This window comes from Helicoverpa zea, chromosome 19, assembly GCF_022581195.2.
Source record: "Helicoverpa zea isolate HzStark_Cry1AcR chromosome 19, ilHelZeax1.1, whole genome shotgun sequence".
NCBI classification, from domain to species: Eukaryota; Metazoa; Arthropoda; class Insecta; order Lepidoptera; family Noctuidae; genus Helicoverpa; species Helicoverpa zea.
Genome location: NC_061470.1, coordinates 8640723 through 8712399, shown reverse-complemented (window position 1 = coordinate 8712399; position 71677 = coordinate 8640723). Strand labels below are relative to the sequence as shown.

At 39.8% G+C, this 71677-nt stretch overlaps 3 protein-coding genes across 3 annotated transcripts in view; 2 read left to right on the top strand and 1 right to left on the bottom strand.

Moving 5' to 3' along the window:
• The window catches only part of LOC124639722 (fatty acid synthase-like), a 19454-nt gene extending 2829 nt beyond the window's left edge, over positions 1-16625 (bottom strand). The window contains exons 1-32 of the mRNA XM_047177181.1: positions 16605-16625; positions 15904-16089; positions 15128-15320; positions 14778-14898; positions 14412-14615; positions 13799-13918; positions 13540-13724; positions 13178-13320; positions 12864-13067; positions 12593-12779; positions 12340-12502; positions 12064-12233; positions 11646-11797; positions 11375-11558; positions 11144-11292; positions 10780-10964; positions 10423-10542; positions 10232-10341; positions 9897-10087; positions 9626-9774; positions 9139-9393; positions 8960-9056; positions 8746-8880; positions 8543-8643; positions 8179-8329; positions 7835-8012; positions 7645-7757; positions 7281-7448; positions 7007-7179; positions 6746-6895; positions 6447-6650; positions 6260-6368 (exon numbers count right to left, since the gene is read on the bottom strand). Of these exons, the coding sequence (XP_047033137.1) occupies positions 6260-6368; positions 6447-6650; positions 6746-6895; positions 7007-7179; positions 7281-7448; positions 7645-7757; positions 7835-8012; positions 8179-8329; positions 8543-8643; positions 8746-8880; positions 8960-9056; positions 9139-9393; positions 9626-9774; positions 9897-10087; positions 10232-10341; positions 10423-10542; positions 10780-10964; positions 11144-11292; positions 11375-11558; positions 11646-11797; positions 12064-12233; positions 12340-12502; positions 12593-12779; positions 12864-13067; positions 13178-13320; positions 13540-13724; positions 13799-13918; positions 14412-14615; positions 14778-14898; positions 15128-15320; positions 15904-16068 (4929 nt within the window). The 5' untranslated portion in view covers positions 16069-16089; positions 16605-16625. The remainder of the gene's footprint in view (positions 1-6259; positions 6369-6446; positions 6651-6745; positions 6896-7006; positions 7180-7280; positions 7449-7644; positions 7758-7834; positions 8013-8178; positions 8330-8542; positions 8644-8745; positions 8881-8959; positions 9057-9138; positions 9394-9625; positions 9775-9896; positions 10088-10231; positions 10342-10422; positions 10543-10779; positions 10965-11143; positions 11293-11374; positions 11559-11645; positions 11798-12063; positions 12234-12339; positions 12503-12592; positions 12780-12863; positions 13068-13177; positions 13321-13539; positions 13725-13798; positions 13919-14411; positions 14616-14777; positions 14899-15127; positions 15321-15903; positions 16090-16604) is intronic.
• Positions 16626-27291: 10666 nt separating this feature from the next.
• On the top strand, positions 27292-49580 carry LOC124639713 (fatty acid synthase-like). Its single transcript, XM_047177174.1, has 39 exons — positions 27292-27433; positions 28114-28306; positions 29675-29795; positions 30062-30265; positions 30482-30598; positions 30738-30916; positions 31143-31285; positions 31423-31626; positions 31702-31888; positions 32073-32235; positions 32316-32485; positions 32563-32714; positions 32852-33035; positions 33141-33289; positions 33461-33642; positions 34367-34486; positions 34675-34784; positions 35798-35988; positions 36075-36229; positions 36340-36603; positions 36676-36787; positions 36871-37128; positions 37305-37751; positions 38020-38166; positions 38261-38373; positions 38673-38823; positions 39317-39494; positions 39845-39957; positions 40033-40200; positions 40279-40451; positions 40563-40715; positions 40812-41018; positions 41260-41371; positions 41708-41849; positions 46803-46953; positions 47145-47292; positions 47433-47609; positions 47691-47793; positions 48813-49580. Exons 1-39 carry the CDS (start codon positions 27371-27373, stop codon positions 49400-49402), a joined length of 6894 nt encoding a protein of 2297 aa, XP_047033130.1. The 5' UTR covers positions 27292-27370; the 3' UTR covers positions 49403-49580.
• A 4089-nt stretch (positions 49581-53669) lies between these two features.
• On the top strand, positions 53670-68826 carry LOC124639769 (fatty acid synthase-like). Its single transcript, XM_047177235.1, has 37 exons — positions 53670-54785; positions 55042-55234; positions 56260-56380; positions 56465-56668; positions 56746-56862; positions 56953-57131; positions 57649-57791; positions 57993-58196; positions 58317-58503; positions 58652-58814; positions 58894-59063; positions 59392-59543; positions 59910-60093; positions 60184-60332; positions 60447-60628; positions 60810-60929; positions 61012-61121; positions 61287-61477; positions 61558-61712; positions 61811-62074; positions 62149-62245; positions 62780-62923; positions 63025-63137; positions 63532-63682; positions 63989-64166; positions 64514-64626; positions 64712-64879; positions 64960-65132; positions 65617-65769; positions 66201-66407; positions 66551-66662; positions 66827-66968; positions 67061-67211; positions 67300-67450; positions 67584-67760; positions 67842-67944; positions 68019-68826. The coding sequence occupies exons 1-37, from the start codon at positions 54600-54602 to the stop codon at positions 68609-68611; spliced, it is 6300 nt and encodes a 2099-aa protein (XP_047033191.1). The 5' UTR covers positions 53670-54599; the 3' UTR covers positions 68612-68826.
• The last annotated feature ends 2851 nt before the right edge of the window (positions 68827-71677 follow it).

Genomic DNA, 71677 nt, shown 5'->3' with positions numbered 1-71677 from the left:
TCGAATACCAATTTTATATATACCTATTTTTTAATAGCAACTTATTTCAATTTTATTTATTAATTTTAAATTATACGTTCAATTTGTTTTTGTGGTTAAGAAAAAAGATATTTAAGTTTTTAGCATTAAATTTTTATATGTATTATTTATTTTGGTGTTGCGTCATTCGTAATAATTTTTAACTTTAATTGAATTTTTATTACCTATTACGGAATTTTAATTTATTCTTATATTATTTCTCAACAATTCTAACATTTTTGTTTCGGCGGAGGGTATGCGGGTGTTCTGAAATATAATGCAATTTGTAACTACCAAAGGTATGTACTTATTTGATGATGAGAAACAATAATAATAATTGATTGATTTGCCCCGCAGGGCATCTGAGGCGGATGACGGGGAGTAGCGACCCCGCGGGGCTATATATCCGAGTGCTCCAGGGAGAGTATACTGTCCCCCATCTCCGGCTTGCCGGAGTGAAGCATGACGGGGGAGAGGTCTCCCGCCTCTTGGCTTGCCTTCACCGGCCGGTCAGAGTGGAGTCGCTAGAGTAGGGTTAGCAGCCCGCTCGGAGGGTAGGTGCCTCGTGGTAAGTGGCGAGTGGGCCGGTGATGCTGGACCCACAGGGAGCGCGTGATCTGCGTTTAAAGTCCGCCGAGGTATCCTCACCCTTCAGCCGCTCATGTACCTGTTGCCCTCTTGTTGCGATTTAGCGACTGATTCCCGGGGACCCAGTAAGTGAGTTGGCGAGTCTCCACCTGCCATTTTTACGTGTATTTATTACATTGTTATCGGCAGGTGCCATAGTTCCCGTAGTTTCCCCATTCCTAGTCCACTAGCATCCCATCACAATAGCCCAAGTAGTTTTCATCCATAGTTAGCAATAGTTTAGCACAGAACCGGGCATTGTCCTTGGGTACATTTCTATAGTGTATACAGGGATAATCGTCGGTTTTGTGTCACCATTTCATTAAAGTTGTCTCAAAAGGGCTTCAGCGTGTTGGCTTCGGCCCCACGTTCGCCTTCCAAAAATCCGGGACTCTGTAGTCCCGTGGTCGGTTAGAGACATAATAATTGATTGATTTTAAAGTCACCAAATATTTTTAACCGAATCCCAAAAAGGAGGTGGTTCTCAATTTGGATGTTTGTTTTTGGTCGAAAGGGTATATTCCCCATATTTGTTATTAGGTCCAGGATCTGATGACGGAAACCTTGAGAAATCGAGGGCAGCTCTCGAAAATTGTAAGCATAGATAAGGTTATAACTTGACACTTAGATGTATATCTGATAACACTATGAGACAGTAAAGGTTTGGAGCTGACCTGATGATGGAGACCAGAGAAGGTCGAGGGAACTCGACAACCGTACTTCTCTCGTCTCCATCTCCTTCACTGTTGCAGAGGCCTCGTAAATACGAATAATATAAGCACTAACACGAGAAAGTTTAAATATTCAGTTGTCGAGTTCCCTCGACCTTCACTGGTCTCCATCATCAGGTCAGCTCAAAGCCTTCACTGTTGAATAGTGCTACCAGGCAAACACCTGAGTGATAAGATTTCAACCTATGTATTTCTGCAACTTTCGAAAGTCGCCCTCGATTTCTCAAGGTTCCATCATCAGATCCTGACCTAATGATAATGGGACCACCTCGGAAGTACACGCTATCAAACAAAAAAAGAATCATCAAAATCGATAAATAAATGGCTGAGTAATCGCGTAACAAACATACAAAAAAAAACGGTCGAATTGAGAACCTCCGCTTTTTGGGAAGTCGGTTAAAAATAAGTCGGCGGCGGCCATCTTTCCATCTTGGACCAGCTTTCGATGAACAGCGAACTATTTGCCCCTTCAAACAATAAAATCGTCATAAAATTTTGCGATAACTACACCTAACTACGGCTCTCGTCAAATAGCTTTGCCGCTCAGTTAAAAAGTTGGAAGTAACGAATCGCCATTAAGTTTGGCAGATCTACAGGAATCCTGCACATAAAACACCCGAAGAATAAGTCTTCATTTGCCGTCTTCAGAAACCCTAAAAACCGAAGATTTTTTTTATTCCGGCTACAACGTATTTTCTACCACTGATTTTCTAGCATTTTTTTCAAAATAAATTAAGTCATTTTACTTTTCCTAATTTATTTTCAGATTATGGTAAGTATACAAAAGTGCAATTTAGTAATATTATAATATCAAATAATATAAAATTATCAAATCGATTCTTTATTTTAACGAATCGGATCATTCGATGCAAAACTTCTATCACCGTCGCCATCTTGTCTATGCGTCTTCAAATTTAAAAAAACAACTATATAATGTAAACAAACATGGCGAGTTCGATCAGAATTCCCGGTAATTACGATTGGATTTTAAAAAGGTATATTTCTAACGGGATGCTAAATATGAAAGGTTTGAATGCGTAATAATAATTTAAATTTATTTAGTTATTTTATTTAGTACTCACAAATGTGGTTTGATTGGAAAGAAAATAAATATGAGCGTAAATAATTAGGAAAGTGTATGACTGATTCGCAGACCCCAATTGGGGTCTAAACCGAGCTTACGGTGACATTGATGTTCAGACCCCGATTGGGGTCCGCTACGGATTTGACGGTTAAATACCTAAACTGACTAGCTAGAAAAAAGCTAGTATTCTGTATAATGTTTTAAGATGGTTTTGAGCGAATCGCGAATTTCTAGCTTGGCATTCGAGTAGGATTATAGTTTTCGTAATTGGCAACACTGGTGTACTTCAGTCAGTTTGCTAGAAGTCAGTTTGATTGGTTTGATTGTGTAGCGACATGAAACGCATACAACCTTTTCGACTGGCAACCTTCAATAGTCATGAAGAAAAATACAATACGTTCAAATGTCAAATTCAAAATTTTAAATTTTCAAAAGCTGATTTTCGTTGTCGCAGGCGTACACATATAAATAGGGCGCCGCCCGTTTAAATAAATAAGTCGACACAAAATCTTCGTGTGAAATTCATCTCCTTAATTGGTGACCCCTTTGCGACTATCGTTTCTTTTGTGATTTTCTATGCGTTTCATGGTTTTATTCTAACAACTTTGGCTTGATTACGGACTCCGATTAGATTGCGTACTTGGTAGACTCGGCTTTGTGTAAAGAACTGGATTTTACTAGCATTTTCGGATATTGCTCTGTCTGTGATCGAATTTAGTTATATTATAATTACAACAATGGATGCAGAATATAGTATATTGTATAAATTGTGGATCTGCTGGAGGTTCTTTGGTATTAGAAAACGAAGATATACTTCGTTGCATACAACAATGGACTGTTCCCCGTATGGTAAGTGGTCTACGAAAGTGTTTTTCTAATTTTGATAAGAATGTTACTACCTACTTATGTTTTCATAAGCACACAATTTCTCGGTTTTCAAATCAATTGCCACAATTGCAAGTTACTTGATATTTACTAATGATTTTTTGTATTTATTATTACAGGTTGAAGCTCATGACCTTATATGTACGACGTGTTGGTCTGAAGCAGTCGAGCATAATAAGATGCAATGCACTGTTGGACGCAATTGTGTACTTTGTAAGAAGCTCCTACCATCAGGCATACTGTTGCAATTGTATCGTTGGGCGTAGAACAGTGGGCTGTTGTGCCCACATAATGACTATTATCTGGTATTTAAGCTGGGCGAGATACCAAAGCTCAGTTCTTAGATATATTATTGAGAAATATTGATGATTAAAAACCTTTAATTGAATATAAATATTGTTTTTATTGCACATCCTCGAAAACCTCTTTCATTGTTATTGGTAAACCTTACTTTAACTGTTAAATTATTTTGTGTGGTAATGACATTTTTAGTATGGTCTGTGCCTTCTTGGTAATAGACCGCGGGTTCGATTCCCGCCTTATGGCATGTAGATAGCTAGGTAACTGTCTCGTTTGTTGCCCGTGGTACTACCAATAGTACTACCAGTAGTACCACGGGCAAATTTTTCTTCCCGTAGTACTACCAAACGGTCTGGTAGTACCACGGGCAAGAAAAAACTACCCGTGGTACTACTGTCAATATTTTAGGTTTTTTTCAACCCTTTTGTTGTCACAGTTGATATTGACATCCTAGAAAGAGAATTGAAATATATATTTTTTTAATGTGGATATATTTTGGTACTATTTCGTAAATAGATCTGGTAGTTGTGAAATTTTTCATTGCTCAAAATCGACAAGAGTCAAAAACACTTAGTTTTTTTTTCACAAATTAGAATTGAATACCTTGATCTCGTGGGATTTACTTGATGTATTTTATGCTATCCTGGTACTTGGTCAGCATTTCCGTCTGGACATTGGAATACTCAGGTAAGTTATGCTGTCTTGGTACACGGGGAGAGCAGTTGCATCGAAATTCCGAGATTGGTAGGTTAACTCCGGTGATTGATAAAAAGTTACGTGTTGCACTCGAGTGCAAAGATTTTTCACCTTGTGCTCTTTTGATTCTTTCGCTATCGCTCAGGATTCTAAGTTTTGAAACACTCGCTACGCTGCTGTAGCGAGTAGGCAAACAGTCAAAGTCCGAACTTATTTCAAATATTTTTATATACATCATCATCCTCCTGCCCTTATCCCATACAAATATTTATTTTAGGCTCATGATTTTTAAAAATTAAAAAATCGAAAAAATTTAAAAGTAATATAAAAAGTCATACAAAAATAACAAAAAAAAGATATGTAAGAAAGAGTCACCTACTCCAAAATAAATTATAACAAAGAAATTTATTTGAGAAGAGCACCAGTTGCGAAGTGCACCATTTGAGCATGATGTATAATTTGAGAAGTGCACCTAATGCGTCAAACCCTATGATTCTTTCACTGTTAGGAAGCTACACTATCTGCGCTGAACGTACAAAGTACGTTTTAAATCTAATTTACAGAAGACGGCCGAACCAAAAAAAAGTACTAGGACAGCATAACTTACATGTTCATATCAATACCTACTCAATGCGGTCGATAATTTTAATGAATAACACTACCTACTTAATATAATACTTATCTATTTAATATAAATAAAACGAAAAACGTAAGTAGATAATTAATTCTGATTTGAGAAAAAAAAAAACTAAGTGTTTTTGACTCTTGTCGATTTTGAGCAATGAAAAATTTCACAACTAACAGACCTATTTACGAAACAGTACCAAAAATATCAACATTAAAAAATATATATTTCAATTCTCTTTCTAGGATGTCAATATCAACTGTGACAACAAAAGGGTTGAAAAAAAACTAAAATATTGACAGTAGTACCACGGGTAGTTTTTTCTTGCCCGTGGTACTACCAGACCGCTTGGTAGTACTACGGGAAGAAAAATTTGCCCGTGGTACTACTGGTAGTACTATTGGTAGTACCACGGGCAACAAACGAACTGTCTAATATAAAAGTAGTAACAATCATTTAAATAAATAATTCTCCATCGTAATAATATCGATATTTTATGAATTGTGGTGAATGGAACTCTTCCATTTTGGAAACTTATGCGTTTTATCACAAATCCAAAGTGGATTCACTATATATTAAGAAACGTAACGTTGAAAGCAAAAGCGTTAAGGTAGTTGTTTTTCATAAAAATTCTAAGCATTTATGAAAACTAGTCACACGCCCCGTCTTCGCACGGTGGCAATGTAAAACCTTGGTGTAAACCTTCCTCTTGACCTACTCTATCTATTAAAAAAAATCGCACCCAAATCCATTGCGTAGTTTTAAAGATCTAAAGCATTCAAAGGGACAGACAGAAAATGCAACTTTATAAAATGATCATTGTCAAAGAATTATCTTAAACTTGACTATTTACTATCTCTTTTCCTAGTATCTAGTAGAGTAGTCTTTTCCTAGATCTAGAAGAGAACATATAGAGCTGTACATAGTATTGTTGATTTTTTGTATAGTGTAGTTTGATAATACTACTCTGATATTTCACGCAAGCTTGGTTATTTTTTATTTATAACCTCAAAATATTAACTTTTTTCGTAATTATTTTAGTTTCCTGAAGTGTCCGTTCGTGAAAACTTATTTCATAGGATTCCATATAATTTTAAGAGTTTATAGAAGTCACTTTCCATTCGAACGGTTCTTAGGCAGAACATGTATGGAGCCGGAACAATGTCCTTTCTAAACGAAAACCATATTCAATCAGACAAGAGCTGTGCAGAATATCCGTACAAAAAAAACCAAGAGAAGTCTCGGTCCATGACATCAAAATAGGATTTTTTACGAATATGTAAATTAACTTACTTGGTATAATTCCGAAAGGTCTAAATGTGTCGCTGCAAATCCACATTTTGCTCTGTCAACACAAATATCTTGTCCCAGCGATTTAATAGCTGATAATATTGCGAAGTACCTGCAAAACAAATTTCAGTTTGTTATCATAAGGCAAACTCGCCGAAATATGGATTATAATCGTGATAAGGTTACTTACTGCAGGTGAGGACATATGGATCTTGCAGATGAATCTATTGATTTTATAAGCTGTCCCAGTTCTGCAACTTTATCATTAGATACGTTTGTGATTGCCACGTAAATTCCTCCAAGAGTTCCAATACTGGAAGCATCCTTTACAAGCGTATTTCCATTTATATTATTTTCCGATACCATAACATCGGCGCCAAGTTTTTTCCAGGTTCTGCAAAAATAAAGCCATGAGGGTATATTTAGGCACCTTAGCTAATTTAGTGCGAGTTTCTTGACTTAAGGAAAAATTTAAAATTGTAATTTTACCCAATTTTGTATTGTTCGTATTGAGTCAAGTTTTTAGATTGAATGTACAGTTTCCTTGCACCACGTTCGATGAGCCTTTCGGCCAGTTGCACTCCGAGAGCACCTTCGTCCCAGAACATGGCCTGGCACTCGTTAGGGTTGCATATTATTCTGAAACAAAATTAAGTCGTTCACTACAAAACCATTTTTTTTTTTTTTTAGTAGAGCACCTATTTCGACTTATTATTCCTGGTATTCCACGAATGTATCGTAGCATAATACCTGGGGTACACAGAGTTAACAGAGCCTTGTATCCTGAGCAGCACCCTGCCGCGGTGTCGGCTGGCGGCCAGCAGGCGGAACGCGCGCGCGGCCTCGTGCGGCGCGTACGTCACGCGCGACAGCGGACGCACGTAGCCCAAGCGGATACCCTCACTTAACATTTTCTGTAATTTCTGAAACGTTCAAAATAAACAAAATATTGTCAGTAAGATTCACAGTACATTCAGATATCGTATACATACATAGCAAAGAGTGCTGTTGTTAGTAAACTTACTTTGACTTCTTCAATTTTTTCAGGGAGGAAGATTGAAGAGAAATCGACAACAGCGTATCCCCTTTCTTTAGTGAGGTTGTACATCCCAAAATCGTAATCTTCATCTTGATTGTGAAGTTGAGAAATATCTAAAAAGATGCATTCGTTTCCTCCACAGTTAAGTGTAGTCTGAAATGTAAAATTGGAACGTTCTTAAGTTTCTTCCTTGCTACCTTACAAGAAGGTACCGTGCAGTGCCAACCTATGTATTTAGTTCATATCAATCTATTAGCTATTGTTCTTAATAAAATAATATCAAAAATGAATCAAGTCATAATTATATACCTAGCATTATACATATAAATGATAAAAGAAAAATACGTACAGTTTTCAAATCTCCCTTAGCTGAACTAATGACAATGTCACAACCCCTGCCCTTTGTTGCCTGTAGAACCATATCTCCGAAACTATGGTCCCGAGAGTTGCCAATATTTTCAGCTGGAAAAATAAAATAAAATTAGAATTTGTAGGCAATTTTCTTGAACATATCAAAGTATTTTTAATAGTATGTATACCTTTTAATTCTGGGAATAGGTTCAGTAAAAATCGTTTCTTCTTAATATCACTAACGGTAGTGAAAACTTGGCAGCCGTAAGCCAATGCTATTGATATGATAGCTTGTCCAAAACTTCCAGCACCTCCATGTACAAACAAATTCGTCTCTGGTGTCAGTTGCTTATAAAGTTTAATTCCCTGAAACATTAGTATTGTTACGTTAATAACTTCCCTGTTCCATGAGTCGTAGGTATGTGATACAAAACGATTGTTTAACTATTAGGTGAACATCGTGGACAGTGAAGTGGTCTATAATAGTATTAGTTTAACCACCATGTATGTATGTTGGTAGGGTGGTACTCACGAGACAGTAGAAGGCGTGCGCGTAGGCGAGCGGCACGGTGGCGGCGTCCTCGAGGCTCCAGTGTACCGGCACGGGCCACAGCAGCTGCGACTGCGCGCGCACCACGCTGCTGGCTGCTCCACCTCGCACCAAGCCCATCACGCGAACACCACTGTGGCAATAAAGTATTCATGAGCGTCATTGAGGCATATGGATCCATCAAGGACCATAATATTTTTAATAAAGGGCAGCACTGATGGCCTTCTACATTCTGTCAATCACAAAATACACAACGGAAAACTAATGATTTTAAAAAAATTCTCCTTTGTTTCCTTCTGGTTCCTCAGAATAAATAAAATGTGAACTAATATTAGGTAATACGTACTCTTGAGTGACTCCACTGTAATCCATGCCGTAGCCATCAGTGTTGCAGGACATCTTTCCGACAGCTCTTACATCGGAGGTGGAGAGTCCAGCGTAATGAACCTGAAAATATTTGACATATCAATAGTAGGTAATGTAAGATCTAGAGAAGATAATAAGTCGAAGCTTGGGCCAAGCCTGACCTGGCCTGATTATATAACTGACCTTGACTACGACACCAAAGTCGTCTAAAGGAGCTGCTGTCTCTACCCACTGCAGTGAATCCAGATTGCCGATTTGAGCACATTGCAAAGTTACTTCGTTCTTCACTCCTCCGTTTTGCGAACCGCATAACTTTTGCTGTAATACGAAATTTTAATGTAATAACTCTCCCAACCTGGACAAATTAATAGTGAAGATTAACTTTAACTTAGTTTACCTTTGCAGATGGTACCACCAAATCAACCCTTCTTATATCTTGACTGACAGAAGGTAGATCACGGTACTGAATGTTTTGTAGTTCAACACCGCCACACCTGAAATATGAGTGGCGTTAAGTATATGATAGGATAAAGAAAAATTACTAATTTTCCTTTTTCAATGTTAGTTATTAAGTACCTTGTAAGATGGAAGACATCAGACACATTGGCATTCACAACAGTTTTTCCATTCAGGGTGTAAGAATATTCGTTATGTTTTGTAGTGTCGATGTCCAGTCTCCTGATGTGCGTGGGCAGCGTGACGGCGCGGTGCGGCTGGCGCAGCATGTTGAGCTGCAGCAAGCCGTCGAGGAACGTCACCCAGTTGTCACGCCACACTAGAGCCGCTGAGCTCAGTGTAGTGTCGCAGGCCTCGATACTACAGAACTCGCCACTGCAAGATACTCAGTCATCAATTTTAGAAGTCAAATGAAGTTTTTTAGCCTACAGGTTCGAAAACCCCATGAGTCTAAGATTGTATACCTATCTTTTGCCATGTAGTTAGATATTAGTTAGAGTATAATAATCTATTCAAACATATTATGTCCTAACCAAGAAGACATTTGCATCAACAGCCTTTATGTAAGTTGCTGTGCCGATTAAATCTCAAAAGTGCTTATAATTACCTGTAATTGTAATCTCTCTCTTTCAGTAATTGATATACATTCTTTGAGCTGAGCACCAGGTCACCTGACTCAACGTCTTGTTTTGCTTCGTCTTCAGCGGGGTTGCTGAAGATGTACCCAGAGGCTACCCTGAAGCTTTCGTTCATGACCTGGGGACGAATAGGAATATAGGATATAGAAGTTACAACAAAAAAAGATGATGGATTGATCGCTACACATCTTTTTTCCATTACTGCGTGAGTAGAGACTTAGTAAATGTTGAAATAAGTACCTCAAACCGTCCGTCGCCTCTATGCAACGCGACGCTGAGGCGGAGCGGTCGCTGGTCGTGAAGCGTGGGCTGCGCGTACAGGTGAACATCACGGAATTGCACCGTGCCGTTGCGCTTGCCCACGTCCAAATGCATCGCAAGAGTGTCCCACGCGTCAACCAGTGCCGCCGCGAAGGGATAGCACCGCTTTTCTAAAAAATAAAATGTTTCAAATAAAATTACATATTTTTAGGTAAGGTTTTTTTGCACCAATTTTGAAATATGAAATAGATGTTTATATGACTGAAAAATGTAGATATATGTTTTGGGTAATAATATGATATAGTAGACCGTACCTCTTACGACGTGTCCTTGCAGGTAGGTGTATTCATCGTCGTGGATGGACTTCACGAACTGGCACGCCGCTGCCGCCCTCTTTTCTCCACCAACGAAAGATGTAACTCTCCTTAAGGTAAAACAAAGTTTAAGATTCTTAGGTTACGGCAATTCTAGTTTAGTACAAAATTTTATGACATGTCCTACTTACCATTTTTCACTGTGATTCCACTGCACTAAATGGGACAGCATTGGCGTTTCAGTAGAAACGGGGAACTCCACTTTCGGGTACAAAGCTTGAACTTCTGGGGTGTAGCCGTGCATGTACAAACTGTTTAGGAAAAGTAAAATCACATAAAGCTGTTTAAATCAAATCAAATAATTTATGGTTTCGCAAAAAACTAGCACGACAATATTTCTACAACTAGATCGGGTCTATATCTGAAAAGAAAGTTCAAAAAGACTCGAAGCACAGATTACTATAATAGTTATGCTCGAGGGTCAAAAAATAGTGAATAGATTTATGAATGAACAGTATAAGTACGTATAAATTAAAAAAGGTACTCACTCGCCAACAGCCTGAAGCAGGAACAATGCATTGTCGGCGTGTCCGCGGCGCGTGAGCGGCACGTGACGGGCCTCGGCCGGCATGGCGCGCTTGAGGATGGCCTGCAGCAGCCCGTGCGGCGCCACCTCCACCAGCACCGCGTTGCCAGGTAATAGACGTATCGTCTCGTCGAACAACACCGGGCTCTGATAAACGAAACATACACTTATACTAACAGGTCATATTATGACGGAAGAATGTCCCATAACTAGGTACATACAAAATACGTTATTCAGACAGCCACAAACACGATTTCAAACCCCCAACTTATATAATTCGGAATGCTTCAAAATGTTTACTGTAAGAGGATATAGTATCTACTTACTAGCAGATTGTTAGTGTGGTATTCCGCCGAACAATAAGTGGCCAGTTCTTCATTCCATTTCTCCTGAGGAATGGAGGTTGATAACCAACGCTCGCTACGGGCTTTAGGGTTCTTAATTGTTCCCTTCAGGAACTTAAGAAGAGCAGGTGCTACAAAAAGTAATGAAGTCAGTATTGTTTACAGACTTTACAAATTCCCTTCTTATTGCTTTAAAATGTAGTTTGACGATACCTGCTTTTGCGATGTACCGCGAGTGGTATGGCTTGTTAGAGCACGGCACCTCTTTTGCGAATACGCCTTTAGCTGTGAGTTGGGCAACGAACTCTTTCATGACGTCAGCAGGTCCTGAGATAGTACTGGAGTCAGGTCCGTTATGACAGGCTACGTCAATCTCAGGTGGACAAATCTTGGATACCTATTTTTAAGAAGACATACCAAATATTACTGCAACGGTTTACATTTTAAAGTAAATTTTTATGTGCATTCAAATTTTCGGACTTACTTGTTCGTATCCAAGGCCGACAGCGGCCATAGAACCGAGGATAAAATCAGTGTTTAATGATACAAGCCCACGGCCGTACGCGCACAGTATCATTTCTTCAGCTGTTAAACATCCATCAGCGTAAGCGCATCCCAATTCACCTACGCTGTGACCTAATTAATGCAATTTAAACAAACGTTAAAAACTGTTAAAAAAATCTTAAGATCGAAATATATATATTAGATATCATTAAAATCGTACTATCATAATTATTTCAAAACTGCCCGCACCGGGATAAAATATAGCTTATGTTACTCGCAGATAATATACCTTTCTAATGGTGAAAGAATATTTAAAATCGGTCCAGTAGTTTTTGAGTTTATCCATTACAGCCAAACAAACAAAGTTTTCCTCTTTATAATATAAGTATAGATATTACCTATGATACCATCGGGCTTCAGGCCTAATGCACGAAGGACATCTGTAAGACCGATTTGTATGGCAGCGATTCCCACAAAGGAGTGGAGAATATTGTCAAATGTTTTCGGGTCCGTAGATGTTATAATGCTCACAATATCTATTCCCTCCGGATGCAATACTTTGTGACACCTGCAGTAAAATATTTAGGAGTTACAAGTTGATTTTTGAATATATTTAATAGTTGTCTGGGACCAGTCCCAAAAATCAGCATTTCAATACGTAATTAAGTATTTACCGTTCTATAGCAGCAGCGAAGATAGGTATGCGCATGAGTTGTGTTCCCATACCGACCCACTGCGAACCCATACCGCTGTACACAAACCATAATGGCCTGCGAGCATCGTCGAAGTACTCCGATTTCTGGGCCAGACTCACAGTTTCATTCCCCTCGTTAGTGCCTGAAAAAAAAAGTATGGTAGATTAGATATGACCCTTTTGAACTAATTCATCTTGTTTATGGATCCGGGATCACAATGTATTTTACGTACCCAAAATAACGTATCCTCTGCCCAAATGCCCTGAGATGTTGTTTGCATGGATATTGTGCAACAGCGCTAATTCCTCAGCGTCAATGGGTCGAGAAGTGAGATTTTCAAATATGTTTCTGATAGCTGACTCCTGTCTTCCAGAAATTGTGACCAAGTGTGGAATTGAGCTCTTGTAGAGCGATAAGTCCTGGAATATTCAATATTATGAAATTTCTGCAAACTCTTCAAGATCTTAATATGTATGTATTCGTACATTTGAATCTGAAATTACCTTAGGTTTGTATTTTCCCTTCAGCAACACATGTGAGTTGACGCCAGCGGCAGACATTCCGTTGAGGGCAACGTAGTTGCGCTGGAATTTCTTGTTGTCGGTGACCACTTGCATGCGCCCATCGCGCAGTGCAGCCACATCCTGACGCGGGCTATCACAATGCAAGTTGGCGGCAATCGCTCCGTGATGATAACCCAGCAACACCTTTATGGTAAGTAAATCAATAGCTATACATATATTTACAGAACGGTAGTTTAATGGCACCATTTAAAAATATGACCACCATTTAGAAAATATGTTATAAGCATACATACCTTAGTAAGTGCAGTCATACCAGCTGCTGCTTCGGTCAAGCCAATGTTTGAAGTTACGCTACCGACAAGTAAGGGATCTTCCCTATCTTTGCAGTAGACTTCTTCAATAGCTTCTAACTCGGCTTTATCACCCTCCGGTACACCTGCCAAACAATAAAATCTTTACTGCATCGGTCCTTATATGGTAAATTAAAGAACTGTTAATTGAGATGTAGCTACAAGATTATTTCGCAAGTGTCGCATAAAATAGTCTTAGCTTCCATGAAGGGTATTTCGATTATTTTGGAGGTTTATTTTATGATATCACATTAAGGTCGTAAGAACTTTACGTGACCTTTATGTTTTGTTGTGATTTGACTAACCTGTTCCATATCCTTCCACATATTCGACTGCCTGCGGTGGCACTTGCGCTTCCTTGTAGAACTCTTTAATGAATCCAGCCACAGTAAGAGGATTACGGCAGTAGCCGAATCTTGGTCCAGTTCCCGTTGCATCCTTCATGATAGAAAGGAATTCGTTTTTGACATGTACTAATTCGGCGTACACTCTGAAATTTTACTTAGAGTTAGTCGTAAAATCAAAAATGAATCTTTTTTTTTTCTTACTGCAGCAGGAGCATACCTTTTGGCATCCTTTGATTTTTGCAGTAGTATAACGCTAATTGCGTCGGAAAGAACATAGCCATCAGCATTCTGTGCGAATGACTTGGTGGTACCATCTTTTGAAACTGTTGCAGAAAGTCTGAAATAAAATGTAATATTGATTACAAACTGATTGGTAGCAAAACTCATAAGTTAGTTAACAGATATTTGCCAAGTCCTCAATATTTTAAGACTATTTTCCCACTTGAATAATTTAAATGGTATCAAAAACAATAATTGACAGTCATTATTTTCTTTATTCTTGTTGAATTAATCAAAGTTAAAAACATATTATGTATTTAGGTATAAAAACATACCAATGGTCAGCATAATTATGCACATGTCTGATAACACGTGTCAAATCAACCATACATTACATACTTTTAACATTTGAATTCTTCTGTCGTTATACTTTATAATGACTTTGTTCTAAACGTTTACCATACATAAGGCACACAAAATATCATAACAAGGGTCGCGAGTAGGCACTGCGTGTAGGCCGCTTTCAATCAGTTTTTTTTTTTAAATCAGATGAGGCGTACGTTCAGCAGTGGCTGAAATGATGATGTCCATCATCTAAAGCAAAAGATTACCTTGCATGGTGGACAGATGCCTGTGGCTGTAGAGATAGGTATGCACCACCGACAATGGCTGCCTCACAAGCACCACGTTTCAATGCCAAATATGCTTCCTCGAGGGCAGTGGTGGCACTGCAGTCCGCTTCGTCTATGGCTAGGGATGGACCTTTCGTGTTCAACCAGTAGGAGATACGATTGGCGAACATGGTTTTACTCGATCTGAAAATAGAAACTACAATTAGAAACTTCATCAAATCAATTAACAAAGATTTGTATATAAATAAATAAAATCCGGGCTCCTAGTATATATTATACATATACTAGAACATACACGCATATGAATACGACAAATAATATTTTAAGTCTATGTTCGACACTTACCCTAAAATACCTAAACCAGATTTAGAAACAATGTCAGTGGATCCAGATTTTTCCGTGTCTGAAAAAGATGAACCCACAAAGACTGCCACCTTCTTGCCATTGAGATGTGCCGGACTCAAGCCTGGAACACAATAAAAACAATTGGTATATGAATGCTACCCGGTACCTCGCCGTGAAAGGATAGCTTCATAAAAATATCTCTTATTTTAAAACGTATGAAAAAGTTAAAGTTTTATATCAAATCAAATCAAAAAAGATATAAATTTAAAAAGTCCGCTTTGATGCCACAAGTCTCAGAACACTTGCTGTCATTGCAATTGCAGAATTGGCTGGTAATTATTTATGTTTACCTGCATCATAAATAGCTTGGTAAGCTTGTTCAAGTATTTTGCGAGACATAGGGTCCATGTAGTTGCCGAGACGGAAGTGTACGGAGAAGAACTGGGCATCGAACCGATCGAGATCTGGAGCCATTCCGGTGTACTGTGCCAGGTCCGGATGTTTGTAGTTCCATCTCAGGCCCTCCGATGTTATTGGATTCTCCTGTTACAAAGAAAAGTGATTTTCTGTGTTGTTGTGTTTTATGTTTCTTGATATATGATGAGCTTCAGAAAATTTTGTTAGTAATTTTATGACCAGATGGCATAGCAGGTACTATTAGTGAATCTGCCTGCCACACCGGAGATCATGGGTTAGATTTCCGCATAAGCCAAATATTTTTAAAGCACGAACGTTTGATTTAGTTGAAGTATTGCTGTGTATTGTATGTCTATATATTTAACTGTACAAGCTCTGCTTAGGACGGGGCTAGATGACGTTATTATAATAACGTGGAAAATAAGTATCCAAACTAAATGTGTCAAAATTAAAATATAACAACATGAGAAAAATATTTATTAAATCAGACTGATACTGAAAGATAGTAGGCTAATTGGCCTTTTCCGGCTACTAAGATCACGTGACGTTGCTAAAAATCCCTTTGAAATTTCACCTATTATCAAGGTGAAAGTTCAATGTCAATGGAGTGAGGCTAGAAAGCAATTATTCTTTTGTAAGTAAATAAGGTGGAAGTTTTTGCCACAAATTTTGTGACGTAATTAAAGATTTAAATTGCGTAGTAACTTACCTTACTATACAGTATTTTGGAGAACTCCTGAACATTGTGAGACTTTGGGTAAAGGCCCGACATGCCAGTGATGACGATCCTCTCGCCATCAAGGTCGCCCAATGATGCATCAGGTGCCAACATCCCCTCATGGGTAGACACATGTTCCTGAGGTGTAGGCGCCATGTTGGAACTACTGATGATTATCTAAAAACAAGTCATGAAATGTCAATTTTTCATATACATTTCTTTTTTAAAGACTTAGAAAATTATAGTAACCCTAGTCCACTTGAAGTACACAGACGTAGTATCTGGAGATGTTCCACTCCAAATCTCAAAAATATCTCAATCTCAAAACACTCACTGTTGAAGAGCCAAATGAAAGAAATAAAAATCTAACTTCCACCTACAATATCGTTCACGTGTCTACAAGCAGCCAATCATGCAGACAGAAAAACAAACAGATTTATTTTTAAATATTTGTTGCACTTCACAATGTCCTGTCAACACACCACACTTATGTTCTTATGAAAAGAAAAAATAGTTCAACTAAGAGTCTTGAATAACTAATTGACTGATAATGATGAAGACTTTGTTGCAAATATACCGTCGACGTCATTCACATATAGGTACGTACTAAATAGGCAATATTACAAATTATGTATTAAGGTCAAATCCCATCAAATGAATTTTTGCCAAAATATGAAAAAGAAATGACTTACATTGCGAAGTGCCACCAGCGTTTCACTTCTGGTACACGCAATAACTGACACAGTTGTTTTATCAACTCTGATTTCGACATGATTTAAATAATTTACATAATTTGAATAGCTTTGTTATTTAAATATCCATTTTTTGCATATGTATGCAAAACCAAAAGTATCCAAGACTTCATAAAAAGACCGTACAAAATCGAATCTATCTAGATACAAGCGAAATACCACTCACCGATTAATCTCGAAATCTCAGAAGCTAAAACACCAACAAACTTGAAAAATTACAGGTTAGCAGGTTCCTTATAGCAAGCAAAGGAATGCGAGTGAAACCATGTCGGAAGCTACTATTTTGACATTTATTTAGTTGATGGGACAAGAAAAAGTAGAACAATGAAGTGAAAAGGCACTATTTTTTTCTTAAGATGTCTCTTCCAACAGGCCCGCTACGTGAGAGTTTATATCATGTGTTTTCTTTTTACAGGGAAATCTGATGAGTCTGAAAGTAGCAGCGGTTACAAAAAGAAGAGAGGCAATTGCTTGAGGAGAGATGAAACAGAAGCCACTAAGTGTGAGTTTAGTATGAATGTGGATGGATATAGAGTCAGAGCGAGACCGAAGAAAAGATGGATGGTTTTCCTAAGAGATGACATGAATAAGGTACGTCGTACTTTTAATCGGAGTGCGCGAAAAAATTCCCCTAGGACGCAAGCGAAACCGCGGGAAACATTTGTTAAATCTGTATTGTTGCGATACAGAAGAATCCTTAATGCTAACCGACGTCAACTATTCTCTAAAGACGATGATCAAACTAAACGCATCTATATGCAGAAAAAAACATCATTTTTTATGTTTTATGGTAGAATAATTAATAATTAAGTCCGCTTGCATTTTGAAGTTGAACCAAGATTGACAGCATAACCTTTCGTCTTAACTTATATATTGAGTTATAATAATTATACGTGTTACAAACAGACATACAAGTCGTGTCACATAAATGGTATTTACTTTCCTGAATAGAATTTAGCATGTTAAATGACGAAAATACTTTGTTATAAGTATGTTTATTGATTCAATTTAGTAGTTCAAAAGAACATTGTAAAGTAAATATTGACATTCGCGCTTCAATTTTCACTCTCTCTGGGATGATATTCGCTTGATGGCATATCGGATGATCAAATAAATCGATGTTATGATGAATTTAACGAAAAAACAATGGTTTCAGTGACAAAAATAAGCACGGTATTTTTAGATACAATGGAAAAAACAATACCACGTTGCCCACGCGTGTCAATTAACAATTTACGTACAATAACATTTTTGACTGTAATTTATTCAATGTGCTAAAAATTCTAATTAATGTTCTTTACGTAGATATTATTACGTAGGTAAAATTTCGCACTAATAAATTAAAAAGCCCATTTTAAACAGAAATTAACAGTCGTGTCCCGGGCATGGAGCATGAAATGGTAAGATTTTGCAAATTGTTTTTAATCGCCATCCCGTATTAATTAATTGTTTAGTTAGAGGAGTGGCATTTCTGACTGTCGCCTCCACCATTTGCACCATCTTAATACAAATTATTTTTATGTCGATACGACCCATGTTTGTGTTGTGGCATCCCCTTTAAAACTCAAACTTATACTGAAACTTTTGTTTACCTTTGTCAGAGTGTATGAATGAAAGCCAACAGACTGCATTCCATTGTTAAGTAGATATTGGCAGTAACAGAAACTGTACAAACATACTAATAACATTGAGCAGCTAGCACGACAATTACGCATAAATGCGCCTAAATGTAAATATTTTGCTATTTGAGTAATGGAAATATTTCAAAATATGTTTTAATTGTTGTTTAACCCCTATCATGAGTTCCACAGCAAAGACGGGAGGACGCGGAGCTTAGCGGCGTTGGCGTGTCCCGACAACTAGGTTCCTCGATTTGCACTTCAATGTGCTGAACCAGCCGTGCTCTGGAATTCCTTCAATAAAATCAGGTTCGTAAGCAGTTCGTAAGTAGCTGGATCCTGGAAAGGACTAAGGACACTTTTTTCTACATTGTTGGAGGAAGTTGTGGTTCTCGTTGGTAAAACCGCGAGGAACAGCAAGTAGGCTACATTTTTCCCGGTTGCGGGAAATAGTCAACGCAACCGCGGAGAACGCGTTATTCATCAATAATTGATACAAATTGTACATAAGTAGATAGATAATATTTCATTTAATAAAAGCTAGAGTCTAGACTGCCTGTTGCAAAGTAGCTTGCGCTGCAAAACTTTTAGTCGGTCGGTAGTTTGTTCAGGGTCATAAATCTGAATCATTACAACGTTCAGGTATATAGCCAGCACGAACCTGACTGAAAATTTTGTGTGGATTCAAGATTTTCTTTAAAAATAGTGATCAACTGTCGGCCGACTGCCTGCAGTGTGCCGGTACTCTTACTCGTGAGAGTGATAATGTGAGTGAGAATCACAACTTTCAAGATATATTGTAACAAATATTCTAAATTATGTTTCCGGGAATACACAAACATTGCCAATAGATGGCAGCATAGGTTAGATTAGATCGTTAAATACTTCACCGAGAAAACTGACGTGATTAAGTATACCTAAAACCAGATTGTTTCGACTGTTTGAACTTGTTTCTGTGGTTATCTTTTTTGGACCCCCTATTGTTTTGTGGTTTTGTATGGGCTCCCTTTACATTTAACTATACCAAAACCACTACAGGTATTCGGGACCCATAATTGGACAGATTTTAGTCAGTTAGAAAGTGGTTTAATTGATTCTGTGGCTGCTTGTAAGAATACGAAATGCTAAAAGAATGAATAAAATTTTACTATTATTTGTGTCTAATAAATAACTGTGTGTATCATTGTATAGTTACGAACAGCCAGTTAATTCAGGAGCCACGATATTGACCTATGTATTGTTGAATTGGTAATTCTTAAAACAATGAATAATTCACGTTGCTACTAGTTAATTTAATTACAGAAAACAGTTCGCAAAAGTACGTCACAATGCGTGACGGTGATCAATAAGGTACCTACTTTGAAGAAAATATTTAACATGCTGTAACTGTATTTTATATGGATGATGCTTTCGAGCAATCTTGACACCTCAGAAAGAATAAGAAATTTTATTTCCAAAATACATGTTATATTATCATTAGCCCCACTATGTCCCAACTATGTTGGTATCGGCATCCAGTCTATCATGTATATGCAGCTGAGTACCAGTGTTTTACTAGGAGTGACTGCCTATCTAACCCCCTGAACACAGTTACCCGGGCTACCCCTAGGAAAGACTATAGTAATAGCAAAGGCTTTATGACTCCTAGGTTACCCTTTCCAATCCATCACTCTTAATTTAATTTTGTTCTACAATTGACCTTTTAACAATTTATTTAGACTGTTTAATTAGTGCTGAAAGACACACTTACACGCACAAAGGACAAGGTCGTGTCCACTGGCCTGATGACGCAAGTGAAATACTATATAATCACATTACTGACATAATACTTACATATTCAGCCATTGGTATTGTATGTATACCTGAAGGCAATTTATGTTAATCTAATTAATTATAGGTAATTGTTTTATTAATTCCTAAAGAAAAACTAGCTGTCTTAGGTAAGACAGTATTTGTTTTGTTCTAAAATCGATTTGCTTAAACATACGTATTTTTTTTAAATAAATACTTAGGTATCTAGTTCGTTTCATTTCTTCCTGTGACCACTGAACAATTATGTCCTGTTTAACTATTTACTTAATAATGACTTGATATTCTTTGACAAGATTAGATGCACAATTAAATAGTATTAGTAGTAATTACAAGTAGTACCTACTTAATAAATAGTTACATCGGAGTCCAAAGACGCTGCAATGACAAGATATCAACAAATCATCAAAATAATAAAATTAATCAGAACTGAGCGTGGATGGTTTTATTGGATTGTCGATTTTCTAAAAATAAACAATCCATCCGGCCAACAATCAGCCGACTGTTTAGTCTGCAGTATGCGGGTAGGCTTTCTTTATTAAAGGCCATTCCTAGATTTTGATGCAGGTTTCTCCATGTAAGTACGATCGCTCGGATATTATAAGGTAAGGTTTTAACAAAATATACTCTGAACCATGGCCGCGAACCGAGCTGAACCCTATGGTGAATGCTTGTGTGACTCAGGTTGGCTGGACAAATCTTGGTCAACTGGTAGCGGGAAATTCGAGTACAAAATGGTTTCTCTGTTTTACTAAAATTTATATTGGCTAAGGAGCGAACCTTCTCAATCGTGGTATATGTATACCACAAAGTAATTTTGATGTCTTCGTTGCTCTCCGAAAGTCTTTAGGTAGGTACTATTGTAACCTGAAAATGCAAAATATAACAACATTTCGAATTTTACTTACGGAGTTAAACACGGTATAATTATTACTACCGCGAAGATAAAAAAAATCACACCTGGAGCCCGATTCTGCTATGTTAATAATGTCAAAATTGAATAGAAATTGTATCGCAATAGCCGTTTTAACCATATCTGGCAATTTGCTATTAATATGTATTCCAACGACATTCGATTGGTTTGCGATTGTTCTGCCATTTTGGGGGTCATTCGTCATCTCGACACACTTAACTCACCACGAATTGGTCCACTTGGTGAAACTCAAAATTTTAACATTCATCATGTCGTCAACTCGACACGTTAAGATTTTGATGCGTGTCCAGTTAGTGAAACTTAAATTTTAAACTTTTATTTTTCACCAACTCGATACGTTTTAGAATTTAACCCGATTTCAAGCAAAAAGTACAGTCAACTACATTTATTTTCTGTATCACAAATATATGTAATTGACTGCATCGGCCACTGAACGTCCGCTTAAGCTAAGCGTCCACTAGTCGGTATCGTACGCAACGGACGTATCGGACGCAACGGATCGTAGTATTATTTATATAGAAACTCATATAAATGCGTCCACCTGTCCGCATCGTACGCATCGCACATCGACAATGCCGACACCTATGCTCCGAGAGGCAACTTTTGCGATGCCTGCCGATGACGTCATACGTAATGCCGATCAGTGGACGCAGTCCGCGCGCTAGCTCTGCATCTCGACCATTTGCATCAAAGAGTAAAGTAATATATAGGGAAAAGAGAGCCCTCTTACGTGATAATCTTGCAACCCAATTTGACAATGCGCCATCTTTCTCTAAATTGGCCCCGAACTACCTACATAGCTATAGCTATAAAAATATATATGCATCATATTCATAACATTTTCTATTAGGGTAAGTAGCACCATATAACTATAACATTGGTTATCGTTATAGTTACATGGTGCCACTTACCCTAATAGAAAATGTCATCGTTAATATAGTAAAAGGTCGAAGGAAAACAAATAATTACTATATATTACTTTTTATTTACGCGTGTACGCGGAATGCAAAAAACCGCCATATTGATATTTATTATGATCGGTTTTGTTAAGTTACTTGGAATACTGACACCAGGTCTTTTTAGATTAAATTTGATATTTGTGCTTTTTCAAACCGTATTTAATTTATTCGCCTATTTTATCTTTTTTTAAAGTGTCTAATATTTTCCTCATATTTTCTCTAATTAATATTGCATAAATAATTTTATATTATAGTTCGGCCATTCAGAGAATGCGTTCCTGACACGTCGCGATTGAACTGACGACGTAACTACATTCATTGATTATTGATATAATAATGTTGTTTTAATGCTCCTCAATTGTTAAAACGGTAAACAACCAGCAAAAATATTTTTATCGTAACTGCAACGCCATTGCAAAGTTACGTCGTCAGTTCAATCGCGACGTGTCAGGAACGCATTCTCTGAATGGCCGAACTATAACAAACAAAATCGATTATAGTGTAGTGCCATCTGTTGGTAATTTAAGGTATCTTTTAGATAGTAAATAGTTCCCGGGCCAAATAAAAGGTGGCGACTCTTCGTTTACTTAGCTGTCACAATGTACGGAGTGTCCCCCCCCCTGATTTGCATCTTGGCGTTTGTCGTGTCAACACGCGGTGTTGTTGTATTCACTGGTCACTAGACATTCTTCTCGCTAGAGTACCGTCTTCCTCTTCTGCTAACAAACAAGCTACAACGACAAATTGTTCTTCATCGCTTTCCTCCATTCTCACAGAGTCCACACGTGCTTTAACTATGAAAATCCGAATGAACTGGCATCGTCAATCCGTATGCTGGTACTCACCGTCGGTAATCCGTACGCTGCCGATGCAGTGGACGCACTGTGAAATATTTATCCGTTTTGTGCGATGCGTACGATACCGACTAGTGGACGCTTAGCTTTAGCAAACGCTTGAAACGCGAACATGGACTCCCAAACTACTTACTACAAGTACTATGAAATCATAAGTGCATTGAAGCCAGATGCATTAGCAACTTTTAATAATGTTCTACAATAAAATAATGGTGTTGAAATCGAATCATTGTTTGTCATAAGTACTAGGGTAACAGAACTGGACAGATGATATCTTTAATACTAATCGGATTGCTAAGTAATGCACATATCTGTTTTTCTACAATTTATCGACAGAAGACTTTTTTTTGTCTGTAATTCATAATACTTTGTTTTTATTTGAGCTTCACCAACTCAGGCCCGCCGCTAGCTGTTTGTTCGCCCGCGTGCAAAACTGATTATGCCACCCTACGACTACATGTTATACTGGGTTTTGTCAAAAAATATATAGGGGGCGGGAGGTCCAGGGGATCCGGAATATGTTTTGAAAGAAGTGGCCCCTATGTTTTGAAAGATTGTGATTAATAGGTAGGTACCAACATATGTATATCAAAGTGCTTAGAATAGATTATGGGTAACTTAAACTAACGAACTTAAATATCAATAACAATTTTTAAATTCAGTAAAAATGTTATTTATTTACGGTTTCCCGTTGAAAAAGTCAACGCATAAGACACTCTCCATATGTAAAGAATGCGCGAGCGAAGCGAGCGCGAAAGTCTAAGGGCACAAAACAAATAAAAACCACTGTAAATTAACAAAGCAAAGTCAAAAAGTAAGATACGTACAGAAATGAAGTGCAAATGTATATCAAGTCGCGAGCGAAGCGAGCCCGATTTTTTCATCATATACAGAAATGAAGTGCAAATGTGTATGAAGTCGCGAGCGAAGCGAGCGCGATTTTTTCCTTAGATTTTTCATGAAGTAAACATATCATGAAAAGCCAAAGTGTTCAAAAAGCTATAACGGACGTACGCGAAAAAAGATTTTTCGGAATTGAATGCCTCAACTATTAAACAAAGATATATTGTGATATCTGACATGGAGGACACGCGAATTTTTTTGGGGATTCAAAGGGTGAACCCGTCAAAATTGATAGGAGACGACCAAAGCTAGGGCGGCTTTTTCTGAAATTTTATTACTAACTAGCTGATCCCGCGAACTTCGTATCGTTCAAACCTTTCCAGGACCTCTACAGACATTTTAAAACCAAAATCAGCAACGAACAACAGTTCATTTTTATTTATATAGACTACTCATCTATTTTTAGCAAAAATATTTTTATTACGTAATTGTGGTTTAATTTTGCCGCCCCTTAAATAGTGCTGCCCGGGGAATTTGCCTCTCCAGCCCTCCCCCCCACGCTACGCTAATGGTTGATCTTAAATCGTTTTAATAATTTTTAATTTTGAAAATGATCTTTCAACAGATGTTACTGAAACCGGCAGTGTAAGTAATATTCTTAGCACTATTGCTGTGTCCGAAAATATTGAAATCAAATCATTGGTAAAAAGATGTTGTATTTTTTTAATATTAATTGATAAGTCGCTTGATTTGCCGCCCCCTAGGACGTGCCGCCCGCGTGCGGTGCACGCCTTGCACGCCCGCTTACGGCGGGTCTGCACCAACTATTTGATTTTCATTATTCTTCAAATACTATGTTCATTTTCTTTCTCACTGTATGTGTTCCGTTTGCTAGTCAGGTTCATAATCGCAATCGTAATAATATCACAATCATTTCACTTAGACTAAGATAATAACTACAGAGATCAATAAAATCAACATTAGAAACTGAATATTTAAGTAATACCACAATCATGTAGTGAGAAAGAAAACGAAAATTGTATGTAAGGAATAATGGAAATCAAACAGTTGGTGATTTTTAGTTTATTTCAAAGAAAAAATTCCGGAATGCCACATACGCTTCAATCCTAATTGAGTCGCGTGATTGAATCTCAGTCGGATGTGAATCGTATGTCGCTTAAGTTAAATTAGCAGAATCGTACCCCTGATATCTACTGTAGGTAAACTTAGCTGAAACATTAATTAACCATTTTATTATAAATTGCCCTCTACCAGAAGAATTTCACCTTCACATTCACCTTAAAACCGCAGCAAATTCATTGAATCGGGAACGTCCGGTACTAACTTATATAATACACTAAGTGAAATGTTACCCAGCCGAATGTTCGCGTGTAGGTATGTGTATGTAGGCTCTGTTGGTGATATAAATAAGTAAATAAAAGCACCCACCATAGTACCCTACAAAGGAACAGCTGAAGCCCAGCCTAAAGTTTATCTTGTCTGAGTAGTAAAAGGCGCCTAATGCGAATGAATTGGCAAGCATTTTGAATCAGGCAGATCGCCTAAAGTTTGTTGTAAGGTAGACTCCTTAACACGAAAGAAACCTCTCAAGGGACGGACAAATGGACAAAATTAATTGGGAATGTTAATATACCTGTTGTACCTAATTAACAAAAATTAAAGGTTTAGGATTTGTTCGGCCTCCAATTTATGAAATGTGTGTGTGATTATGTGATTTTTTCATTGGCGATTTTTTCCCCGATTGTCAGGAGGGGTTACGTTTTTTTCTTTTCATCACATTTACGATTTTTTGTATTCCTTCTTATTTTAATGAAAAACTTCGGTTCTCATATTCATAGGTCATATTTATAGAACCTTTAGATTTCTTTTGAACAACCTTGTAGGTATAATGTATACCTCTGTTAGTTTAACCCGTATAGTTGCCTGATAATAAAGGTTTAAATAATTGAATAAATAAGATTGAGCAGTTCCCTCGAGTCTGTTGTTTCCATGTCCATTTAGATCTAAACTCCTTTTTTAAAAAAATCATCAAATGACCCCTCCCGCTGTGTGAGTGTCAGACTCCTACTGACTAAAAGCCGTCGTGTTCCGTCGTAGGCCTTTTATGTACAACAATCCCGCAGCCCCGGCAGGACAATTCTGCAGCCTTCACCTTCACTAAGCATAGAGGCATAAGACATACTTACTGAACGTCATGTCAACCAAAAGAATATATAATAATCCTTTACAGTCAGATAGGCAGTCGCTTCTTGTAAAGCACTGGTACTCAGCTGAATCCGGTTAGACTGGAAGCCGACCCCAACATGGTTGGGAATAAGGCTCGGAGGATGATGATAATCCTTTACAGTGCGGCACACTGGCGGAAAGTCGACTTTTGTTTTGATGAGTTAATCGGAAGAAACATGCATTCCGTTTTAACAATATGCAAGCGTCAGAGTTCCGCATAACGGTGGAATCTTCCCTCCAAGTATATTAAAGTCCGGTGTGCCGATATACATATATACAGGGCGATGCAAAACGTGGCATCAAACCACAAAATCTATATTTCTCATGCCTATAGACCCCATTTTTTTTGTCTGGTCTATTAAAATTTTGACAGAAATCGCGAATGGACTTCAATGATGATTCGTGCTCAACGATATGAGGTTTCAAGAATAATAAGAAAATACTTTTACAAGGAGAACGTAGGTATTAACTGATTGAAAGTAAATTATTGATCTTTTATTACGAGATTTGGTACCTACATACTATATAATGCATAATAAATAATCTACGACTATCATCATCATCATCATCTCTGCCATAGGACGTCCACTGCTAAACATAGGCCTCCCCCTCAGATCTCCACAGATACCTGTTTTTTGGCCGTCACGTAGTGACCTATTGACTTAGTTAAATGCAAGCTATTTGGAAGATTTGTCCAGCCAACCTGAGTGACATTTGGAGGCGACCTGCATCGAGCGTTTTCCGGCGACCTTTAAGTATAACTATATATCATATCTACGCCTATGCTATAAATAAACCTTGCTCGTTTCAAATGGTTCCTACTTGTAGTTCAACAAGTAAACACGTTTTGTACACCCTTTACTTCGTCAACTTAAAATTACATATCTAGTACAAGTTTGACCCTAATTATCATAAAAAACACTTTATAAATACTCCATAACATTAAACAGTTACGCACATGTAGGTAACTCAACCGTTTGAATTTATCATTTCGTTGATTAGTAAATAGCTTCAGTTTCAATTTAAACGGTGAGCACAAAAACATAATACCAGCCGGTTGCGCAAATAGATTGCAATTCGGGGTTTTTGTAAAGTATTTTTATATCGCCTAATATTGTAAGTTTGTAGCATAAAAATGAGTCCTAATATTTATTAAATCCTAAGTATTTAGTACTCGTGGTTCATTTATATTGGAAAGAAACAGTTTTATTTAAAACGTCTGTTGTTATAAGAAATCGTCGCGTTAAGTCAATTGGGGATTTTGCAATCACCATAACCAGTGTGTCACAGTGTAATTAAAAATATTGTACAGTGAAACTTTGTATTCAGATATAGATAACCCAAACGGCTAAGAAGAATGGCGCCGTCACCGCAAGAGAGCGTGCCTCAGGAGGTACTGGCCTCCTCAGTGTCAAGTGGAGAGAGGATAGTCATCAGTGGCATGTCAGGACTGTACCCGGATTCAGAACACGTGAAGGACTTCGACGAAATCCTGTATAACAAGGTAAGTGAAATATCTTTTTAAGACCTTAGAAAATCTCGAAATCTATTATAGATGAAAGAGTCTCAGCCTGAAGTTACTTTTAAAGCTAGTCTGCTGTTTGCAAATATTTTAATCTGATATTGCAACATGTTTTTTAAAACCAAATCACCAATGAATTAAAACCAATCTTCGAGAGATGTCTCAAGGAACCCAAATGTCTCGTTAGTTCCCTCATAAATGATCCTTTTAGTTACGCCCACTATTCGTATTTGGCCCAGAAAGCGGCTCCTGACCTACTTGCCTTATGGCATCTGATCTTTCCTTCCTCCGTGGTCCTGTGGCGCCTGCTGTTCCCGATCGTCTCGGATTGCCGTTCCATCGGACTACAAGACTGAATAAATAGGGAGTGCATTTGTGTCTGCGCAAATGCTTACGTAAAAGAGTCATCGTGATAACTTGCCAGATGACTGCGATTTTAGGTCATTAATCATTGTCATTTCATTCACCTATCTGCCTTTTATGAGAGTTTCAAATTCAAATGGGAACATGGCAGGAGTAAGAAGAAGAAATTCAAAGTTAACTCATCTGGTGTTATAAACTTTGAAGCTCTATTTGATATCCCTAAAACTTCTCCAGACTAACTTTATGTCACAGTAACAAGTTTATTTTAATACTGATCTTCAATATTTTGTGTGCCGTAGGTAAATCCCGTCACAGAAAAAGGACTTCGCTTTAAATTTAACCACCCAGAGGTGGTGCAGCACTCGGGGTCAGTGCCGGGGCTGAGCTACTTCGACGCGCAATTCTTCAAGGTGCACTACCGGCTCGCCAACTGCATGGACCCTATGGCCCGCAAGGTGCTCGAGCAGTCATACCAGGCTATATACGATGCTGGTTAGTTTAAAAACAACGGTTTCAACTGCGTCCAGAAGTAATCACTTCATGTAGCAGGATATAATTAACTTATTCATTCATTTACATACATTTACCATTACACGCTTAATTATAAATTAATCTATTTGTAACAAATAATGAACAATGCATGTTTTGTAAATTCACTTAGAGAACAATAAAATAGGTCCAAATCACTCGCTAAGCATGCTTTGTGACCTCATTATGTGTGATAATAACTTTGTATTGGTATTTTTTTTTGCGTTACAAGTCAGCAAAGTTGTTGTTTGCTGCGAGTGCAGATTTTAAATCCCGAGAGAGCGGAAGATTCTGTTTGAATCACGAACGTAGCGAGCGTGATAGCGAGTGATTCTAAAAAAGAATCCTGAGCAAGTTAACGCGAGAAACTTTTCAGCAGCGAGAACAAAATAGTATTCCCGCTGAGCGTCTTTTGTTTTTCTTCAAGTCTACCACTTCTACCAGTGAGGCAAATGTAGCCAGATTCAGATCAGGATAGCTTTGTCTCATTGTGATTTTAAGCTACTGAAGTGAAAAATATTTTTCAGCGTTGGTTCAGTAAATAAAGACCTTATAAGCTCACAAATTCACAAACGTCATCTCTTCGTGATATTATACTTACCAAAAATAATAAGAGAAACTTGTAGAATCAGTTTTACCTGAGTATTACACATAGGCAGTACACATACCGTTGTGATAATTACAAGTTAGGCAAGTCATTACTGAAACTAAAATGGTCGACGATCTCGCAAAGTATTTTTACCGAATTAGAAAGCTTAATTTATTTAAAAACGTGATCATCACTGTACGTGCTTGTTTTTGACAACCGTGTAGTAATTTAAATTGCAAAGTTTTCACTGGAATTCTCATTTGGATTTCAGCCTAAAAATAGAAGAATGTCAAAAACTATAATATGATTTAACTCATTTTCTTATTTATTTATTTAATTATCAACAAAAAAAGTCAGTGGTCAGTGGCCAGATCGTCGGCAAAACATCGCAGTCAGGCACAGCGTCCAAGAGTGCGTTGAACAGCAGATTGTGAACCCGCGTCTACGCCTACATGAAATTTTCGTGCTTTACAAACAGCAATACAATTAAAATGTTGATTACTTCCAGCTGTCTACCAGTTACTGTGGCATATAATTCTTTTAAACGTATACACAGAACGAAGTGATCTGTTTCCATTTTTTAGCAAGACATACATACATTCTCATTCATGCCGGGCTAGACCCCTCAAATGTTAGAGACACATTCCAATCACTAAAATCCTTAAAACCACAAGATTCTCATGATTGTTCCTTTTTTTTATTACAAAAAGATTTATTTCTATGATATCAATTTCGTTTTTCAGGAGTCAATCCTGATGAGCTTTCCGGCAAGAAGATCGGCGTCTACATCGGATCATGTTTCTCTGAAACTGAAAAGGCTTGTTTTTACGAAGCTTCTTCTAGATCTGGCTTTGGTATAGCTGGGTAAGTAAAAAAATAATAATAACTACAAACCATCCCCATTTCAAAACAGATGTATTTTTTATTCTCACAGAGGGTTTTTTGGGTTCCTCCCCTTTTTTTAACGACGTCAAAAATCATCAAATGACCCCTCTTGATGTCGGTTAGCAGCGGCGAGGGAGTGTCAGACTCTTACTGACTAAAAACCGTCGTGTTCCGTCGTAGGCCTTTTAAAGGCAACAAAAATGGAACAGGTTGGCTAATTTGATTTGCTTTCGTTTGCCAATCAGGTGCAGCAAAACGATGTTCGCGAACCGTATCTCATACTGGTTGAACGCGAAGGGTCCATCCATGTCTATCGACGAGGCGTGCTGCAGTTCCACCGCGGCACTGGAGCAAGCCTACCTCGCCATCAGTCGCGGCGAGTGCGAGGCTGCTATCGTCGGCGGCGCTTTCTTGTGTCTGCATCCGCAGTCCTCGGTGCACTATGGAAGGTAATGGTGAGAAAGAATTGAAGGCATGCCATGAAGAGTGTTCTCAGTATGAATGTGGATGGAACAAGAACAGAATACATGACATGAATACTAAGGGTAATAATAAATGACAGCTAACTGAGAGAAATGGAACATATATTGCGTCGACCCGAAAAGTTTTGAGATCGGGGCTATTACAGATCATACAATTAAGTGCTCATTTTATTCTTATTTCAGAATCATTAAACTATGTGAGGATGGAAAAACTAAATCGTTTGACGAGAAGGCTGATGGCTGCACTAAGTCTGAAGCGATCAATGTGCTATTTCTGCAAAAAGCCAAGGACGCTTTAAGGTATGGGAATATTTTTACCTTTATGTGGGAGTAATGAAACTAGTGAACAAATTATCTTTTTGCTCCCTTTTTCTAATAATTTGTTTTAAAGAGCATTGCCAGGACCAAAAACTACATTATTTTCTGTCACTTCATGCAGGATTTATGCCGATGTATTGCACGTCAAGTCAGAGTACACGGGTCTGTTGGCCGGAGAGACAGGGCCTAGATACGGATTCTACAGAGACATTAGCAAAACCATCAACTTCATCAAAACGTTCTACGAAGAAGCTAAAGTACCCGCGCAAGCTATCGAATATATCGAAGCTTTCGGCTGCGGTTAGTAATTATAATAATATATATTTTCACATAAAACTGGTCACATCAATAGAGTTGGAGTCGCGGATTGAGGTTTCCTTACAATATCCTAATAAAACTGTATTGATCTCTTAATCGGCATACTAAGTCGATCATCATTTGAACCATCTGGCATCCTCATAACTACTCACTACAGAAAATAAAGATTGCATAAAAGCAGTGATATATATGTGATTTTATTCAACAGCTTTACCAGAGGTTGATAAAATGGAGTTACAAGCCATCGAAGAAGTGTTCTGCAAGGACAGAAAAGATCCCCTGCTGGTGGGCAGCGTTATGTCCAACGTCGGTTACAATGAAGCTGCCGCTGGTATTACCGCCATCACAAAGGTAATTACTTAAAAGCAATTGAAACACTGTAATTGACAGGTACCAAAATCTTTACAGTTTTATCCAAAATTACATCCAAAATAAGGTAGACATTTTTAAGGGTTTTTGATTTAATCAAAATTTTTCCTGTCTTGCAGGTCCTGCTGGGGTACCACCACGGTGTGCTAGCCGCCAACCTGCACTGCGATAGTCCGCGTCAGGACGTAGCGGCGCTGCGTGAGGGGCGCATGCGCGTGGTCACTGATCACGAGAAGTTCAAGCGCAGCTATGTCGCTGTCAATGGCATGTCAGTCGCAGGAGTCAACTCACACGTACTACTACATGGGCACTACAAACCTAAGGTGAATAAAGTGAAAAGAACATCACCTAAAAAACAAGAGAATGATATAATAAACGACAGTCATTTGGTTTTGCAGGACCTCGATCGTTACAAGACAAACATACCACACTTGGTGACTGTATCAGCGAGACACGACGTCGCTGTGAAGCATATTCTGGACAATTTGAAGGCGAACCCCATAGACCCCGAGCAGTTGAGGCTGTTCCACAATGCACATCAATCAAACACTTCGGGACACTTGGGCAGAGGATTCGTTATTCTGAGTAAATACATCTTAACAGCATATTTAGATTATTAATTCCTTATCTTTGAACTTGGGATCGATCAAAAATAAATCTGACAATACGAAACGCAGTTGTAACGTAAAAGTGCTTTATATTTATCAATCATAAGGATTTATAATGTCATAATAATATAATATTAACGCTTTAATTCCATATTTTTCAGAGACTGACGAAGAAAACAAAACCGTTAGCCTGAGTGAGAAGGCTGAGTATTTCGACGACGCTCTCAAGCCGTTGTGGTTCGTGTACAGCGGTATGGGCTCTCAGTGGACCGGTATGGGTGCGCAACTCATGCGCATACCCATTTTTGCTGCTGCAATAGAACGGTACAGAAAATATGTCAAAAATATTTATAGGCTACTTACACAAACACCTCGCTTTTCAACCAACTTTACTATAATTTCAGATGCCGAAAAGTACTTGAGCCCAAAGGAATCAATATTGTTGACATTATAACATCATCAGATGAAAAGACCTTTGACAACATTTTACATTCTTTCGTGGGAATAGCTGCCATTCAGATTGGTCTTACTGATATTCTCCGAGCAGTTGGACTTGTTCCTGATGGAATTATTGGTGCGAACTAACATTCCTTAGAACGTACTATAGCTTAGTAATGAGCCTTTCTTATATTGTCATTCCTATGTAACCAGGTCACAGCGTGGGTGAGCTGGGATGCTCGTACGCCGACGGCTGTCTGACGGCGGAGGAGATGATACTGTCTGCGTACAGCCGCGGCCTGGTTTCGCTCGAGACCCCCTTCATACGCGGCTCCATGGCTGCCATCGGTCTGGGATACGAACAGGTAATATTATCTAATTTCCATTCAGGTCCATTTTCTACCTTTAGAAATAATGTGAACCCTAAAATTATTTTGCAATCATAGAATTTGAACATTGACTATGTAATAATTGCGACTAAGTGTAACTGTTTTATTTGTAGATCGCTCCGATGTGTCCTCCTGAAATCCAAGTAGCTTGTCACAATGGACCTGAGTCCAGCACTATTTCGGGACCCGCTGACAAGATGCGCGAGTTTGTCGCGGAGTTGACTGAAAAGGGAATTTTCGCTAAAGAAGTTCCATGCTCTAACATTGCCTATCACTCACGTTACATTGCTGATGCTGGTGAGTATTCATAGTGCAAAAATGTACTTCTATCTGAAGATACTTTTAAAAATAGTACAACGACTATAACGATGGATTATTAAGACTTAATTTTTTGTTATGTAGGTCCTCAATTACTCAAGTACTTATCCAAGGTGATCAAGGATCCGAAGCCTCGCAGCGAGCGCTGGCTATCGACGTCAGTTCCAGAGGAGAGGTGGGATGAACCGCAAGCGAAGCTCTGTTCTGCTGAATATCATACCAACAACTTGCTTGTGAGTAAAGCAGTCTGTGATTATGATTACACTATTGAAATATGTTAATCCATGGGGGCTAATTAAAACTCAATTTTTTGTGCTAATGGGTCGTGCTATGTTTCGCTCGAATTTTGGAATACTATAATTTTGAAGGAATGGAAGACCCATTTATGAGCCACTTTCTTGCAGAGCCCGGTGTTGTTCGAGGAGACATCCCGACTGATTCCCAACAACGCGGTGCTGGTGGAGGTGGCGCCGCACGGGCTGCTGCAGGCCATCCTCAAGCGCTCGCTTCCGAGCTGCAAGAACATCGCGCTCACCAGGAGGAAGCACGACGATAACGCCTTCTTAGTACTCGAAGCTATTGGCAAGTGAGTAAACTATTGAGCTAACGTCGCCATAGAGGCGATAAGGCGACATTATTATTACGCATTTAGGTCTTCGAGTTAGGGTTTCGAAGAGCAAAGGAAATCCGCACTGGATGCGAAGTGTGATGCTCTTAAGGCTAAAACACCAGCAGCCATTCATTATAACTACGTGGACGGTATCCTAACGTGCAGCCAATGCTCGCGCACGTTTACACATAAAATAGGGTACTGCAGCCATCAAAGGGCGCATAGAAGAGCTGATCATCCTAGCTCTTCTCTCAATGATAACTGAAAGCAGTCACCATAGCCGAAATCGGCAGGGAAGTAAGTAGTAGTAGTAGTACGCATTTAGGTGGATGACCTGATCTGTATGAGTGACCATTGCAGAGATGATATCGTTGTGTTACCTACATGCTACATGTAAATCACATTAACACTTATGGCTGATTTACATTGAGTCAGTAACTGACGTCAGTCCACTGACAAGTCAGTGCTGACCCGGCACTGCCATCGTGTAAATTGATTTGAAGTCAGTACAGTACTACTGACGAAACACTGACACTACACTGACTTCGTGTAAATAGCACGCGTCAGTTTTCGGCGCCTACACTGACGTCAGTTACTGACTCAATGTAAATCAGCCTTTATTTTAACATGAAACCTGAAAACGAGTCATGTGATCCTTTGTACCTCTATACATAATTAAAAAATCGTTTTCTGTTTTCAGATTGTTTATGGAAGGATACAATCCTAAAGTTCATGTTCTGTATCCAAAAGTTGAGCTGCCCGTGTCCACGGGAACACCATTCTTATCTCACCTCGTCAAATGGGCTCATGGTGAGAAATGGTGAGCAATTTAATTGTAATTCTTAAACCACCTAGCATTATGCTTAATGAGAAGAATAAATCCGAGAGTGAATGGAATATACCAAGGCATGACTACAACATTATTCCCATTCAACCATTTTTTTGCATGATCCTTATTGTGACGTGCAATCAAAAATGTGAGTTTTGTATTATATTGTTTTCTTGTAGGCCTCTACCTTTCTACAACACAGCCAACAGGAAAACTGCCGCCACTTGCAATTACGTAACTTCCCTGCAGGATCTTGACAATGCTTACTTGCAAGGACACGTAATGCGAGGTAAGTGAGCACTGTACGTCTTTACTTTAGGTCCCTCAACTGTTATTGCTCTTACCCTTACTATGTTTGGGTCGAATTCTGGTTGTACTAGACTCAGCAGATATGAGCTGAGCACATGTAGCTAGCCTAAGTTGGATAGTTTAATATGTACTGCTGTTGAATTCAGAACCAGCTAATTATATACATAAGACGAATTCAGAAGCTCTAAACCCGTTTATGAAAAGTATCATAATGATAAAAGCCCCCGCAGACCACAGACTTTTTATCGGCCGATAGTTTAGTCGGGTTAGCCTGCTAGTACGCACACCGAGCCAACTAAACAGTTTAGTCGGTGATGAGTGCGCAAACTATCCAACAGTCTGCCGACTATTTGCTAGTTTCTAACCAACTGGTGAAAAGAGTGGTCGCACCGCACAATGAAAATTAATAAAACATTGCATAGAAATGTTATGTTATTGCATCCTTCTCCGGTGTATGAGAGCAATACTCTCATACACCGGAGAAGGAAAATTAAAAAGAGAGCCCGAGAGTATTGGGTGCATCATACCTTTAGTGATAGATTATTAAATGGAAAATTTTACACTATGCATTCCAAATTACTCGATTATTAAAGTGCAGGGCGTTTTTCGACTTCCTCGATCAAAGTTACGATCGAAGATTCCGAAATAAGTGACTGAGAATTGGGCGACGCCATTTTACAAAACACGCGCGACCGACCATTCGCTGTCAAAGCTCGGAGCTAACTGAACTATCGGCTTAGTCCGCCGACTAAAAAATCGTTATGTGTGCGCGTGTGGTAGGGAGCCAATACTGATTATACGGTTGGCCGATAGTTTGCCGACAGTTTAGTTTGAATTGAATCGGGAAGCCCATCAAACTTGTTTATCGGCCGATACCAAATCGCCACAGTGTGCGCACTTGCTTACATCTGCGTACTGATTAAGAGCCCGACCAAACTATCGGCCGATAAAAAGTCTGTGGTCTGCGGGGGCTCTAAATGCATCCATCCACAGGGCAAACGTTATTTCCGTATGCGGCTACTCTGGTGTTGGTGTGGGATGTGTTCTGTATGACTGCCGGTAAGCCGAAGAAGCAGCTGTCGGTGGAGTTCACTGACCTGCATCTGATCTCGCAACCGATATTACACGACCAGCGACAGCTTCGTCTGAACCTGTCCCTCCAGAGAGGAACTGGCAGGTTTGAGGTATCAACAATACATCCTACCAAGTTATCCAAACTTTTGTTATAAAATAATAACTTTTGTTAAAATTAAATAATATTCCTTCACAGGTTTTGAATGAAGGCTCTCGAGTCATCAGTGGTGGTATAAAAATATTTGATACTGAAAAATCAAAACCAAATTATGACAGCGATACCACATTAAATGTAGAGCTCACACAAGATGATATTTATCGTTTATTGAGTGAAAGAGATTACTCGTACAGGTAATATAATATAAATAATTGATTTTATAAATTATTTATTATGAGCTCTTGGTCTCATTGAAACTAAAAGAAAGACAAAACTAAATGACTTGCATTGTGTTCTCGCACAGCGGTGAGTTCCGCAGCATGGAGGGGTGTGACAGCGCGCTGAGCGCGGCGGCGCTGGCGTGGCGCGACAACTGGGTGACGTTCCTCGACGGCTTGCTGCAGCTCAACATGCTGCGCCAGCCGCACCGCGCCGTCACGCTGCCCACGCACATCAGGAGCATCTCCATCGATGTTGATCGTCATGCTAAATGTGTGAAAGAGTCTGCTGTTTCGGACTTCAAAGTTTCGTTAAAAGCTGATGTCTCTGATCAGTACTATAATACGAAGTAAGAATAGATCTTGAAATTAGGCATTTCATTTTCTCCAAACAACGTCTTAACATGCTCACTTGTTTACAGGTGCGGAGGAGTCATAATACATAACATAAAATATGAAAAACTGCCTCTCTTGAAAAATAAAGAAATGGTTCTAAAGTCTCTGAATTTTATACCTTTCAAAACAGAAATAGATGTAAGTATCTGTAAACCATAGAGGTTGGTAGGCTATAATGAAAGAAATAAGATATAACTAACTATTACTTTGTGTTGTTGCAGGCGTCATCTTCTCTTGAAGTTCACCTGCAAATTGTGGCTGAAAATTTGAATAAAACAAATCTCAACGTAGTTGGAATAGTTAACGAACCATCAAATGAGTCTATATTCATCGAAATTGATAATGCTCTGAAGAACATTTCTAGCCTCAACATTAAATACTCCGAAATAAGCCGAGCTTCAGCAATAAAGAAACAAGCAAACTTGGAACTGAAAGATGTTGATCTTTTGCTCGTACAAAACCTATCAACTGATGATGAAGTAAGTAAAAATCAAAACATGACTTTGATGTATGATTTTCAAAATATGAATTAAAGCGAATTCTGTTATACATATACATTGTATAAAATTTTTATACTGTGCTATGAAAAGCACATAATTATTATGAAAAACCAAAGAGCATAACTTTATGGGCTTTTCCCAAATTATTTTCACAGTTGTGTCAGTTACTGCATCGTACTTTGCAACGCGACCAATTCATAGTGAGCGAGGAGGACACGTTCGGAGGTCGCGCGCGGCCCTCGTCTCTGTACCGCGTGGTCTCCGCGCACAGAATAGTTCGCGACGGCAAGAAGCAGCAGTCGCAGCTGCAGCTGAGCCGCTGGGGAGCTGCCACGCCTGTCGCCACAACCACCACCACAGTGCGATCCCAAGCCGACATCTCGTACCTTATCTCAACACGCAATAACCTGTCCGCGGGACATCGCCTGTTGATCATAGCGCCGTACCCCTCACTGTCAGGACTCAAAGAACTTGTGAGCGGTTGGCGTAAACAAGACAACGGTAACAAGATCCAGCTGATCATGGTCGGCAAAGAGAGCATCGATAGCTTCTATTGCAGCGACGTACCAGATGTAGAACTGGCATATAATGTTGTGAATAATGTAAGAATTTTGAACTGCAATCTTTATATATCTAGAGCCTTCTTTATTTATAGTATCAAGAAACTTTGATATAACACCACAGCATTCGTTAATACGATGTAGCTGCAATATTCATAAACGAGTTGACATCTAATCGCGAAGATTGAACAATGCCTGCAAGTTTCCGGCTCAAATTAAAGCTCATTTTTCTAAATGGTCCTGAAAAAATTATGACTATTTAAAATGAAAACGCTTGCCACCTCTTGACTCATTTGTTTGTATGTTTTAGAACCAATGGGGAGGGGAGTACTATACCTCTTTGGTCGATTCTACGCCTGTAAGCAATGTGACTTTACAATGCAACCAGTTCGGTGATTTTGATTCACTCGAATGGGTCGAAGCACCAGAGAATAACGATCCGGGAGTTAAAGTCAAGGTATTTCTTCGTTTAAATAACTTTATAACCAAGTTAAATTGACTTGAAGATTGACTGAGCAATTTTCAGCTGTTACAAAAAAATATTCTTTCAGGTTCACTACGCTGGTATTAGTTATAATGACACCAAGAAGGCAAGCGGAGCCTTGTCATTTGGACAAAACGTTATAAACGACTACGGAATGGATTTCAGTGGGACCACGGAAAGGTAATTTATAATCACACTGGATCCTCATGGACTTGAGAGTTGTTATTTTAGCTGTTTTACTTTGTTCCCCATCCTCCACAGACATCTTTGATGAACACCATTCACTACCTGTACATAATACTCAGGTAATACTCATGAAAATGTTATAACTTACAGAAAATTGTAGCAAGGCCCTTTCCATGTATACCTACACCATACATACAACATGTATGGTGTAGGTATACATGGATTAGGTAGACACAGTAAATTAGGTAGCTCCAAAATAAGTAAAAGAATAATTAGAATTTCCCTATGACCAGTGGTGCTCGCGTGATGGGCCTGGTCCGTGGCGGCGCGGCCAGCAGCGTGGTGCGCGCGCAGTCGCAGCTGCTGTGGCCCGTGCCGGTACACTGGAGCCTCGAGGACGCCGCCACCGTGCCGCTCGCCTACGCGCACGCCTTCTACTGTCTCGTGAGTACAACACACCAAGTCCTTCCAATCCCTAATCAAGTTATGCAATAGTATTAAAAAAGAACTTCCTCCGAGCCTTTTCCCAATCATGTTGGGGTCGGCTTCCAGTCTAACCGGATTCAGCTGAGTACCAGTGCTTTACAACAAGCGACTGCCTATCTGACCTCCTTAACCCAGTTACCCGGGCAACCTGATACCCCTTGGTTAGACTGGTGTCAGACTTACTGGCTTCTGACTACCCGTAACGACTGCCAAGGATGTTCAATGACAGCCGGGCCCTACAGTTTAACGTGCCATCCGAAACACAGTCAATGGTGTCTAAGATATACTTAGAAAGTACATACAAACTTAGAAAAGTCAAAAGAAGATTGCGTATTCTTTGCATACAATGGAACCGTTGTGTAGAAACATTGGTAGATACCAATGTTAACATAACATACCTCTTACCATACTTGCCTACGTAAAACTTAATCTCGTTCTTGATGTGTTCTAGGCCATCAAGCTGTACAAGAAGCTGGAACCCCATACAACTGTGTTGGTGCACGGAGGAGCCGGGACCTTAGGTCAAGCTGTCTTGTCAATCGTACTGGCTCACGGCTGCCAAGTATACACTACCGTTAGTGATATAAAGAAGAAACGATTCCTACTCAAACTGTTCCCAGGATTGAAAGGTACAACTTATTATCTTCTCTAAAGTTTCATCTACAAATGACACGGCCCTTTAATTGGAATGTTGAGACAGCACAAGTTATTTAAGACAGTGAGAAATGGCGTAGGACCCACAATTGTGCCCTGTGGCACACCGTAAGAAACTTGTTGCTTGTTTCTGGCGTGACTGCTTGTTTTCACGGTCTTAAATCCGTTTCTCAAATAGCTCTCCAACAGTTTGAGTTGAAGTCTTCTGACGCCTATCTTACTTCTTGTTTTACTAATAGGGTGCAAATGAGAATTGTGTCGAAAGTCCTGCCGAGATTTTGCGTGCGTTGATTTTATAACTTTACGGTGAATTATTTGTTTCCAGCTGAAAACATCGGCAATTCTCGTGACCATAGTTTCCGAGACATGATCCTAAATGCCACAGAGGGGAGGGGATGTGAAATTGTTATAAGCTCATTAAAAGGAGAGTTGAAGAAAGTATGTTTTTAAAACATTTGATTGTGTATTAATCGTCTTTTGAGCATTAAATAAAAAAAACTCTTCTATTCACAGTCTACACTCTGCTGTGGTGGTTTCGATGGAGTATTTTTGGATATTTCACAACTACATAATCAAGAGGAAGACTTCGACTTCGGAATGTTCCACCTCACTAAGGAAAGAGCTTATACTACTGTTGATTTTTCAACCATATTTGACAGTGAAAATAGCAGTGAACGCAATGTATGTACACCACACAGTTGTTTTTAGCAGGGCAAGGCTTGGCAAATTATATTTAAAATATAATTGTCTTTCACCCAGGCTTTGCAGCGCATGATAAGTGAGGGAATCCGTGCGGGCTACGTGCGTCCGCTGTCGCGCGTGACGTACTCGTCGCACGACGCCGCGCGCGCGTTCTATCTACAAGACGGTAGCCGGCACCGCGGCAGAGTGCTGCTTAGGATGCACGATGACACTCTGACGGCTCAACCCAGGTATTTGGTGCCAACGTGTTATCAAACGTCATCAACTGAATTGATTATTTTCTAAATACATTTATGTATATTTAAAAAGACTTCAAACTAAAGTATCTTCTTTTTTTTCAGATTGAAGTGCTCTGCTGATGGTTGTCATCTTATAATAAGCAACGATGAAACATTTGGCTTGCTGCTAGGCGACAGACTCGTACAACGAGGAGCTAAAAAGCTTTGTGTACACCTTAAGAGTCCTTCAACTAGCTACATACAGTTGAAAATTCGGTAATATATGAAACCTTACTCTGACTTTATATTTGACTTTTTCTTTATTACTAAGACGATATATGAATACTAATATCCTCTTTGATGTGATCCCAGATCGTGGCAAAAGTTAGGTGTGAAAGTGGAAGTAATGTCGAACGAGTTATCAAAGGAGTCGGACATCTCCGCAGTGGTCAGTAACGCGCAGCGCCTCGGCCCAGTGGAAGGAATTTACGTCACGCTGGCAGACAATCAGCAACACATTGACGAAACTAAACTCAACACTTTGGACTTAGTATCGAGGAAGTTATCTAGAGATATCAAGTGAGTATCCAACTCCATAATATTTTATGACTTTTGATTAAGAATAGTGTTTATTTATTGTAATAAACTGTACTGTACTTTTAATGCCCATTGCCTTTAATTGAGCATTAAACTAGTATTTGCCAGTAGACTAATAAGAGCTTTTGTCTACAACTTTGCTTTGTTCTTAATTCTTCATATAGGTATTTCCCTATTGTTGGTTTTATGAAATTGCTGACATGATGATTTCTTATTTTGACAGATACTTTGCAATATTGAATACTGGTACAAATACTATTGCAAAAGACGTGATCCTTCGTCGAATACATAACAGCTTGCCTGCAACAATGTTATCGTTGCCTGAAATAAACCTCGTGAGTACCTACATTACATTCACATGATTCGTCCTCGTCGTCCTCGTCACAGCCTTATTATCGTCCCACTGCTGGACACAGGCCTCCCCTTTCCTCTCACATGATTCACTCTTAGGTAGTGTGTGATGTGTTGAGTGATGTGGTGGGCCGAGATTCATCACCGACCTCAGAGACAAGCAATCTGATGCTTTTAAACTTTTACTTATTATCTTACCACAATGCAGACCTGTAGTTGATTCTGCAAAAAATTGATGAAAACCAACTCATGGATTTTTATTTTTCTTTAATGAAGAATGGCAAATTGGATGGCCATTGAATGAAGAATTATTTTCACAGGAATCTAACAACGAGGTCGTATTGTACCGAGGTGCGGTTGACCTGACCGAGAAAGCTCTGCGTGGCATACAGCACGTGCTTCTTGCGAGCACCGTTCCTGAACATCAAACTTCACTCTTACAAAAAATTTCCGCCCTCGCAGGTAAAATTATAATCCCAGAATTAACTTCAGCGTTTATGATAGAAATCATTAAGATAATGTTTTGTGTAATTTTAAAAGTAAAAATAAGTATCACTATCCTAGGTCTATGTAGGCTTAGGAAAGTGCTACTTGTTATATAGGACGTACGACGATGGAAAATAGTAATGAATGAATGGAAACTACTATAATAATAATGCGTTTATTTTAGATGACTACAATGGTCCAATTGTTAGTATCTTATCAACTATAACTTATCGACTAAGGGTTAGTAATACCTAAAAGCTAACCGTGTTACCACAAAAACTTTTTAACGTCAGTTTAAGCCTTGTCTAAAAAAATGTCAAATTATGACGTTGACATATGGTTCATTTTGCAGCCAAAATTTTTTTAGACAAGAGTAAAACAGGGTTTTAAGTTTTTGTAGTAAGGCCATTAGTGTCTGCCTAACAAGCAACTCGATCCAATGCCTAAGCACCGGAGCGTCATGCTTGTCGGCCAAGACTTATAGGATGCTGTTAGCGCTGGACCTAGATCTGCTTAGCAACGAGGCAGCCTTCTTCCTCATGAGCGCATAGAAATCATCCACCCGTGCTTCAGCGAACATGCCCGACGCACTGCAGTATCTAGGCAGCCCCAACAGCACCCTGAAACCATTATTATACTGTACCCGCAGGGCGTCTAGAGCCTTCCGCGTACAGTTAACCCACAGACCGCCCGTGTTCGACAAAAAGCTTTGAACGAAGTGATCTTAACTCCTCTGCTACAACGAGCAAATCTCTGAGCCAACATGTTGCATCTAACTGCTAGAGCCCTGTGTTCACGTTCAATGTCTACTTGATCCTTGAGGTCCACGGTCAGATAGTGACCTAGATATTTAAAGATGTTAACCCTATTGAGTGGTCTCCCCTTTAGACAGATTACAGGTTCGTACGTCACACACCTCCCAGGGGCCTCAAAGATCAAGTATTCACTTTTACCAGCATTATATTGCAGGCCGTGAGTGGCTGCATACCTCTCGCACGTATGCAGCATCTCTCTGATTGAGCCAGCCGTCGGACCCAGCAGCACCATGTCATCAGCATAGCTAATGTTATTGACACTAGTGCCATCAATCTTGCACCCGACATGTTTACTGCTGAGCTCGACGATCAACTCATTCACATACAGGTTGAAGAGCTTAGGCGAGGTTAACCCCCCCTGCCTCACCCCGCACTCCAACCTGTACGGCTCAGAGAGAGTGCTACCCCAACGCACCTGATTACATTGGTTCGAGTACCAATACTGGAACAGGCTCGTCAACTCCGATGGTACGCCCGCTTCCCTGACCTTCTCCCAAAGTATATCATATGACACCAGGTCGAACGCCTTCGAGAGGTCAAGGAAGCAAGCATATACCGGAGTATTCCTATCCTTATAGTATTGGACCGTCTGCTTCAGACTTGCGACCTTGACCAGACACATCACTCCACCGCAAGTCATCACTCCACCGTGCCTGAGGACGTCCTACACTACGTTTGCCGAGGCGTGGTCTCCACTCTAGAACTCGTTTACCCCAACGGTTATCGGTTCTTCGGCTAATATGGCCAGCCCACTGCCACTTCAGCTTGCTGATTCGGTAGGCTATGTCGACGACCTTGGTTCTCTGACGGATTACCTCATTTCTGATGCGATCCCTCAGAGAAACGCCGAGCATAGCTCTTTCCATAGCCCGCTGAGCGACTTTGAACTTGTGGACCAGCCGTACCGTCAGTGTCCACGTTTCGGCTCCGTAAGTCATGACAGGTAGGACGCACTGATTGAAGACTTTTGTCTTTAGGCACTGTGGGATCGACGATGTTAGGACTCGACGTAGCTTCCCAAATGCAGCCCAACCCAACTGAATTCTCCTATTCACCTCGTCCTCAAAGTTGTTTCTACCTAACTGGAATGTCTGCCCGAGGTATACATATTTCCGAACAACTTCCAGAACGGCGCCGTGTATCGCAATCGGTTCCGGTAGAACATGTTCATTGAACATGACCTTGGTTTTGTCCAAGTTCATCCGTAGGCCGATGCGTAGAGAAGATTCAGCCAGGTCGTTCAGCATCTGTTGTAGGTCCTGCAGCGTTTCCGCCATGATGACGATATCGTCAGCAAATCTCAAGTGAGAGATGTGTTCGCCATTGATGTTGATGGCGCGTCCTTTCCAGTTCAGCGTCTTGAACATATCCTCCATTGCATTAGTGAACAGTTTCGGGGAAATAACATCCCCTTGTCTCACTCCTCGATGCAACGGTATGGGCCTTGTTTGCTGATTCTGTACTTGGACGGACATTGTAGCGGCTTCGTAAAGACATCTCATCACTTGGATGTATCGCCAATCTACTTGACAACGCTGCAGGGACTCCAGAACAGACCAGATTTCAACCGAGTCAAAGGCCTTCTCATAGTCCACAAATGCTAGACACAGGGGCTGATTATACTCTTCGGTCTTCTGTATAATCTGCCGCACTGTGTGGATGTGGTCTATGGTGCCGTATCCGCTCCGAAACCCAGCCTGCTCCGGTGGTTGGAATTCGTCGAGTCTTCGCGCAAGTCGGTTCGTGATCACTCTTGAGAACAGCTTATATACGTGGCTTAGGAGGGAAATGGGTCGATAGTTCTTCAACTGGGTTTTGTCTCCCTTTTTGAAGAACAGGACGACAACACTCCTACTCCACGCCTCTGGAGTTCTCCCTTCAAACAGGACGGCATTAAAAAGCTTCTGGAGCTCCCCCAGTACGGGCTTACCTCCTGCTTTTAAAAGCTCTGTTGTAATGCCATCCCCGCCAGGGGCTTTTCCATTTTTGAGCTGTCTCAGAGCGATCTCGATTTCGCCACTGCTGACTTCTGGCAGGTCTTCGGTGAAATGGCGTGTTAATGTGGCTCTAGAATCCTCATTTCCGGGATCAGGTCGAGATGCATGCGATGCGTATAACCGGCCATAGAAATTTTCCACTTCCGAAAGGACTGCCGGCACCGAAGAAACGACTTCTCCACTTGTTGTGGTCAGCTTCGTCAAGTGGCTTCTTCCAAGAGATTGTACGAACACCTTTGACCCCCGATTCAGCTCAATTGCTCTTTCAATGGCAAGAGTATTGGAGCACCGGAGGTCGCGTCGTACGTGCTTGTTGATCTCTTGGTTTAGAGCCCGCTTAGCTGACGAAGTGACAGGCGGGTTTTCACGTCGTTTCTTCATAAGCCCTAATGTCTCTTCCGAAAGCTTTGATTTCTTGCCCTTACGCTGCATGTTACAGAATCGCGAACCTTCCTCCCTGAGGATCCGAACCACATATTCATGGTTTTGGTTAACGTCTGTTGTGGTTTCCACGGCGGCAAATCGGTTCTCCAGATTTGACTGGAACGTTTCAGATCCTGTCATGGTTTGGAGCAGTGTTGGTCGGAGCCTGGCCTTCATCAGACGGAAACGTTCGGCCTTGAAGTTGATATTCAGAGAGCCTCGGACAAGTCGGTGATCGCTCCCGGTATTAAACCTATTGATCACGGAGACGTCTCTGAATATGTGCTTCTTGTTCGTCATGATGAAGTCAATCTCATTTTTAGTCATAGTGCCGGGGCTTTGCCACGTCCACTTCCTTTGGGGCTGCTTTTTGAAAAAGGAGTTCATCAAAAAGAGCCCCTCGCGTTCGAGGAAGTTGACGAGCATTTGCCCCCTATGATTCCTGCTTCCAAATCCATGGGATCCTACTGCCGATTCGCCGCAAATCTGTACTCCCACTTTAGCGTTAAAGTCCCCCATGACAACGGTGTAATGGGTCTTTGTAGTGAAGTGGAGGGCCCTTGATATATCATCAAACATATCCTCCACTTCATCGTCTGAATGTGTCGAGGTCAAGACTTGCGACTTGGAGTGATGACTTGCGCAAGACGGCTGGCAGGAGCTGGATGCGAGAAGCCGAAAATAGATCTCAGTGGCGTGCACTTGGAGAGGCCTATGTCCAGCAGTGGACTGCGATAGGCTGATGATGATGATGATGATGATGCTTCAGACAAAGAATAGCGCTCTCAGTAGAGAGTCCAGGCCGGAACCCAAACTGTGCATCATGCAACGTGATCCACTTATCCAGCTGTCTATCAAGCAGACGGTCCAACACCTTAGCCATGACAGTGGCCAATGATATTGGTCTGTAGTTCGCCTTATCCAATACATCCCCTGTTTTATTTTTAACTATTGGTACCACTACAGTTCGCAACATATCGGACGGTAGGTACGAGTGGCTAACACAAAGCGAGTAAAATGTTGCTAGTACTCTGGGTAGATGAACCCCGGCATGTTTGAGGTGCTCGATGCTGAGACCGTCGTGACCAGGAGACTTTCCCCCGACCATACTTAATATTTGTCTCCTTACCTCCTTAGCCGTGAAACGAACCGGTTCATAATCACGACTGATCTCATCAACGATTCCCCCCTTAGCCGGCCCCAGCTGAGAAGACACCATAAAACGCTCTCTTAACATATTAGCAATATCTTGAGGCGAACTACATTCCCCCACGCTCACAGGGCGGCTCCGGCCCAGCCTTCAGCTTTTTGGTGGCCTTCCAAAACTGAGAAAAGTTTTTACTGTCTTTGTGTGAGGGTATTATGTCCATCTTAATCTGGTCTTGATGGTTTTGACACCACTTAAGTCTACTTCTAAAGATTTTTTGACTAGACCTCATTTCCTCCCATATTCTCCCAGATTTGGGCTTGTTGTGAAGCAACCAAATTTGATACCTAGACCGAGCCTCTCCATGAGCTCCCCGTACATGCCTATTCCAGCCCGCCACTCGCTTAACCCCTCGAGGCTGCTTGCCTTCCCACGTCTGCCTCGACGCCATTGTCAAAGAATCCACAATCTCACTATACATACAGTCCCGAGCACGCCTATCTACTATGTTAGATAAATATTAACACAAAAACAAACATGTTTACAGGGATAACTTTCAAAGAGACGCCGGATAAGAATACAACTTTGGAGGAATTGGGTGTATTAGATGACAACGTTCAAAAAATATCTCAATTTTTGAAATTAACATATAATATTGTGTTCGACGAAACCGAAATTCCCTCCTTAACTGTTGATACGTAAGTATATCTCTCGCTATATAATTGCCGCGGTTTCACACGAAACCACGGTTTAGTAATTTCGGAGCATTTTAAATTTCTTCTTTTTAACAATTAGCTTTAATTTTAAACCATTTTGGGCTCATAGTTCTACCGTAGTTCACATGTGGTCATTGCAGAATTGACTTTAAGATATTCAATTTTCGTTCAAGGATACAACAAATAGAAAGTTCAATCACCAAACCAGAATTCAAAGATGAAAAGGGCTTGTCTACCTTCTTCACTTATGTGGACGCAGATGAACTTGTCGCAACAACAGACTTCGTTTGTTTGCCCAGCCTTGTCAACAATTCTTCAATGGTAATTATTCATCCTATTGTTATACCTAAGACCATTTTATGGTGGAGTTCTACGTTCTACGTTCGTAATCACGAATCACTTCAGAAAGATCTATCTTCACATTCTTTCCTTAATGCTATTGTTTGATTGATGTTTTACAGAGAGACGATGAATTCGACGCATCCCAAACCTACCTGTGCATAGTGCCGGGCATGGAGGGACATCACGAGCGGTTCCGGCTGCTGTGCGAGCGCCTCAAGCTGCCCGCCATTGTACTGCAGCCGGGGCTCGACCGCCCTAACGAAACTGTACAGGAAACTGCTAAACGATTCGTTGACGTAAGTAACCCTCCTAGCAGATCAGAAAAGTTAAGTTGTCGTAATGTACAGACACTTTTTAAAACAAAGATTTCGTTTTAGGTGTTCTTGAAGAAGACAGGATTGAAAAATAACTTCTACCTCTTAGGCTATGAAACAGGAATCGCCGTAGCATTGGAGATGGTGGCTCTTTTGGAAGACCGAGGTAAGAGATCAGACCAATTTTCTTACAGTATAATTTGACTAATCAAATGGAGTAGTAATAAACGGGTTCCTTCTATCTGGCAGAATTTTATTTGGCCGAATTTTATTTGGCATAACACACTTGGCATAATTTTTTTTCAACGAATGTTTTTAAGGCATAAAAAATATTTAGCATAATTATTGTTTCACCGAATATTTATATGCCCGAATTTACAGTTGCATACTTTTAAGATGGCAGAATTTTATTTCGCATAATTGCTTTTGGCATAGTTAGAGTTTCGCATTATTTCGTTTCGCATAATGTATATTTTGAGAAACTATTATTTGGTATAATCTCATTTGGCGTACTATGAAGATGGAAGAATTTAATTTAGATTCAATTTATTTAGCAAATTGTCATTTATAACCTTCAATTAAAAAACATTGTATTAAAAATTGAAGCTAGTTACGAAAACGAATCGCTGCAAAACCGACACCACGTAGTCTTGTCTGCCCTACCCCTAGAGTGCAATTCAAAACCGCGTAGGCGCGGAGGGGCGAGGCGGCCTGCGAGCTGAGGCGCAGGTAGTTTTAACGCTTGCCGACGCGGCTGAGGCTGGCCGGCTCGCCGGCCAGTAAGCCGAAGCTGCGGTGGTGAGCGTGAAAACCATCTGCGACGATAAGCTCGCATGGTACCGCCGGAGCCCCGCAGCGCCGGAGCCGTGACAGAAGCCATGCTTGCTCCATGTTGCATGCTTACTTCCATACTGCATGCCAGCTTGCATTCTGCATGCTTGAAATTCTGACTGACAACTTTCTGCTAAATGATGTTTCTACTATTTAAGTATTATGAATATGAAATTTATGCCTAAAGATGATTCTGCTTGCCAAAATTATGCGTTTTTAAATTATGCGAAATGAGTGTATGCCACACGATTTTCTGCGAAATGAAGGTTATGCCAACTGTTGGTATGCAAAATAAGATTATGCCATAAAAAGTTCTGCCATAAAGGGGGGACCCTTAATAAACATGTATTACAGGTTTGACGGGCACATTATATTGCATCGGATTCGCACCAGACGAGCTCAAGGTGGAGTTGGACGAGCAGTTGTCGGAGTTTGCAAGCGAAGAGGAGCTGCAGAACGCAGTGGCGCGGCACATGTTCACTCTGATGGCGGGCGGCGACGCTCGCGGGCTGGGCGGGCTGCAGGCAGCTCGCACGTGGGCGCAGAAGGTGGAGTTGTGCGTGCGCACTCTGCTGGGGCGCGTGCCGCACTCGGCGCAGTACGCGCGCGCGCTGCTGGAGACGGCGCTGTCGCGCATCCAGCGCGCGCGCGCCCACGTGCCGCGCGTGCGGGCGCTGCGCTCGCGCCTGGTGCTGCTGCGCGCCGCCGCCGCGCGCCCACAGCCGCCCGCGCGCGCGCTGCAGCAGCACTCGGAGCGCCCGCTGCGAGTGCACCAGCTAACCTCACCACTAGCACACGCCACCGCAGACTTGCAGTGCGCCGCCGTCATCAACAGATACCTGCACCCCGACATACTGCAACATTTCGACGATAAGAACATTTGTGATACATACCTTCTTAATGCTGATTCCTTCATGTCTCTTGACGGTCCGTCCGTTAAGTAATTTTTATGTAATTGATATATGTAATTTCACATTTATTCTTTTTGTACTTGTTTCAACATTTAATCATGGGTACGTCATTATAACTGTGATGGTTCTGCTCTCCGAAAAATGTTATCTAACTGATATCAAGTGAATGTTCATTGCTTTTACATGAAAATAAACTTATGTATCTATCAAATGTTCGTTTTTGATGAATATAATTAAATCTTACCTCATCATTAATCTAATGCTCAATCCTTCTCCGTGTGAGAGGAGGCCTGTGCCCAGCAGTGGGACGATAAAAAGGCTGTAACAGAATAATTAAATCTTACCTACCTTACCTTACCTACCTCCTAAGTTTCGATACAATTAATAAAACGTAACACGATGTAGTAGTTACAGTTATGGGTGAACACTAACCTTGAGTCGGTCATTTTCGTCTTCTGGTACCACAGGGGGACTATAAAGTACATAAATATGCACAAAGTGAAGTGTATAAGGGAGTACATAGGGGGAGTATCTAAGGAAATATATAAGGGAGTACATACGTGAGTACATAAGAGCTATGTACAGTGAAAGAAGTGTGACTACACACAGTAAAATGTGGGGTGAGAAAAGCGAATCTAGAGCACAATTTTATATTCTTAATCGACTTCTTAAACAAGAGATTTTCACTAAGCTACATGAATGTGATTTTTTTTGTCATTAGGACTAGATGTAATTTCGATGGTCTAGATGGAATTTGTAGTTTCGAGAGAAATCGAGCGAAACCCAATACGTGCAGATTTGAACCTGATCGGAGACGAGGCGCAGAACCGAGGAAAAACTGCAATGGAATAAAGCTGGCCCTTGTTTGGGATCATATACTGTGTTTTATCAGAACTTTATATCAACATAAGTTATGAAAAAACTGTTGACAAGCTTTAAGGCAATGACAAAGATAGATGTAACCATGCATCCCACTTGCAAAAAATCTATGTCTTTGTGCATTCACTTAATATTCTCATCCTCCGGGCCTTTTTTCCAACTATGTTGGGGTCGGCTTCCAGTCTAACCGGACTTAGCTAAGTATCAGGGCTTTACAAGGAACGACTGTCCTATCTGACCCCCTCAACCCAGTCACCCGGGCAACCCAATACCCCTTGGTTAGACTGGTGTCAGACTTACAGGCTTCTGACTACCCGTAAGGACTGCCAAGGATGTTCAATGACAGCCGGGACCTACAGTTTAACGTGCCATCCGAAACACAGTAATTGGTGTCTAAGTTATACTAAGAAAGTACATACAAACTAGAAAGTAACTCACAAGTTAGAAAAGTTACATTGATACTTGCCTGACCTGGAATTGAACCCGCGCCCTCATACTCGAGAGGTTTGTTCTTTGCACATCAGGCCACCACGACCTTTTCACACTCACTGTCACTTAATATTCTAATGGCATTATTTTGTTTCGGCGGAAGGTAAGCTTAGAGTTCTGTATACCTACATTCTTTCTTTTATCATTTTCATAGACTTTTCCTTAAAACAGAGCACCAGTGGTTTACATGGAGCGACTATCTGTCTTACCTCAACTGAGTACCATTTTTATAGATTATACGCACATTGTAACTACAAAATTCATGCAGGTAATTAATGATGACAAATGAATAATAATTGATTGACTGAATTCGAATAGTGAACTTGACTTAGACCGGGCCATTGTTGTTTCTTAATTTAATTTCATTCAAATAGGCATATTAAACAGGTTATTCACACAGCTTGACTTGAATCGTTAATAAGCATGGAAAATAAAAAAAAGTAAATAGTACGTCTTTTAGATAAACCTTAAATAATACTTAGTACCTTTAATAATTTAAGAGCCCAGCTCTTGTCGGTGAAGCTCCTTCCATCTGATGATCTACTAAGAGACAACTACTGCATAATATAGAGAACGGAAGAGGTAAAATTTGGAAAAATACCTTACGACGATTTTATCAAAAACGTCGTGGAGGAGAAGGTCGAAGGAATGGGGTCGTCCTTAAATAATGGAGTCGTATATTTTCTTTTCCTGGACCTTTGACTTCGAATATCTTCGGAAGCTCATTCTGGATCGATGTGGACTTTTTTCTTTAATGGTAAACTCAAGGTCTGCACCGAAATTTCAGATTCAGATCTGTGCAATATTTTGTACGTAAAGTCCATTTCACGAATGACTTCTTTCGTGTAATGAACTTTTTTTTGTCAATATTTCAAGTACCGTTAGTTACGCTCATAAATAATGGCTCATCGTTCGCGAGTACTTCATTACTTTGTGAGTGTAGGGTCAGAACACACCTACAGTACTTATTGTGCTATAATAATAAGAAACGAATTTCCTGGCTGTGAGTACTTTAATTACTTAATCTGGATAAAGTTATAGGGAACGTTTTTATTTTGGACTAAACGTTTTAGTAACTTCATCTGCCTCGCCTTGTCCCAACTATGTTGAGGTCGGCTTCCAGTCTTACCTGATGCAGCTGAGTACAGTGTTTTACAAGGAGCAACTGCCGTTCTGACCTCCTCAACCCAGTTACCCGGGCAACCCAATATCCCTTGCTAAGACTGGTATCAGACTTACTGGCTTCTGACCCTCTGCCCTCCGAAATTTCAGTAACTTATGAGCAATTTAAACTATCGATTTCGTTATGAGTATCTAGTTTTGCTTATCGTGGTCTAGGACCTGAGATTTTGGATTTTATTTTGTCACGATCAAATAGATTCATCAATTTTGCGGGAGCAATGTCCTCTAGAAGAAAGTACTACAGCAACAGTTAATGGGCCCCACGTTTTTATTTTAGTCTAATATGACCAAGACCACCTACGTAGGTTGACAGGTAAGTAACTATTTTTTTATTTTCTAGTTTTCAGTGCACATAAGATAAAACCGTTTAACTTAAAAGTTTTTTTACCGATTTTTTATTTTCTAGTTTTTAGTATTTAATGAAAATGCCTACCGAATATTCCTCATTCTATCTAATTCATTTAGTGCATCATTATTACACGGTCTCTTACCTGATAATTTATTACAATCTAATTCCTCAATACATAGCCCTTCCAGGTACTTTTTTTTTTAACGACCCCAAAAATCATCACATGACCTCTCATGCTGTGGGTCAGCAGCGGTGAGGGACTGCCAGACTCTTGACTAAGAACCGTTTTGTTCCGTCGTAGGCCTTTTATGTACCAGGGCCGCGGTAACTCTTTCAAACAATCTCGCAGCCCAGGCAGGCCTTGGCCCTGTTGGGCCCCGCTGGAGTTACTGACAGTTTTCTACTTGTGAAGCCCTTTCATTTGATACCCATATTGGTGGGATTGATAAAAAATTGTTATCAGCCATTTGGTAGCGGCGGCCATCTTAGATTTCAATTTTGCATAGTAAATTGTATTCTACTTGTTGAGACCCATCAACATGGGTATCAAATGAACCTAAGTTATCCACCATTTTGTAGAGGCCGCCATCTTGGATTTTAATTTTATATAGTACATTGTATTCTACTGGTTGAGAACTTTCATTTGATACCCATATTGATGGGATTGATAAAACCTACGTTATCCGCCATTTTGTAGCGGCCGCCATCTTGGATTTCAATTTTTTATAGTATATTGTATTCTGCTTGTTGAGCCCTTTTATTTGATACCCATATTGATGAGATTGATAAAACCTACGTTATCCGCCATCTTAGATTTCAATTTTGCATAGTAAATTGTATTCTACTTGTTGAGACCTTTCATTTGATACCCATGTTGATGGGATTGATAAAACCTAAGTTATCCGCCATTTTGTAGAGGCCGCCATCTTGGATTTTAATTTTATATAGTACATTGTATTCTACTGGTTGAGAACTTTCATTTGATACCCATATTGATGGGATTGATAAAACGTACGTTATCCGCCATTTTGTAGCGGCCGCCATCTTGGATTTCAATTTTTTATAGTATATTGTATTCTGCTTGTTGAGCCCTTTCATTTGATACCCATATTGATGGGATTGATAAAATCTACGTTATCCGCCATTTTGTGCCGGCGGCCATATTGGATTTACAATGTTATTGATATTACTATATTGTATTGTCATCGGAATTAAAGGTGTATACAAAATTTCAGATTAATCGGTTGACAGGAAGAGGGTGAAATTTGAATTACTAAATTTGACCCAAGAATGAATAAAACAAACTGGGTGAGCTAAATAAAACCGTTTAAGAAGCATTAACTATACATATAAACTTGGGTCTGTAGGCGGTGAGTGTTTGGTGGCTCATCGTCCTTCTGTCTCCTAGGTGACAACAAGCCCGTGTCGACAGCGTGCGATGTTCCACGCGCTCCTTAAAGAGAGTCAGCAAATCCTAGCCAGGCGTACCAGGGCCAAGGCCTGAAGGGGCTGGGGGATTGTTTATAAAAGTTACCGCGGCCCTGGTACGTAAAGGACCTAGGAAAGACATGATGGGTTTAATCAGTAAGAGTCTGACACTCCCTCACGCTGCTAGCTGCGGGATGGGATTTGATGATTTAACATAAAAAAGTATACCTATTACCTATATATATCTACATACATATAAGATTTTCCATAGTTTTATTTACAAATTGCATGCAAAGTATCGTCTAAATCGGTCCGTTGAATACACGGTAAACACATATGGTAAGACTAAATGCGATTATATAATATTCTATTGTCTTTACAAATAATACAAACTAACGGGGAATGGTCTTTATAGTATTGTTAATTAGTGTTTAAAAATATATATGTAAAATTCAAATTCGAATTCAAATGTTTGCATAGAATGAATGGGTAGGTACAATTACCTATTCATTCTATGCAAAAATTCTAATACATAAAAAAATATTTGTGCTGTGAACTCAAAACTAAAGGTTAAGGAACCCTTGGCTCGTCCGGTCTGTGGATGGGTGACCATCTTGTTACGACGACTTCTGAGACAGCAAACTGATGATAAACTGATGGGTCCCGGCTGTCATTTGAACATCTCTGACAGTCGTAAAGGGTAGTCAAAAGCCAGTAAGTTTAACACCAGTCTTACCAAGGGGTACTGGCTTGCCCGGGGTCCGGTTTGAAGAGGTCAGAGAAGCAGTCGCTCCTTGTAAAACACTGGTACTCAGCTATATCCGATAAGACTGCAAGCTGATCCCAAAGTTTGTAGTTAAGAAAACAATGACAGGGGCAGCATTCTAGTTTATTTATTTTGAAATGATTTTAGAAGCTACCATGACTCCCACACCGCAAGAGCCTGTGATCGAAGAGAAGAACGTGTTCGCTCCAGCAATGGATGCTGTGGATACTATGGATGGTGAACGGATAGTTATTTCTGGCATGGCGGGGCTCTACCCCGACTCGGAAAGTGTGAAAGACTTCAGTGAAATTCTTTATAATAAGGTATGACATAATACTCTGTGACTGAAAATAAAGAACAATATTTCAGCTTAAAATAAAATACGATTTCTTGAATGATTACCTCAAGGGCTTAATCTAACTAGAGCCAACAGATGACCAATAATATTGCTTTACTCTTTTTAAGATTGCAAACAAATTCCATTAGTTTTTTCAAAGTCAAATTCATGTTCTCTTCCTTGATGAACTTTGCGATATGTTTATTTTTACAGATACCATAGGTTATTTTTATATTTTGCAGGTCAACCCTTTAACTGAAGAAGGGCTTCGCTTTAAATTTAATCACCCAGAAGTGGCGCAGCAGTCGGGCTCGGTGCCGGGGCTGAGTACCTTCGACGCGCAATTCTTCAAGGTGCACTACCGGCTCGCCAACTGCATGGACCCCATGGCCCGCAAGATCCTCGAACAGTCCTACCAGGCGATATACGATGCTGGTTAGTACTTATAACTAATAGAGTACTTCAAGTACTCATCATCAGTCAATCATAAATCACTATAGATAGTTCAACTCAGATTTGCGCGCGGCCCTATGTGTGCGTCGGCTTGTAAATATACAACTTTCATTCGTGTGACAGTGACGTCGTCCGAGCATGACGTGTTCTCATCGCTTTTTGTTATGGGTACAGTTGTTTACAAAAATGTCTAGTTCTTCACGGAGAAAATGTTTTAAGGAGTCAGGTAGCGTTTCAAAAAAATGAAACAACATTCAAAGCTTTTTATTATTACATTTTACAGTTTATCATTATTTTCTCATACGGCTTTTCAAATTGACATTGACAGTATCTATGAAATAAATGAAGTGAAATATCTAAGATGAATTAAATACTCCTTACATATTTTCTAGCTCGGGGTACGCGGACAATAAATAAATGTGTGGACTAAGAATGTAAAAGACCTATAATTTAGTATAATAATGGAAACAAAATGTGTGGGGAATTTTAAAAAATTATATTGCTTCGCATAATGTCGACCAAAATAAGACGGAAATAATGAAACTCATAAATGAACGTTTAAGTCAAATTGATGAAGGGATGTTGGGTAATACTTGTCGACATGTACAAAAGAAAAAAGAAGAATACTATAGACATTTTGACATGGAGTCAGAATTTATAATTAACATTGGTGAAAGTAGCGAATCCGAAAATTCATCATTTGATTTTTCAAGTAGCGATACAGAATCATTATAAATAAATAAACTATATAAATTACGTAATAACTGTACTTTAAACAGCCGTATACAACCCCTAAATAACTGTATTTGTACCCGACTGTACCTCTTGTCACGCACACAAAGTCACTGTATATGTACAAGGGTTACCCACACATAGGGCCGCGCGCACGACTGAGTTGAACTTACTATACCATGTTTATTGGATGCCATTTATCATACTGATCAGTGATCAGGCTACTCTTTTCTAAATTAAATCCAGAGAATAATAAGTCGTTATTGGTTTTTCAGGAGTAAATCCGGATGACCTTTCTGGAAAGAAGGTCGGTGTTTACATCGGCTCATGTTTTTCTGAAGCTGAAAAGGCTTGCTTCTACGAAGCTGCTTCTAGGTTTGGTTTTGGTATAGCAGGGTAAGTGCTGTTCTTAAAATATTTTTGGATTTTTTAAATGAAAATATAGCTTTGGTTATATTGCGTCTACCCTTTTTGAATTAGGTGCAGCAAAACGATGTTTGCGAACCGCGTCTCGTACTGGCTGAACGCGAAGGGTCCGTCCATGTCTATCGACGAGGCGTGCTGCAGCTCCACCGCGGCTCTGGAACAAGCATACCTCGCCATCAGTCGCGGCGAGTGCGAGGCTGCTGTTGTCGGCGGAGCCTTTTTATGTCTGCATCCACAGTCCTCAGTACACTTTGGAAGGTAATACCTATACCGGTTGCTATATCAATATGCCGTGTTCATTTTTAATTTATAAAATATTCAAATTCTTGTTGCAGGATTATAAACCTTTGCCAGGATGGAAAAACGAAGTCTTTTGATGAAAATGCTGATGGATGCGCAAAATCGGAAGCTATTAATGTACTTTTTCTGCAGAAAGCTAAAGATGCCTTAAGGTTTACTGGTTTACTTACACATTCACTTTTACTTGATAAAAACCTAACATCACCTTTTCTGCGTTAATGCTGTTAATTCGCCTGTTACAGAATATACGCCGATGTATTGCACGTTAAGCTGGAGTTCACGGGTCTGTTGCCTGGAGAAACAGGTCCTCGATACGGGTTCTACAGAGACGTTGACAAAACCAAGAACTTTATCAAAACATTCTATGAGGAAGCCAAAGTACCCGCGCAAGCCATCGAATACGTTGAAGCCTTCGGCTGCGGTTAGTAATTAATTGAATTTTTGTTAAACTTATTGGCAAAAACTAACAAGTGTGTTAGATAATTTTCAACTATACAAGGTGTTGATTTGCAATTGTGCCATACTTCAGGAGGAGGACATAAAATACGTAAATAATCGATTGGAATTACAGAAGACGGGAAATAGCTAATATGCACTGCTTTTTTTGTCATTGTAATGTCGTAGTATTTCAGAAGTAACCCAATTTTATGAATGAAATTTATGAATAATCGTTGCGTATGCTTTGTGTTTGCGTTTGTGTGAGCACGATTTTAAGGCCAGTAACACACGCGCCAAGTTTAAATACGGCTAGATGACATTGACGGAATTCCAAAAAAAAACTAAAAAATACATATTCCGTAGGTACTGATTTTTTTGTTGATTTGGGTCGAGAATCATTAGCATAATTACGTCCTTGACTATGGCACGGATGCAAATCAACAGCTTGTATAAACAGTTTTTATAATTACAAACATAAACAAAATTATTTATTTTGGCAGCTTTACCGGAGGTTGATAAAATGGAGCTGCAAGCGATCGAAGAGGTGTTCTGCAAGGACAGAGAGGATCCCCTGCTAGTGGGCAGCGTTATGTCCAACGTCGGTTACAATGAAGCTGCTTCTGGAATCACCGCCATTACAAAGGTACATTCATACATACAGGCATATATATTCCGTATTATATCGTCATGTTTATTGTTCACATTAAATATAATTTAGATTCCATACTGTTGAATAAAACTACGTACACATTTGTTTAAATAAAAGAAGGGTTTTATTTTTGATATGTTCACGCTAGACCTGTTGATTGACTTATCACAAATTAAATGTTATCCTTATTGTCAGGTGTTGCTGGGATACCACCACGGTAAACTAGCTGCCAACCTGCATTGTGGCAGTCCGCGGCAGGACGTGGCAACACTACGCGACGGACGCATCCGCGTGGTCACCGAGCACGAGTGGTTCAGGCGCAGCCTCGTCGCTGTCAACGGATTGTCCGTCACCGGCGTCAACTCACATGTACTGCTTAATGGCCACTACAAACCTAAGGTATTAAAAACATCATGTTTTAATAACAGCACCCAAAACTGTTGTAGAATTAAAGACCAGAAGCATCAAAAATACCACATTTTTATTTCCAAAAATGAATGCACTGTTATTATCTTTCAGGATCCCACTCGATACAAGTCCAGTATACCATACCTAGTGACAATATCAGGGAGACATGAGGCTGCCGTGAAGTTTGTTCTGGATAATCTGAAGGCAAACCCCATAGACCCCGAGCAGCTGAGGCTGCTCCACAATGCGCATCAATCAAAAACTGCGGGACACTTGGGCAGAGGATTCACAATTCTACGTAAGTTCTTTATCGCAAGATTTGTAATTAACACGCTTATATTAATAATACGAGGACTTTTGTCTAAACCTGTATCTAAGCAGATTTATAATAGCTGTTAAAAACGGTTATTATTTATTAATGTTATGTGTTTTTATAATTTCATTAGAGACTGATGAGGAACAGAAAACTGTGAGTCTGCGTGAACAGGCTGAGTACTTCGACGACGCTCGCAGACCGCTGTGGTTCGTGTACAGCGGGATGGGCTCGCAGTGGGCTGGAATGGGCACACAACTCATGCGCATACCTATCTTTGCTGCTGCTATAGAACGGTATGGTAAACATTATAAGAACATAAAACAAAAAACCTAATACTCGGCCAGAATTATTACAAATAACTATTTATTGCAGATGCCGAAAAGCATTAGAACCAAAAGGACTTGATATTGTCGATATCATTACATCAACCGATGAAAAGACTTTTGACAACATTTTACACTCTTTCGTGGGAATAGCTGCCATTCAGATTGGTCTCACTGATATCCTTCGAGAGCTGGGACTTGTCCCCGATGGAATTATTGGTAAAAGCTGCTCATAGTTTCTAGAATTTCCTTTAACTTTGGATTGTTGCTATGGCGGCTGTCATATATGTACATAAAGAGATCAGCCAGTTACGCAGGATATATTATGCGCAAGTATTTACACAGACACAGGTGTACTCCCTATTTCTTCACTCTCATAATCTGATGGCATGAAAATCCGACACGACCGACATTAACGTGGTCTCCGATGCACTTCGAGCATCAACTTTCAGACTCCGGCCTACTTTGTGAAAGTTTATATTGTACATAATATATTGTTTCTATTGTATATTCTATTCTATATATGTACTTATTACTATGTAACCAGGTCACAGCGTGGGTGAGCTGGGATGCTCGTACGCCGACGGCTGTCTGACGGCGGAGGAGATGATACTGTCCGCCTACAGCCGCGGCCTAGTGTCGCTCGAGACTCCCTTCATACGCGGCTCCATGGCCGCCATCGGTCTGGGATACGAACAGGTGATGTTATCTTATTTTCATTCACTTCTAATGTGTAATAATTATAACTAGTATTTTATTTATTTATTTATTTCTTTATTGCTTAGAAGGTACATTTTATATTATAAAAAATATAAAATGTCCAACAAAACTGTATACACAGTTTATCTGTTGGATCAGATTTCTAAACTATTGGCTTACTATTATAGGTTCTATTAAGTTAAGTTTACAATAATTATAAAATTAATATATTAGTATATATTAGTATTATATTATATATATATTAGTATTATATATGTAATTATATATGTAATATTAGTATTATATATGTTAAGTTATATAAGTAGTATTAGGAGGTTAATATTACTATTACTGTTTCATTTGTAGATCTCTCCAATGTGTCCTCCTGAAATTCAAGTAGCTTGCCACAATGGACCTGAGTCCAGCACTATTTCGGGCCCCGCTGATAAGATGCGCGAGTTTGTGGCCGAGTTGACCGAAAAGGGAATTTTCGCCAAGGAAGTTCCGTGCTCCAACATAGCCTATCACTCACGTTATATTGCTGATGCCGGTGAGTACAGACAACATTTGAAAAAGTCTACCAGTTGTAGTTGTGCACTTGTTCAGTGACATTTAATACGAGTTTTATTATATCTAACAGGACCGCAGTTGCTTAAATATTTATCCGAGGTGATCAAGGATCCGAAGCCTCGCAGCGAGCGCTGGCTGTCGACGTCAGTTCCGGAGGAGAAGTGGGATGAACCGCAAGCGAAGCTCTGTTCCGCTGAATATCATACCAACAACTTGCTTGTGAGTGGATAGAGAGAATCAATCCTTGAACGATACTATGCAAAATTACTAAAAGTCATTCAATATATTATTATGCATGTAGTATTTTCTTGAAACCATGTTAAAATTGCGCAGAGCCCAGTGCTGTTCGATGAGACGTCCCGACTGATCCCCAACAACGCGGTGCTGGTGGAGGTGGCGCCGCACGGGCTGCTGCAGGCCATCCTCAAGCGCTCGCTTCCGAGCTGCAAGAACATCGCGCTCACCAGGAGGAAGCACGACGATAACGCCTTCTTAGTACTCGAAGCTATTGGCAAGTGAGTAAACCGACCTATTTTGTTACCAGCAGTTAAAAATGTCACGCTTACCTAATAATATGGAGGATTAATTCAGATGACTCATATTTTACAACATACAGGAGAGACATGTTTTCTATTGTTTAATGCCGTCTTTCGTCTATTTGTATAAATATTAATGTTAAAAACTTTTTTTTTTCAGACTGTATATGGAAGGCTACAATCCTAAGGTTCATGTTCTGTATCCAAAAGTGCAGCTGCCAGTTTCAACGGGGACGCCATTCTTGTCCCACCTAGTTAAATGGGCACATGATGAGAATTGGTAAGTTGAACGACTTCTTTTTTTGTGATATTAAATATTGATATTGATTGCAAAGAGAAATGTTATATATTGTGTTTTACAGGCCTCTACCTCTGTATTGCACAGCCAATAGACACAGGACTACGATCTGCCACTATGTCACCTCCCTGCAGGACACTGATGGTGCTTACTTGGAAGGACACTCAATGAGAGGTATCATTATTTACTCCATGAATTCATTGTTTGTGTCGTTAATGTTATAATAATTGTTGTATACACAGGGTATTACAAAAGTACCCATACAGCTGAAAGGATTTTAAATGCCCCCTTTTAAGACCCGCGACAACCAGCCTCCAAAATAGATTTTCTTGTAAACAGGCCATACATTATTCCCGTATGCTGCTACTCTGGTGTTGATGTGGGATGTGTTCTGCATGACTACGGGTAAGCCGAAGAAGCAGCTGTCGGTGGAGTTCACTGACCTGCATCTGATCTCGCAACCGATCTTACACGACCAGCGACAGCTTCGTCTAAACGTTTCCCTGCAGAAAGGAACTGGCAAATTTGAGGTACACCCTACTACGTTTTCCTAACTTATGTTGATGAAATCATACCTTTTGTATGTTAACTCAATAATATCGCTTCACAGGTTTTAAATGAAGATTCTCGAGTATTAACTGGTGGTATAAAGATATTCGAGGCTCAAAAATTAAAACCAAATTATGACAGCGATACCACATTAAATATAGAGCTCACGCAAGATGATATTTATCGTTTAATGAGTGAAAGAGATTACTCATACAGGTAATAACTAATTGCTTTTATAAATAATTTATTATGAGCTCTTGTTTACAACGAAACTAAAACAAAGGTTAAATGACTTGCACTGTGTTCTCGCACAGCGGTGAGTTCCGCAGCATGGAGGGGTGTGACAGCGCGCTGAGCGCGGCGGCGCTGGCGTGGCGCGACAACTGGGTGACGTTCCTCGACGGCTTGCTGCAGCTCAACATGCTGCGCCAGCCGCACCGCGCCGTCACGCTGCCCACGCACATCAGGAGCATCTCCATCGATGTCGACCAGCATGCTAAATGTGTGAAACAGTCTTCTGTTTCGGACTTCAAAGTTTCGTTAAAAGCTGATGTCTCAGATCAGTACAACAATACCAGGTGACACAATTAATCTTGAAATCAGTTATTACAGTTTGTCCTAACGACATCTTGACATGCTCATTTTTTTACAGGTGCGGAGGCGTCATAATACATAACATAAAATATGAAAAACTGCCTCTTCTGAAAAATAAAAATATGGTTCTTAAATCTTTAAAAATAAATAAAGAAGTAAGTATAATATTTAAACCTACCCACGCTGCGCCTTCTGGATCGTGATCGCTACTCAACAACTTTTCCGCCGCATTGGTCATCTGTTTTGCCAGCCATGTGCTCTGCTCATTGTCACTTCCTTTCTAAGTCCTACTTTGCAAGTTCGGGCTGTGTCGGTGACTTTAGTTCTTCTGCAGATCCTCCCTTTTACGAGCCCTCCCCATTGCTCTCTGAGTAACTTTGAATTTCCGCATGAGGCCCATAGTTAGCGACCACGTCTCTGCGCCGTATGTTCATCATCGTATGTTATGATTGGCCCACATACGTCATATATGACCTCCTTCTTGGAGTTGGACTTACGAACTTCTTGAAAAATTCATCATCATCATCATCATCTCAGCCATAGGACGTCCACTGCTGAACATTGGCCTCCCCCTTTGATCTCCACATTATAGTTGAGTTATTTCCTATCAAGATCTCCCGGTCCTTGAAGACTTGACGTTTATATGAGGGAACATTGGTCAAATCTTGACAAACTTTTGCGTGTTTTAGAACCTGAGAGAGGAGAACTATGTCTCTTTGGTAGACTCTGCGCCTGTAAGCAATGTGACTTTACAATGCAACCAGTTCGGTGATTTTGATTCACTCACATGGGTCGAAGCACCAGAGAATAACGAACCGGGAGTTAAAGTCAAGGTATATCTTCAATTAAACAAGTTAAATTTACTCAGAAATTGATTGATCGATTTCAGCTATTAAACATATTGGACGGTTGTTACAAGAAGATATTCTTTCAGGTTCACTACGCTGGTATTAGTTATAATGACACCAAGAAGGCTAGCGGAGCGTTGTCATTCAGAGAAAACGTTATAAACGACTACGGAATGGATTTCAGTGGGACCACGGAAAAGTAAGTAACATAAAAATAACTAAAAATGAGCCTTTAAATATTAGTGGCCTTACTACAAAAACTTTAACAACTGTTTTACACTTGTCTAAAAAAAATGTGTCTCCAAAATGAACCTTATGTCAACGTCATAATTTGACATTTTTTTAAACAAGTCTTAAACTGACGTTAAAAAGTTTTTGTGGTAAGACGGTAAATATCCTGGATCATCATGAGCTTTGAGCATTGTTATTTATGCTCTTTTACTTGGTTTTACGTCGTCCATAGACAGCTTTATGAAAATCATTACCTACCCGGCTGTTATGTTTACCATAGGAGAACGTATGTACCGGTGCATTACATAATCTTCGTTCTAGAAATCAGAAATATTTAGGTTTCAAAAAAAATCTTATAACAGTGGTGATCGCGTGATGGGCTTGGTGCGAGGTGGAGCAGCCAGCAGCGTGGTGCGCGCGCAGTCGCAGCTGCTGTGGCCCGTGCCGGTACACTGGAGCCTCGAGGACGCCGCCACCGTGCCGCTCGCCTACGCGCACGCCTTCTACTGTCTCGTGAGTACAACACACCAACTCCTTTCAGTCCCTTATCAAGTCAGTAAAATGATAGCTCTACAACAGCTAATAGGACATCTTTTTGGACAGAGTAAGTAATATCTGATCCTGATGACAAAAGTAAACTGAGTTTTTTTTTATTCTAATTTTATTTAGGGACTTTTATTCAAATGTGTGTCATGTCAACCCCAAAAATTGTGTTTTCTTTGCTTGCCACATTACCAAATTAGCTTTTAACGTTCCACGTGCATTGTGAACATGGGAACATTGCCTGTAAAACTACAACCAGTTCTCGTTGTGTTCTAGGCCATTAAGCTCTACAAGAAGCTGGAATCTCATACAACTGTGTTGGTGCACGGAGGAGCCGGGACCTTAGGTCAAGCTGTTTTATCAATCGTACTGGCTCACGGCTGCCAAGTATACACTACCGTTAGTGATATAAGGAAGAAACGGTTCTTACTCAAACTTTTCCCAGGATTGAAAGGTACATCTAATGATTAGTCATATCTATCAACTTTAAATGATTCAACCCTTGAATTGGAATTCTGAGGCAGCACAAGTTATTTAAGACGATGAGAAACGACGCAGGACCCGCAATTGTTCCCTGTGGCACACCGTACAAAATTGATAGCTCGCCGCTGGTGTGACTTCCTAATTTCACAGTTCTTAATCTGTTTGTCAAATGGCTCTCAAACAGTTTGAGTTGAATTCCTCTGACACTTACCCAGTCTTTTTTGGCTAATCGTGTAGAAATGAGAATGGTATCGAAAGTCTTGCCGAGATTTTGCATGCGTTCATCTTATAAATTAAGGGTGTATTTATTTTTTCCAGCTGAAAACATTGGTAATTCTCGTGACCATAGTTTCCGAGACATGATTCTAAATGCCACAGCGGGGAAGGGATGTGAAATTGTTATAAGCTCAGTAAAAGGAGAGTTGAAGAAAGTATGTGCCATAACTCAATGATTATATTTGTTTATTTATGTTCCATCATTTAAGCATTAAATGAATCAAAATCTTCTATTCACAGTCTACACTCTGCTGTGGTGGTTTCGATGGAGTATTTTTGGATATTTCACAACTACATAATCAAGAGGAAGACTTCGACTTCGGAATGTTCCACCTCACTAAGGAAAGAGCTTATACTACTGTTGATTTCTCAACCATATTTGAAAGTGAAAATAGCAGTGAACGCAATGTATGTATATTACCACACAGCGGTTTTAGCAAGAAAAAACTTGACAAATTATATTTAAAAAATTATTGTCCGACCCTCAGGCTTTGCAGCGCATGATAAGTGAGGGTATCCGTGTGGGATACGTGCGTCCTCTGTCGCGCGTGACCTACGCCCCGCACGAGGCCGCACGCGCATTCCGTCTACAGGATGGTAGCCGACACCGCGGCAGAGTACTGCTCAGGATGCACGATGACACATTGATGGCTCAACCCAGGTACTTGGTGCAAACGCCACATACCCCAAACTATAAAAACCTTAGTAATCAAGACTGAAATCTGTTTCCAAACAAAACCTGGGAACTTGTGAAATATTGATTTTCTCCTTGGATAACACATAAGGGAATTGTTCTCTTGACATTATCCAAACTAATATTATAAATGCGAAAGTAACTCTGTCTGTCTGTCTGTCTGTCTGTCTGTCTGTCTGTCTGTCTGTCTGTCTTTTCTTCACGCCTAAACTACTGAACCGATTTGTGTGAAATTTGGTACAGACATAGTTTGAAACTTGAGAAAGGACATAGGATAGTTTTTATTACAAAAAAAATAAAAATAAATAAAATTATTCCGGACATATAGCGCCATCTATTGGTCAAATCAAAAATCTGCTGGTAGTCACTATTCCACGCGAACGAAGTTGCGGGCAAAAGCTAGTAATAAATAAATAATGAGAAAATGTTTATAAAAACTCTTCTTTTTCAGATTGAAGTGCTCTGCTGATGGTTGTCATTTAATAATAAGCAACGATGAAACATTCGGCTTGCTGCTAGGCGACAGACTCGTACAACGTGGAGCTAAAAAGCTGTATTTACACCTTAAGAGTCCTTCAGCTAGCTACATACAGTTGAAAATACGGTAAAATATCTTAATCAGATTTTCTATACTAATATTATAAAGAGGAAAACTTTGTTTGTTTGTTTGATTGTAATGAATAGGCTCAAAAACTACTGGGCCGTTTTTTTAAATTCTTTCACCATTCGAAAGCTACTTTATCCACGAGTAACATAGGCTATATTTTATCCCGGTACGGGCAGTAGTTACCACGGGACGCGGGTAAACCCGTGGAAAAACGGCTAGTTATGAATAAAGATAGTTTATGAAAATGAAAGAATAAAATAAAAAAATGTAATTATTATGTAAGTATAAATATTTGCATGCCAAGTTAGGCAGAATGTAGCTAGAACTTTTAACCATTGTAAAACCGGGTACCACCTATGTTTTAAGCAAATAAGTGTTTATTTCTTTCTTTCTATGTTATTCTAATATTCTCTTTCATGTATTCCTAGATCTTGGCAAAAGTTAGGTGTGAAAGTGGAAGTAATGTCGTACGAGTTATCAAAGGAGTCGGACATCTCCGCAGTGGTCAGTAACGCCCAGCGACTCGGCCCAGTGGAAGGAGTTTACATCACGCTGGCAGACAATCAGCAACACATTGACGAAACTAAACTCAACACTTTGGACTTAGTATCGAGGAAGTTGTGTAAAGATATCAAGTGAGTATAATATATTATTATTTTATCACTTGTTTCAAATAACTACCTATATCTAACATTTTCATCTCTAATCTGAGTCTTTCCCAAATCATAGCTTGTTCCTCAGAATCACTATATTCATAATAATATTTGTACTTTGACAGATACTTTGCAGTTTTAAACACCGGCACCAACACAATCGGAAAAGACGTGATCCTTAGTCGAGTACATAACAACTTGCCTGCAACAATGCTATCGATGGAAGAAATCAATCCTGTGAGTACAGTACTACGTTGCCTTAGAGTCACCTGACCTACCATCCTTATAGCATCTCATTTATATCTTTCCTTCTTCCGTGAGATATCGATTGATTTATGATCTTTACATCAGCTAAGTGTTTGTAAAAAGATTATTTGTCTTGACCTACATTTCCATCGTAGGTATCGAATGACGAGAGAACATGCTACCGTCATGTAGTCGAGCTGACTGAGAAGACACTATGCGGTGCAAGCGGTGTATTCCTTGCATGCAACACTCCTGCTCAACAAACTTCACTGCTGCAAGAGATAACTGCACTTGCTGGTAATACTAATAACCAATGTATTATAAATCGTTTTACTATATTGCCACTCCATAAGCAAAACCATAACGATATAATATATTTATTTTAACAGGCACAGCAATAAAAGAAGTCAAGGATAAGAACACAACTTTAGGAGAGTTGGGTGTCCTTAATGAAAAAGTAAAATTAGTTTCGCAGTTTTTGAAACTTAATTATAACCTTGCGTTTGAAGAAACTTACATTCCTTCAATAACAGTCGACAGGTGATTATCTTTGTTAACTGGACTTAGTGTTCCAGTTACTTTATTGTTTTTTTCTTTCTTAATACTTACACAAACTTTTTTTTTCAAGGATACAACAATTAGAAAATTCTATCATCAATCCTGAATTCAAAGATGAGAAGGGCCCCTTATCTGCATTCTTCACGTACGTGGACTCGGACGAACTTCTCGCAACTACTGATTTCGTTTTCCTGCCCACTCTTGGCAACAATTCGTCAATGGTAATAATTCATATTGTCTTATATAGAATACGTAACTTCCTATAAGTGTAAGGAAGTTTATTTTACAATGACTTTTCAAAACTATATTTAGCCTTCAGTATATAAATGGTAAATTGTTGATGGTATTCCACAGAGGGACGACGAATTTGATGCGAATCAAACCTACCTGTGCATAGTGCCGGGCATGGAGGGACATCACGAGCGGTTCCGGCTGCTGTGCGAGCGCCTCAAGCTGCCCGCCATTGTACTGCAGCCGGGGCTCGACCGGCCGAACGAAACTGTACACGAAACTGCTAAACGATTCGTTGACGTAAGTAACCCTCCTAGCAGATCAGAAAAGTTAAGTTGTCGTAATGTACAGACACTTTTTAAAACAAAGATTTCGTTTTAGGTGTTCTTGAAGAAGACAGGATTGAAAAATAACTTCTACCTCTTAGGCTATGAAACAGGAATCGCGATAGCATTGGAGATGGTGGCTCTTTTGGAAGACCGAGGTAAGAGATCAAACCAATTTTCTCACAGCATAATTTGACTAATCAAATGGAGTATTAATAAATATGTATTACAGGTTTGACGGGCACACTATATTGCATCGGATTCGCACCAGACGAGCTCAAGGTGGAGTTGGACGAGCAGTTGTCGGAGTTTGCGAGCGAAGAGGAGCTGCAGAACGCAGTGGCGCGGCACATGTTCACTCTGATGGCAGGCGGCGACGCTCGCGGGCTGGGCGGGCTGCAGGCAGCTCGCACGTGGGCGCAGAAGGTGGAGTTGTGCGTGCGCACTCTGCTGGGGCGCGTGCCGCACTCGGCGCAGTACGCGCGCGCGCTGCTGGAGACGGCGCTGTCGCGCATCCAGCGCGCGCGCGCCCACGTGCCGCGCGTGCGGGCGCTGCGCTCGCGCCTGGTGCTGCTGCGCGCCGCCGCCGCGCGCCCACAGCCGCCCGCGCGCGCGCTGCAGCAGCACTCGGAGCGCCCGCTGCGAGTGCACCAGCTAACCTCACCACTAGCACACGCCACCGCAGACTTGCAGTGCGCCGCCGTCATCAACAGATACCTGCACCCCGACATACTGCAACACTTCGACAATAAGAACATTTGTGACACATACCTTCTTAATGCCAATTCCTTTATGACTATCAATGATTCAGTTCCTAAAAAATAGGTAGTTAACTTGGTCGATACATGTCACATCGTAGGTAGGTTTTAATTACATTTTAAAGCAACTTTAAATTGTATTCTTAAGGGATGGCTTGCTTGTTGAGGCAGGATAAGGTGGACAACATGAAACCGTATAGGATGGGTTATGAAATTAATTATCCCATAAGATAAGTGAACTGTATCTTTTCGTCCGAAATAAAGTTACCTATTTTCATTTAATTTTTTTTCTTTTAGACTACAATTATCTTATATCCCACTCACATCCCACTGCAATCACACCATCAGTCTTTTCTGGTTCTGTTACAAAGACATCTAATATTGCGAGACACATACCTAGTACCTGCTTATTAAAAATACCTCATTGAATATTGCGTAGTACGTCTTACGTTAACGTTTGATAAAAAATGATGTTACCTACATCATTTTAAATAAAGTCCATTTCACAAAAGAAGACCCGCGGAAAATTGTGGTACTTTATATTTTTGTACGCATTTACTGAGCTATCGCACAGATACTAGCGATGCATCTGCAGGACTTCTTTCGTGAATGGACTTTACTCTGCTCTTTTCTTGACTCCTCTCTGTCCGAGTCTCACAGAACCTCATGAAGGACTATAACAAAGGTATCAACAAAGGGGCAAGGTAAACACAAAGGTGCAACGCCTACAATATTGTTCAACAAAATAAGCATTAAACGTTTATCGATTTAAATTTATGTCATCGATAACAAAGTCGATTTTAATGTTTCATTCATTTCCGTAGTGGCAATGTAAGTTAAAAATAATGTTACTTTTGTTATTGTATTTTGTTCCCTTAAGAATATCGATAAGTCAAAGTAAGTTGGTTTGTGTGAAATGCTACTAGATACGTATTCGTACCTGTATGCAGTATGCACATAATATGAACAAATATTGTTTTATTGTTGGGTAAAGGCCCTCGCCTATAATTTTTATAATTGGGAGGTAAGAATGTCAAACTCAGAGGTGCATAAATACGAACATATAATAAATGCAAATAAATGAAGAAGATCGTCTTTAGTTTGTAATAGTGTTGCCCAAATTCAGTCTTGGTCTTGCAGTCTTGGTCTTGTTCTTGCGTTTTTGCAAGACCAAGACCAAGAACAAGACCGCGTATTTTTAGCAAGACCAAGACCAAGACTGACCGTGCAAGACTTGGGCAAGAACAAGACATAGCCTGCAAGACTCTTGCGTCTTGCAGCTAGGACTTAGCGCTATTTCACTGAGTAGTTAGGTGTAACAGTTCGGTGTATAGGTAGGTACGCTTAGGAATTCTATGAGACGCAAAAAAACTGTATCAAAGAATATGAAAAACTGGACCTATGCGCATAAGACTAATACCATAAACATAGCGAATAAAAAAATATCTATTAAAATCAAACCGAGTGCATGCATAGTTATGTTTTAACCATCGGCACTTTGATAATGCGGCATCAAAGGTTTTGTACTTACTTCTCAAAGAAATTTGCCGCTTTTCGGAAGTACATGGTTATGATACACGCGCCGGCGGCTTCTTTTGAAATCTACAACAATCGTTGCCGCCACGCCGAAATCTTAACATTTGACACTATTTGATTGCCGCCATAGGGCGTAGGTATACTCATGCAAAATAATTTCCTAGTAGAGTACCTACAGGTGTTCCAAAGAATAAATAAGTTTCAGAGTGCTTAGAATGAAAATGAATACATTATACTGATCACGCAAGTAGTATTATGATTAGGATAAAATGGTAAGGATAGGTAGTAGATGTCATATTAATTCATTCTAGTAAGTATATATTATAATATTGATTACTTATATGGTTTTAAACTAATTACTTAGGTACTATTATTGTACATTTAGTCATTATATTTCTTACATTTTTTACATGTTTTAGCAAATGTAAGCTTATAAATCATAAATGTTTATTAAGAAACAGTTACTTCCATGGAAAACGACATATAGGTCAGATGATTTTTCGAATTTCTTATCAAATCTTCAGTTATTTATTAATCTGCTTGATCTTTACTATGGCTATGTTAATTCAAGCTCACAATGTTCCAATTCTAATACGTTTTTCTAAGATTTAAAGTAAACTTTAATAAATAGTAATAGACTAATAGGTAATTGCAAGACTTGCAAGACTCTTGCTGCAAGACCAAGACCAAGACCAAGACTGGGAGCGCAAGACCAAGACCAAGACCAAGACCAGGTGTATTGGCGCAAGACCAAGACCAAGACTGGCTAAGTCTCGTCTTGTTCTTGCATTTGGGCAACACTAGTTTGTAACTTGTCCATTCAAAAATCAAAACCAAAAAGCATTATTCAAACTTGGCTGCAAAACAGCACTTGTTGAACGTCAAAAATTACAAAAGACAGCCCCACAACGCCCACCCACCCTTCACTACTTCCTATGTGTTTTTGCTGGGAAGAAGAAGTGGCGCAACAAACTCCCCAGCAACACACAAGCTAGCTAGCACTCACCCTACATAACTCACCTATAGGGCTTATTACACTCTACTACATTCAGTCGTCTAACTAAATGATGCAGTTACTAAATTCAGACAAATGTAATCGCATTTAGGAAGGTAGGTTTCTAAATTTTGGAAAAAGTACGGCTACTGACTCACTAAATCATTTAGAATCTTAATTAGACAAACCTAAAGTAAAGATATCATTGAAAGATGATTCAGAAATAATGTAGTGTTAGATAACCGATGCGTCTATGCTAATGTTTTGTTACTTGACAGACGTTCAAAATAGCTGAATACTGATTGTACTTTCAGCCACAGAGAATTCAACATTGAAAGAACAGCTTCAAAAGTCATTGTCCCACGTCAATGAGATGTTGGCTGACATCGAAGGCAAGATAGATCGCGAAAGAAAGCTGCTTTCCCAGATCGATGGTGGTCTGAGAGCTAAACCGGTTTATATGGACTACGATATCACAGACATTTGGTGGGAACCAAAAGAAAAAAGCACAGTACCAACGAGCATAACAAGGAGTAATAATCCTATAGGTTGTATACAAAATACTTTCGTATAAAACACTAGCGGTCGCCCGCGACTTCGTCC

Coding starts and splice junctions, on each gene's coding strand:
- LOC124639713 (XM_047177174.1), top strand. CDS start 27,371: ATGTCAGGACTGTACCCGGATTCAGAACACGTGAAGGACTTCGACGAA. Junction 30,266..30,481: donor TCCTCGGTGCACTATGGAAG/GTAATGGTGAGA, acceptor TTCTTATTTCAG/AATCATTAAACTATGTGAGG. Junction 35,989..36,074: donor GAGGAACTGGCAGGTTTGAG/GTATCAACAATA, acceptor ATTCCTTCACAG/GTTTTGAATGAAGGCTCTCG.
- LOC124639769 (XM_047177235.1), top strand. CDS start 54,600: ATGATTTTAGAAGCTACCATGACTCCCACACCGCAAGAGCCTGTGATC. Junction 58,504..58,651: donor CAGAGGATTCACAATTCTAC/GTAAGTTCTTTA, acceptor TAATTTCATTAG/AGACTGATGAGGAACAGAAA. Junction 66,663..66,826: donor CGATGGAAGAAATCAATCCT/GTGAGTACAGTA, acceptor TTTCCATCGTAG/GTATCGAATGACGAGAGAAC.